Raw genomic sequence first — 60,948 nt, 5'->3', positions numbered from 1 at the left:
AAAATGGGCAAATTATTTTTAATTTTTCTGGCTCAAACTTGCAACACAATAATTTTAGATCTAATAATAACATAATTCGACCGATAGTAGAAAAATCTACATATTCTATATATGTATATAGCTAGTGCATATTGTATGTGTAAAATAAAACCATTAACTAATATTTGTCTTTTGTTTTCTTTATTTGCAGGTCTATAACAAATCAATATAAAAATTCGAATTAAGAATAAATGAGATAAATCATATAAAAGAAGTGATTAGGAAACTGTGAATTAAAAGAACCCGGTTTAAAAATATGATTGAATATAAAGTGGAAGTCGGTGGTCGTAATGAAAATGTTAACCAAGTGTGAAGAAGTGAGTGAGTGAGTGAGCGAGTGAGTGAGTGGTATAACAGTTTGCAAAACAACACACTCTAATATTTACTTAGTGGTTAGATGGTTGGCATTAACTTGTACATGAATGAAAGTTAATTCATATTATCGTCATCATTATCATCATTGAATCGTCATCATGGAATTGTTATTATTATTATTAGTGTATTATTATTTATAGTAGATACAAAGTATTTTTATCCATTTATACAAAGTATAATTACAGCAGCAATTACAATTGTTTCATTTAAACACGAATAAGTGGAAAACGCTTGAATTGCAATGAAATTATATTTATAAAATACAATACAATACATACAAGTAAAATAAGAAATATTTCTAAAAGTATCCATCCAAACACTAACTAACTAACTAACTATGTAGTTACTTAGCTAGTTATTGTTTGCCGATAATGATGATAATAATGATTACGACTATAATTACAGTGATAATAAATGTTTGAAACAATAATAAACATTAAAGCAAAAAAGTTTAAACAAACAGAAAAACAACAAACATTCAAACATTGGGACAGACAAACAGACAGACATCCAGAGATACATGCACCATCGTATGTAAATGTAACAACAAACGGAACGATGGATGGATTTCTTTCCTAGAATTTAAACAGCTACGAGTACAACTACAAGAAGAGTTACACGGTTGTTGTAACAAAATAAAGAAAAGAAAAAAAATAAGAAAATTAAATGAAGTAAAATAAAATAAAACAAAACAAAAACATAAAATTATTGCCATAATTGCATGAGAGTTAAGTGAAAATTAAAAGAAAAATACACACAACAACAACAACAAAAAACCGAAGAAGATTCCAAAACTCAAATAATAAAAGAAAAAAAACAAACAAGTGTTTCCAGAGTAACAACAATCAACATTGTTAAAGTCTTTGTTGCTGTTGATAGTAGCGATTTTTTTGTTGCATTAAATTAATTGTTAAATTGATGAACAAGTTTTATTTTTCTTAACAACTGTTTAACAGACAACAAACCAACCAACAAAACAAAACAGTAACAGCGTCATATCAACATCCAGTTTAAAGATTTGATCGCTTCGCATCTGTAGATTAACTAACTAACAATTCTTTTGAGAATAAAATTTATTAAGGTCTCAGATAGACAGACGGCAAAAAAACAATAACAGACAACGTGTTTTCTGATATTCAAAAACATCAGAATTTTGAGCCTCGTTTCGAGAGCCTACAATGGCAGTATCCTGCCCTGAAGTTATGTACGGTGCTTATTATCCATATTTATATGGCCGTGCTGGACCAAGTCGTTCATTTTATCAATATGAAAGAGTAAGTAAAACTGAATTATTAAAATTTGTATTTATTTGTATTTTAAATTCCCAGTAAGCATTTAAAAGCTCAAAATTCAAGCACTTGAAAATATGTATTGTTATCTTTCAAACAAAAATTATTTGGCTTGAATTTATGTCATGCATTTCTACTGGAATACAAGTTGAAATCAAGTGTAATACAAGTCTTGAATTATAGCCAAGCAATTGAATTACAGTTGTATTAAACTTTATTTCAATAGCATTCTCCAGTAAAAAGGAAACATAAATTCAAACCATATGTTTATTGTTTGAAAAATATTACATTTTTTCAAATATTTTTGTATGAAAATCACTCAGTTTTCAAATAATTTTTGAGTGTTTTTCAAACAAAAATTTTAAAATTATTTTGCGGTCATTCTTCTTAATCAGACCTCAAATTTTTTTTATGAAAGATTAAATTGGGTTATAATAGAATCGTAATATATTCAAATTTATCTTTTTAAATAGTTACAAAAGTCACAAATGGATTTTAAATGCTCAAAATGTTAAAAATTCCCCCGACCAGGCCACATGTCAAAGAAAATACCGCTAAACGTCATCCTAGTTAGACAAAAATTCATATGACAGCTTTTATGAATCTTGGGAAGGTGAATATCATATTGCATTAATAAATTTCCCAAAACAAGGAAAACAATTTACATATTCTTGTAAGGAAAACACTAAAGAAATTATTAGAAAACTGAGTAATTTTCATAAAAATATGTATTTGTAGTTTGTTTAAGATTCCGGTCATGTTTCCGAATCAGGCCCTAAATGTTTTTTCATGTATTTTCCTTAACATGTGGAGTCTAGGACATGATGATGGAATTTTTTATAATTCGAACATTTTTCATCCGATTTATTACTTTAATCATTATTTTTAAAGACAATTCAGTTTAATATTTTATAACAAGTTTTTTGTAAATAATCATTTTCCAAAAATTACGCCCGATGCAAATCAACTTTAGAGTTTTATACCAACTATCACACTAAATCGACACACTTCTTTATTTATTACAAAAAAAAAACACTCAGAAAAAGTAAAATTGTTTTTGACAGTTCTTTACTAAATTTTGAACCAGTTCTCGTAGCCCGAATAGTCTGTAATTTGGCATTAGTTCGAAAATTAAATTTGAAAGTTCGAACTTATGTTCGAAAATTTTTTAAAGCTGTTAATATTAAAATAATCTCTAAATTTTGAGGATTCTTCCATTGCAGTTTTATATGAGGCTAATTTCTTACATTTTCTAATTTGGAACTTAAAAATGTTCATGAATTTTAAAGTATTTTAAATGTAGTTTCAGAATATAAGCTTTTTAAGATAAAATGTATTCCTATCTTTAAATTTTAATAAAACAAAGTGTGTGTGGGATATCGTAGACATTTGTTATTCTTTTGAAAGGCCTATCGATGCCATAAAGCATAAATCAGGCAGTATTTGAATGATGGTTTAGTTTTGATGGCCGCTGTATTTTTGTAGCTTATTCTCAAAGACCTGCGACTTAAGAAAACCCCACAAGAAAAAGTCTAACGTGGTCAAATCGCACGATCTCAGTCACAAGTTCATATCATCTCTACGCGCCTTCCTTTTGAAACCACATGCAGTTGGTGTATCATTCGATTCAGGCCAAAAGAGGTTGGTAATCATCGATCTATAGAGCTCTTGGATCTCATGTGATTTGGTATCGTTTCAACAATTCAACAATTTTGTTTGTTGATGAACCCATTTATTAAATGTTGCCCAAACAGAACACCCATTTTTTAAAACAATTTTATCATCTACACGTGTTCTGAACCCTATAAAAAAAACAATTTTAATACAAGCTTTTATTTAAATGCTCTAAAGAGAAGAAAATAAACATTAAATTATATCAAACAAAAGGGGAAATTACTCTTCAGTTTCTGGAAAATATCGCGATAAGCTTTTATATCATATATGTAAATTGTATAATGCATTGTAATAAATACATAGTTTGATTAAGTTTAAAGTGTACTTTCTTCTTTTTTTTCTGATTTAAATAAGTATGACTTTTTATTATTTGGGGTATTCAAACCGTCTGCTATTAGGTCGTATTGTCATAATGTCCTAACATATTATTTTAGTTTCAACAAATGTTTGTTGCGTTTCAAACAAAAAGGTTCTAAACTAATAAAACTTTTTGAACTATGTTTATTGTTTTGTCATAGAACAACACTTTTTGTTTGCAGCTCAACAATAATTTGTTTAAACTAAAATAATATGTTAGGACATTATGACAATACGACCTAATAGCAGACCGTTTGAATACCCCAATTAATTTATTTTAAACATTATAAAGTTTAAATCAGAGTGATTGTCTTAGATCCCACCATAGTGAATATAGAATTTTACTTTTTCTTTAATTTATTTCTTTCATAAAAATTCACGTTTCCAAAGAAATATGGGGTGATTAGAGTCGCTGCTTACGAATATATGTAAATTAAAAAAATCATGACAACTAACAACATTTTTATTAAAAAATATTAAAATTGTTACATCATACAATCATTCTTAGGTTTTTTCACGTGTTTTTATATTTAAACGATCTATTTTGGAAACAGTCACTTTTGGAAACTTGGCATAAAGTTTTTCTAGCCATTCAATTTGGAAGCAATCTAATAGTTACGCCACTGTTTAATACACCCTTTTAAGATTCAAATACCCAAAAATGTATTTTTCTTTTCTAATCAGAATCCTTCACACACTTCTCCCACAAATGAAACTGCTGCTACTACGACATTGTTTGAAATGACAAATTTTCTTCATGCATAAATTTGCTTGAAACTTGTAAGGACTGGATTGGAGGGCCTACGAACGATTCAATTCAAATCAATTCAGCTCAGTTCAGTTCGTTTACGTTTCCAAAAAACAATAAATGTTCAATGATTTTTCGCCGTTTCTTTGAGAGGTGACTCATACAAAACATGTTGATACGATTCATTCGTTGGCCGGGTTGGCGGACTGGACAGTTTGTTGGTGGCTAAATTCTCAACAAGAAACAAACAAACTAATGGCGGCAAAGACTATAAATTACCAAAACATGATACCAACTACAAACGACAACGTTTTGTTATTTTATTGTTGTTGCTGTTGTTTGCAAAGCGATTTCTGTTTTTTTTTGTTTTAATTTTTATTTTATATTTGCCATCAAAAAGTTAGCTAAAATCGAAAACAAGCAATAGCAATTTTAAATTTTTCTACTGAATGTTTGTTTGTTTGTATGTAGATGGTTTTGTTGCTTTTAGTGTAGTTGTTGGTTGTTATCACATTATGATGATGATGATGATGAAGGAAGGTGCTGCTGCTGATGCTTTCCATGCACATGCGTACGTTGCTTATGCAAAGGTGCTTGTTTGACGTATTTGGTTTCGAGTTTTCAAAAGACCAATTTTCGTTTAATGTCGCGGCCTTGTATAATTGGGGCCTTTAGACATAGGAATTCCTTTGTATTTATGCGACACTTTTTAGGGCAAACAAAACCAACAACTACTACATGGCCAACAAAAGAGCAACAACAACAACAACAACCACAAAACTTAATCGAACTGAACAGAACACTTTTAAGGATTCATTTTATATGGCGATCTACAGGTAGAATAGACAGACAGACAGACGTTTATAGTTACCGTGAGAACTTTTATTGAAAAAGTTTAACAAAGAAACTAATATTTGAAAAACATGGCATTGAAAACTACTACTTGTCATCATCAATGGCAGACTGACTTGACTGACTGACCTTTACTTGTGAGAAAATCAAAAACTAACACTTAAATATTTATGTATGTATGTATTTATATTAGATCTTACCAATTCAGCCAGCTACACATTATTAAAATTTGCTGGCCAAAACGCATCGAAAATAAATTAGTCTACATTGTTTTGGGGTAAATCATGCAAATTAGTGCCGACTAATTCAGCCACTTTTGATTCCTCCTGATTCCCATTCAATAATTTTTCTTACTCAATAATACTAAAAATCATAGAATAAACACATAGAACGGCGGAGAGAGCAATAAAATGGAAAATACAATAACAAAATACATGCAATACATTCTCATGCATCAGATTTTTGACAACAGACATAGGTTTTTGGCTCTCAGTTACCCATCTAGTTGTCATTTTGTAAAGATTTGAGAATTTATTTATTATGAGTTGTCACTTTAGTGTACCTACGTCCAGAAGTAATCAATTGCTTAGTCAATTACCATTTAGTGTTGTTTTAGCTTTCATATAACCCAGTAGTACTAGGAGACTGTCCGGAACTAATGATTTGTTCATAGGGTGACAACTAGTTACGCCACTAGTTATTTTAGCACGTGTATTTCCAAAGCAATTGACCGTTTCGGATTTCAATTAGACTGTCCGATAGCTGGTGCAAAGTAGTCAACGCATTGAATTCAAATACTGGTTAAATAGAGCCAGTTACATTACTAGCTACCTAACTGGTAACTTGATCAGCTACATAACTAGTTATTTTAACATGTAAAGGTGATAATTGACCTCAAATAGTCAGTTAAAAATACATTTCAAAGACAGTCCAATAACCGATTGCTTGTAAACAAACCTTACTCCCACAACTCTCCAATAGATTACTTCTGTTTTAAAGTGCAGTAAAAAATAAACGTTTAAAGTGACTCCACTCCAGGTTACTTAGTGACAATAAACTGGCAATTGACTAGGTTACAAAAAATAAACTGAGAGATGATTATACAACACAATTTGTATAAAACTAACTAAATTAACTACACTATAGATTACTTAGAGTCACATAAGTGACAATTGACTTCACGCTAGATTACCTGGGATATATGAAGTAAAGAATTGAGTTCACTCTGCACTATAAAGACAACATATGTGTCAAATGACCAAAAATATATCAATTGGATTTAGCCATGTGATCTGAGATTAGTCTATAGGGGATTCAGCTATTCAGCTGGGAATTTTTGACAACTGAGTTAGGTGTTTGACCGTAGAGTTATCGTTATATGTATATTTCTCTATGTTATCAATTACAATTAATTAATTGGGATTTCTCAGTTTAAATTTTTTGTTTCTCAACATTAATTTGCTTTTCTGAATTTCATTTTGTTATTTCTCAATATTAATTTGGATATCTTGCATTCAATTTATATTTTATCAGTTTAATTTGATTTCCTTAAAATCAGTTTGTTTTTACTCAATTACAACTTGAAATGGTGTAGTTATTTTTTCCCTCTTCAAGTTTCCTATAATAAGATCAGTAAATTATGTAAATTATTCCAAATTAATTTTGATAGAATAGGAGTATATAATTTATTTTATTACATTCAATCGAATTATTATTCGGTTGCTCACATAGAATTTTTCGGTTCTATCAACAGAAAGTCAGCAGATAAAGAAGAATTTCGGATGAAGCAACTTAACTTACATATGTAAGGATACGATTTGATCGCAGGATAAGAGTATTATAGAAAATGAAAAACTATTTTCTTTGTACTCAAATCTGTATATGTTAACGACTACTTAGTACATGCATACAAACCTACATAGTATTTTTATGTATATTTAACTTTTTTTTATTCGTTTTTTATAAACTTTTCTGATCTGTCAGTTGTTTTAAGCACATAATCAATGTTGTTTTTTTATCGAAAGACACGATCGGTAAGAAGCATAAAGTCAAATTGTTTTGCTGAGCAAATGACAACCCAAAACTCTGCAAAACGAACAACGAAATAAGAAAAAAAGTGCAGTAGCACAGATGCCGACAAACCACTGGCCAACTAAATATACGGGCGGACAGACTGACAAACAAACAAACGGCTATACATTAAGGCCCAAAAAAGAAAAACAATTATTTTGTTAAACCAAAAAAAAAAAAGAACTGAAACTAACAAAAATTGTATTTGCTGCCTGCCGGTAGAAGCCTTCAGTTAGTTCTCTTTACAAAATACAAACTTTTATTTTCATCTCTTGCCTCCTTGCTGTTGTTCGCTGTTGTCCGCAAAACTCATCTGCTCTTGTGAAAAATATTGTTCGTTTTAAGTTTTGCATTGTCAGACATGGCATAATGTTCTGCTTTTGATACTTCGTGGTCCGGTCCGAAAGCTTCATACTCTTGCGAGTTTAAACAACAAAAGGAATTTGATGTGCCTTTACTCTTCATTTCATTCTTTTTTTCGGCCAATCGATCCGATTGTATTGATTTTTTGATTTTGTGCGTTTTTGTGTTTAAGCATTATTTTTGGGTTTTATTCACAAAAGAAAATTAAAGAAAGACAAACAGACAGACAAAAAAATGGTCAACAAAAAGTGTTTGCCAAGTTATTAGGTGAATTGATATTTCGATAATGTTCAAACAGTCACAAACAAAATCACACGGCATAAATCACGCATTTGTTTTTCTTCCTTTTTTTTATTATTGTTGTGGATTTTTTGTTTTAATCAGAATGTCTTGTGGTTAGTAGGACCCTACACTTACGAGTATAGATGGACTAGATGACAATCTTTAGCTGTTTGCAAACAACAAAAAAAAACCTTAATTCACACATCTTTTTGCGGTAGACAAAAGGTTACCGAATAAAGAAAGTTTATGTGTGATTTAGAAACGAACATTTAAATGGACAGTAGCGTCTAAGTAAAGGCTAGACAGTGGGATAAAATGTGAATATTTACAAAATTTTTAAAAACATATTGAGGATACAGTGGGACCTCGATTATTCGTATTGGTCGGGACCGGAAGCATTCTGGATAATCAATTTTCCCGTTTAATTGAGTACCAATTTTGAGTAGTTTTTTTTGAAGGATTTTATGTACATGTTTAAATAATATAAGGATTTTATAAAATTTCGGACATATGCAAGCACCCCTTCATTTTCTGGGCAGACATAAATATTGTGTATCCGAATTTGTAAATGTTCAATACCAAAATTCTCAAATTATATCAACATCCCATTTTATAAGGATCCAGAATATATACAATTTATAGGATCGAAAATGGTCTATACAATATTGAATGTTATTGAAGAAAGGCCTAAAACATCCAGAAATTTTCCCTAAAAATAGTTATTTCTATTCAAGGTGAAATTGAACAAAAGTCCGTCACGTAAAGTTGGCGGTGAACTAGTGCTTCTGAAGAGAGCTAGAATGTTCGATCATATTTTTCATTCAAAATATGTAACAAATTTATGCTGAACTAATTAATTCCGTGCATAGTATTCCTGTTTCATCGTTTGAAATTGGATGCTAAATAATTTAGATTTTCGAAATTTGATCAAAGTCGAAGTCCGTCTAACGACTTTTCTTATTTCATAGAGTTACTTTTTACGATTGTATCTTATACTGCCTAGTGCAACCCATTACCTACAACTTACATTAGTTTTATTATTTTAGAACATTTGAACAATATAAACTTATTCATTGTTAGCTATGACCTTTTCCCATCTTTCTACAACGTATGGATTCCGAACCAAAAAAACTGCTCTACATTTGAGGCCAAGAACGAATCACGCCAATATCGGATACTCTGTTCCACGGTGAAGCGTATCCAATAGAAATAAATAGTAGTCGGACCACTTCATTCTAAATACTTTTTAACAGGTATTGCAAATGTGGACGAGCGTATGATAAAATGGTTTCATGTCTGGCCGCATATTCTGGGCGTTTTTCGGTCAATGCTCGCTTCAAACGAATCAGTTGCGTTCGGTACACGTTCCCAGTGATGGTCTGGTCGGCAGCTCATAATAGATGGGACCCTTTTGCTCCCACCAATTACAGAGAATTGCCTTAGCGCCATGGATATTTGGCTTTGGTGTTGATTCGGCGGGATGGCCGGGCTACACATACGATCTCTTACGCTTCGTGTTATCGTAATGGATTAATTTTTCATCGCAAGTACTGATTGGGAGCAAAAATTATTTTCTTTTATAGCGTTCAAACAGCATTTCAGACATACAAAATCGTCATTAAAGGTCTCTCTGATTCGTATGGTACTCAATTTCCTTGTTTTTGGATGAATCCTAATGCTTGCAAAAGTTTTGAAATTGTTGACTGAGTAGCTTCCAATGATTTTGCAAGCTCTTGTTGCGTTTGAAACCAATATTCATGGAGTAATACCTCCAATTCTTAGTCATCAAACTGTTTTTGAACACCGATTGCTCACCGAAGCTTATGGTGAAGCTTCGGTAAGTAATCGGCGAGCTTCAGCGGCACTTTTTATACCCTTCAGCTTCGTGAGAAGGGTATATATAAGTTTGTCATTCCGTTTGTAATTTCTATATTTTTCATTTCCGACCCTATAAAGTATATATATTCTGGATCCTTATAGATAGCGGAGTCGATTAAGCCATGTCCGTCTGTCTGTCTGTCTGTCCGTCTGTCTGTCTGTCTGTCTGTTGAAATCAGTTTTCTGAAGACCCCAGATATCTTCGGGATCCAAATCTTCAATAATTCTGTCAGACATGCTTTCGAGAATTTTGCTATTTAAAATCAGCAAAATCGGTCCACAAATGGCTGAGATATGAGGAAAAAACCAAGACAACCTCGATTTTTGACCTATTTTTTTACCTATATCTGGATTACTAAGACATTAATATAGACAATATGGATATCTAATGATAGATATTTCAAAGACATTTGAAACGACGTATATAAGACCATAGTAAGTTGGACCTACAATGGGTCAAAATCGGGAAAAAAATTTTGAACCCGAATTTTTTTTTTTTAAAAAAAATTGAAAAAACAAAAATTTTTTTTTTAAATTTGAAAATTTGAAAAAAAAAATTTTTAAAATTTAAAAAAAAAAAATTTTAAATAACAATCGAAAAATTTTTTTTCCAAAAAATTCAAAACACAACTGGAAAAAAAATTAAATTTTGTTTACCTAAAAATATTTAAAATTTTGAAGTATAATTTGGTGAAGGGTATATAAGATTCGGCACAGCCGAATATAGCACTCTTACTTGTTTCAAGTTAAAGAAGTAAAGCAAAATTTCCCGCATATGACGCTTTGTTGGTTCAAAATTCGACATTTTCGAAGCAAAAAAAAAAGTTTTTGCTCACGCTAACAAAGTGAGAATAATTGACAGATATGTACCCTTCAAAATGACATATAAGATATTAAAAACAAAAACCGTGTTCAAAAGATACGCCATCTATTGTAAATCCCACATTTTTAAGTCATACACCGAATAAATTATTTTAAATTCGATTTGAATTAACAAACATTTAATCATTCAAAGGTCAAGTGAATTTTATTAAGAATTAATTCAAAATTTCGTAAACAAGTACTTATATATCATATTATATGTCAGCCATTACCAAACTACTTCTAAGTAATGCAAATGTTATAAATTATTCATTGAAAAGCAAGTTGTTCTGTAATTGCAAGTCATTGCCAAGATTTTGCTGAGAACTTTAGCTTTAATTTATATTTTTAACATAACTTTTCTTAACAAATGGTAAAAAACGCGCTTTTAAGAAATAGAAACACTAAACGGGTGCGTTTCTATTTCTTAAAACATAATTAAAACGTTTGAAAATGTACGTAATTGTTAAAAAGAGTTTATTATAGTTGTTAAGAAGTAGCTACAAGTACATAAACTGTGTGGGTACATCTTTAAATAACTTTATTAGTCTTGATGAGTTAACAAAATTGTTCAATGATGGTATGATGATCATCAAAAACCACTTGCAAACATAATTATGTGGAACGCACGTGACAGAGCTGTAAATGAATCACTCATTTTTGAATTAATTCGCGAATCATTCACACAAAAAAATGAATTGAATGAAATTTGAGTCAATTCAAATGAATTTGGTAAAAATGAATTGCAATTCGTTTCCAATTCAAATGAATTGAATTGATTTTGAATTAATTCAAATGAATTTGGTAAAAATGAATTGCAATTCGTTTCCAATTCAAATGAATTGAATTGATTTTGAATTAATTCAATTCATTTACAATTCATTTGAATTGAATTGATTTTGAATTAATTCAAACGAATTAGAAAAAAAATTAGCAATCCATTTCCAACTCCGAAGCGAAATTCGCAGCATATTTAGCAGATTCTTCAATGTCATTAAGTATGCAGTATAATTAATCGACGGTTAAAAAGTCTTCCTTTAAATATAATGCGCCGTTACCATCGTCAGCTGGTGTTGAAAGATTATTTTCGTACGCCTCTATTCTAAACGTGGATTTCTTTCAGATGATAATTTTGAAAAGCTATTGTTGTTTAAGATGAATGATGCATTCTAATTAAATCTAATTAGCCTTATTTATGAAACTCAATTGTGTTTTGAACGACATACATTGTTATTTTTCCTGATTTTTGATTATTTTTGGAAGATAGTTTTATTTTTTTGAAATAAATATAATATAAATATTAGCAAAAAGTTTATTGTTGGGTGGTCGTGGGTCAAAAAATATCAAAAATTATTAATTGCTTCGTGAATATTAAATATGTTTTGTCGTTCAGTGTATTTCAAAATGAAAATCAGTTCTTCTTGAAGATAAACTCCAAACACCATGTTTTCATTGATCAGGCGCGTATACAGGACAAGGCTTTTCAATTTTTGTACTGGATATTTTCATTTTGGTAGGAGAAATCTTTCATTCCCCCTAGAGATCTGCTCTTGAATTTGATTGATTGCAACTCATTTTTGAATCATTCATTTGAATTGCTAATTCTTTTTTCTAATTCATTTGAATTAATTCAAAATCAATTCAATTCAAATGAATTGTAAATGAATTGCAACTCATTTTTACAAATTCATTTGAATTGGAAATGAATTGAAATTCATTTCTGCCTAATTCGTTTGAATTGATTCAAATTTCATTCAATTCATTTTTTCAATTCAATGAATTAATTCAAAATTTAGCTAATTCATAATGAATTAAAATCAAAAAAGAATGATTCATTTACAGCTCTGGCACGTGATAATAAGATTTTGAAATTGTTTAAAATAACATTAAAAATTAAGTTAAAGTACTAAATTTACTACAACATCATCATCGTCATCATTGGAAGATACAATTATAAACATTCAAGACCTTTAGAATTCCCAGAAGAAAACATTATTTCGTACCTAACAACTGGTCCTAAAATAAGCCTATGCAAGTATTTATGTCAATGATAATGGAATCTTTGCACATAAATCAATATTTTGTGTCACCAAAATGTATGTTTCCATGGATGGATGGGTGTTGAGTGGAAACTACAATATAAAATGTGAATATAGTAGTTTCAGTAGTTTGGAGGGCGATAACACTTTGGGTTAACCCATTATTATTATAATTATTGTTTTCCACTTAAGAAAATGAGCTGCATACGTATAGAAGGTGTTAAAAACAAAATAAATATAATAAAATAAATGATGCTTTCAGTGTTATGCTCGAATTAGGAGAAGGTATTTTTAGGAAACGTGTAACAAAAATACCAAACTATTAATAAATATAAAACGAAATACAAACATACATTCATACGTACACATTTAATAGTTTGACGACGGCAAATGCCAAATCGAAATATACTGCTCGTAAATTTGAAAATGTTTAACGGCAGCAGTGGCGGTAGCAGCCGACATGCATGCGTTACAAAATTCATAATAATAATAAAATATAAAATGAAATGTTACAATATTAGAAGTTGGTTTGGTGTGTTTATCTATGGCAAACTACAATAATACTTTTAAACATTTAACAAAATGACAAGCATAAAATATAAGTTTATAGATACGAATGTAAACATGACCTCAACCCCTACAACCAAGACCCCGATCGCGACCCTTTACTTTTGTTTTTAGCTACATACATACTTATCTCGCCCGATATGTATGAGTAAACAAAAACATTATTATCAATTCATACTCACTCACTCGTACATACATACATACATATGTATATAAAGTAAAAGAGTAAAACGAGATCGTTTGAATGAGCGCGGGTGTTGTTTGTGGGTTTCATTTTCTGTTGTCGTCTATTTTAAGCGATAAATTACAAAAGTGACATTTTTTTTTCTTTTTGTAGATAGTATGTATGTATGTATGTAGATATGTATGTATTTTTCCATTTTCATAAATTAGCTTAAATGTCACATGCAATTAACTTTAAAAGGCGTTTTTATTTTAAACACACGAGAAGTGCTAATGAACCATTTAAATAAATAAAATTTCAAACATTACAACTTACCATGTCTGTCTGATTTATCCAACTAATTAATAATTATTGTGGTTTCTTTTCGTTTACAGTTTAATCAGGATTTGTATTCATCATCTGGTGTGCAATTGGCATCGTCCAGTGCATCGGGCAGTTCACATTCACCCTGCAGTCCTATATTACCGCCATCGGTGAGTGCCAATGCGGCGGCAGCTGCTGTGGCAGCAGCTCATAATACAGCAGCGGCAGTTGTGGCAGCCGCAGCACAAACAGCAAATCAGGCCTCATCATCCTCTAGTTTAAGTGCAAATTTACCTTTGAGTGCGGGCAGTAGCGGTAGTAGTGGGGCTGGCGGTGGAGGCGGCGGCAGCGGCTCTATTGCTGTCGGCACAAATGTTACGGGAGCTATACATGGCAGTGCGGGCGCAAGTCTGATGGGCAGTAGTATTGGCAATACTCTACACAGTAGAACACATACCAAAGAAGAGGATCTGGGTGCGGTACCACGTAATGATGCTGAAGGTAGGGTAAAATATCGACTAATTTCATAAAAATCTACAATATGTATATTAATTATATCCTTAAAATCGTTTAAACAAAATTTAGTTCGTTTTGTCGATTTAACGCATATTTTCAATGTAACATTAACACGTTAACAGTCCAAGGCAGCGACTGAGGATTGTCTCACACGTCCGCTTTTTTATATGTATAAATATCTACATCTTTTAAAATGTATATGTATAAATACCTAAAAGGGTGTTTTTTTTAAAAGGTTACATATATAAATCGCTTTCAGAGTCCATAGACTAGAGTTACAAAAACACCGAAGAATTTCAAAACATCGGTTTCGGTTTTGTGATAGTTTATTAAATATTAAGTGCTATAGAAACAAAATCAGTTGATAATATAGGAAATGCTATACAAACAGGTTTCCTTGTCTAGCCTGCGAAAAATAGCCAGCTAAAGCTATTATTGTAATTGCTTCAATTTAATGAAATTATAAGATATTTTTACATCGATTTGATTTTAGAGAAATTGGATGAATCATTGGATGAAAAAATTTATTTTTCATTTCTAAATTTTGAAGTTATCTACTAACAAGTAAGAGAGCTATATTCGGCTGTGTCGAATCGTATATACACGCAGAGAAAAAATATAATTGGGCATGGTTACTGTAACCATTTAAATAGCGTTACAAGATTTTTAACTATATTATGGTCACAGTAACCATTTACATGATTGTGGTAACCATAATATGGTTAATTTAAGATTCGCATGATTGTAGCAACCATATATATGGTTACAGTAAACAAATATATGTTTGTGGCAACCATATTTATGATGAATAATTTTATCATAATATGTTGTTCTCAGATTATGATAAGCCTTAAGCAACATAATATGATAAGTCCTTCATCATATGAATGGTTGTCACAAACATATATTTGTTTACTGTAACCATATATAGGTTACCACAATCATGTAAATGGTTACTGTGACCATAATATAGTTAAAAAACTTGTAACAATATTTAAATGGTTACAGTAACCATGCCCAACTATATTTTTTCTCTGCGTGTACTTCACCAAATTATACTTCAAAATACAAATTTTAAACATTTTTAGGTAAACAAAATTTTTTTTTTCAAAGTTGTTTTTTCATTTTTTGTAAAAAAATTTATTTAAATTAAAATTTTTTTTTTTTTTAAATATTAGGTCCAAAAAAATATTAGGTCCAACTTACTATGGTCTTATATATGTCGTTGCAAAGGTCTTTGAAATATTTTGACTTTATTATGACTTAGTAATAGGTCAAAAATCGTGGTTGTCCTGGTTTTTTTCTCATATCTCAGCCATTTGTGGACGGATTTTGCCGATTTTAAATAGGAAACTTCTCGAAAGCATGTCTGACAGAATTATTGAAGATTTGGATCCCGAAGATATCTGGGGTCTTCAAAAAATTGATTTCAATAGACAGACGGACATGGCTTAATCGACTCCGCTATTTATAAGGTTCCAGAATATACTATATACTTTATAGGGTCGGAAAATTAACTATATTGTGGAAATTACAAACTTATATATACCCTTCTCACGATGGTGAAGGGTATAAAAATAGATTAAAATTAAAAATCGAAGAATAATTGTCGGTTTCGGTTTTAGGTCCTGAAAACCCGCGGTTTCGGTTAAAACCGAACACGAAACTCTACCATAGAGTGGGCTTGAAAATTATTTGGAAGAACACGATTTTTTTTTATCACCAACAAATTTTTTTTGTCATACATTTTTTTCACTAACAAATTAAAAAAAAATAATTTTGAAAAAAATTTAACAAAATTGTTTGCCATACAATTTTTTTCACTAAAAAATTAAACAAAAATATTTTTTAAAAAAAAGGGTATATATACTAGGGTATTCAATCGATTAACTGTTAATCGGTTAACCGTTCGAATAATTTAAAATTGTTATGTTTTGTTTTTTTATGTATTTGTACACCAAATTCGTTGTTGTATTTTCAATTTAAAATTAAAATAGAAATTATTCAGTTAATCGAATAATTTTAAATTAACCGATTATTAACCGAATAAATCTAAACCCCGATTAATTATTTGCTCGATTAACCGATTAAACCCGATTAATTGAATACCCTAATATATACCCTTCACAATATTATAATTTAAAATAAAATTTTTTAATATTTTTAGTTACACAAAAATAATTTTTTTTTTCAAAATATTTTTTTTTAAAAAAATAGTTTTGTTTCATTTTTTAGTGAAAAAAATTGTATGGGAAATTTTTTTTTTAATTTATTTGTGAAAAAAAGTTATGACAAACAATTTTTTTAAGTGTTGAAAAAAATTCGTGTTAAAAAATATTTTTCCCGATTTTGCACAGCCGAATGAATATAGCTCTCTTAACGGCCTGAAGTTTGGTTGTTAAATTTTTAATTTATCATTAAGCAACATAAAATATTGTATTGTATTGGGAATTGACTCCCATGTGGACAGTTATTTAATCAGTCCTAAGTAGTGATTACCATTTTTCATGATAAGTATGTACATAATCTGAAAATCCTTTTGAGAAAATTTATATGTATAAAAGAAAATTATGAGTTAAAATTAAAAATACAACAAAATAAATCAAATTTGTTTTACAATCCGTCAAATATGATTTAATTTTTCACTTTTGCAAATCTGTGTTCCACTCAATCACCACACAGTCAAACACACTCATAACCAAGCATTGAAACATGCGTTGGATGATGATGAGAGATGATGGGCTTAGCAGCCACACTTATAGAAATCGACGGAAACTGACTATGCGGGCTGTGGCTGTGCCAGTGGAAGTAAGTAGCAGTACTTGTTTGAAATGCTTGGAATGTCGTTTTGTTTAATATGGTGTCGAAGTCCATCTAAATGTTTAGCATTTCTGACAACAAGTAGCTATAAATGAATATTTTTTTTCATTTTGAATTTTTACGATTTAACCGCAGCAACATAAGTGACGGAACAAATACAATATATTTGTGTATGGAAGCAAACAAAGCAGAGAGCAGATGAACATTTAAACTCGCTTTAAAGCTGAAGCGAAAAAATAAAATAACAGATATTGAGATAAATTCAAACGACTAGAATTTAGTGTTGTCCATTTAGCTATTTTTAAAGTTTTTAAAAATTTGGCTATCTACATACATATTTTGAATCCATAACTTTGGACGTTTGGAAACTCACCCGCGACTACATAATTAAGGACATTTCTGAATAAAAAACATGCACTGTTAAAATGATTAACACTCGCTACATTAATATAATAATTGGTATTTTAGTTTTGTTGGTCGAAAGTTTTAAAAGGGGGTATAATATAGCAGTGGTATTTGACTAAACTTGTCACTCTGTTAGTTTCAATCGCTCAAAATTTCATAATGCTAAGTTAAATCTGGAAAAAGAGTAATTCGTTTCAGAATGTATATAAACAAATTAAAACAACTACACATTACTGTCAATATATTAATATCCTTATAAGTTTGAATATTAAACTCATTTATAATTCCTTCAAGAACTTAAAACTTCAATTTAAATCGGCATTAAAATTGACTGTTGTCAGATTTCTTTGAAACTTGACGTGCCAAGTATGATTCCTCAAATGATGAACTAATTTTTAAGATATGTTTCCTTTTTTAATTTTGCTTAAAACAAGTAAACAAGTAAGAAACAAAATTAAATATTTGAATTTTCAAAATTGGTTTTATACATTTACTAGCGCAACAAAATTTTTTGTTGAAAAAATTTCAGGTTAAAAAATATTCTTTCCGATATTGACCCATTGATATCCATATTGTCTATATTAATGACTTAGTAATCCAGATATAGGTCAAAAATCGAGGTGGTCCTGGTTTTTTCCTTATATCTCAGCCATTTGTGGACCGATTTTCTCGATTTTAATAGCGCCGGGATATCGACAATTCTCTGCAAAATAATATTTAGAAAATATAAATTCACCGACTTTACTTTAAATTTATGTATTGTGAATTCTATTATTATACCCTTCACCTTCGTGAGAAGGGTATATATAAGTTTGTCATTCCGTTTGTAATTTCTACATTTTTCATTTCCGACCCTATAAAGTATATATATTCTGGATCCTTATAGATAGCGGAGTCGATTAAGCCATGTCCGTCTGTCTGTCTGTCTGTCTGTCTGTTGAAATCAAATTTCAGAAGACCCCAGATATCTTCGGGATCCAAATCTTCAATAATTCTGTCAGACGGTCCATAAATAACGGAGATATGAGCAAAAAACCGGGACAACCTCGATTTTTGACCTATTTTTGATCTATATCTGGATTACTAAGTCATTAAAGTCCATTGCAACGATGTATATAAGGCTATAGTAAGTTGGACCTACAATGGGTCAAAAGCGGGAAAATTATTTTTTAACCCGAATTTTTTTTTCATCAAACAATTTTTTTTGTCATACATTTTTTTTCCAAAAAAAAAATTTAAAAACAAAAAAAAATTTTAAAAAAAAATTGGAAAAAACTTTTTAAAAAAAATTAAAAGAAAATTTTAAAAACAATTAAAAAAAAATAAATTTAGTTTACCTAAAAATATTTAAAATAATTTATTTTAAAGTATAATTTGGTGAAGGGTATATAAGATTCGGCACAGCCGAATATATCTCTCTTACTTGTTTTATTATAAAGTATCTTTAAACTTTTCCATATGTCGAAAGAGGTTGCCAAAAAGATTAAGAAATAAGTTTGCCAAAAAGGCACCCTTTAAGAAAGCATGTAAGTGGAATTTTTTGAAAATTTTGGACATGTACCCTACGCCCAGCATACACTTTTTAACAATTTAGGTACGTTGGAACGTATATCATAATAAATTACGATTCCTTCATCAGTATTCAGTAGGCAAACACATAAATATAAAATATTTTTAGGAGACGCATATATCATCTTGACGCTTTTTTATGTGTGTTTTTCAAGTAGCCATCATTGAATAATGTACATACATACAAACATATGTATTAAATTGCGATGACAACGACGTAGATATGTATGTATATAGGAGTATGGTGGCTACTTATTTAACTCCTTCGCATGAACGCGCGCCTCACTAATTAATTTGCAAATTTTTTAGATAGTTCGGCAACAAATGAACGACATTTACTGCTGCGAATATAAGAAAGAGTGTATTGTTGTTGTTGCATGTTAGTTAGTTGACTGCTACAGAAGTATGTAGCAGTGGCATGCCTGAACACATTCCAAACAAATTCTTTCATGATACAAACAACAGTCAACACCAACAGCAGCACCACCAGCTGATACATATAACAAACAACAACAGCAATATAATATTTATTATTAAATTGATATTGCAAAAAAAAAAAAAAAACAAAAATGAATTGAAATACTTTTATCAACATAATAGTTTTTATTGCGAATATTCTTGAAATATGTAGTATTTATGAAGAAAATCTTAAAATAGGTATTACTTTTCTCATCCATAACTTATCTAATGAAATATATTTGTTGTTATTTTTGTTTGCAGCACGTTTAGTGGGTGCTCATCATCATAATGAGTCGTCGTGTTCCTCGGGTCCAGATTCTCCGCGCCATCATTCGATGCATCAAGGAGGTGGTGCCCAAGCAAAGGATTTGCCCTTGGATACCACCAGCATAAATGCTGGCCAAGGGAGAGCACAATATTTATCAGCCACCTGCGTCGTTTTTACAAATTATTCCGGTGATACAGCCAGCGTCGTGGATGAACATTTCTCACGGGCTCTCAATTTCAACAACAAAGAAAGTAAAGGTAAGAACACTGAACATCCAATGCATCTAATATTTTAAAATACGTACGTTCTTAATTTCCAACAAGCAGATGGATGCTGCAGCTTGTTGCACATTTGCCTGCGAATGAAAACAACTTAATTATGTCACTTTGAATACAAATTTCAATGTATCATCTTCAAAAGATCAAAAGTTTTTTAGCTGTCATGTAAATGTCACACAACTTTTTTGTTGCTTTAAAAATCCTTTTTGGAAAACATACATACATATAAATACATAAATTACACATATCATTTACTCATTAACAATCAGGGCCTCCCTCCCTAGTTAGTGCCGCAGAAAGAAAAACATTTATGTTTATGTAGTATATTTTTTGTTTCTGGCACTTTTGTTGGTGTGTTTGTTTTTGTAATTCTAAGAAAAAGTGTCAACATGACATTTAACATGAGCACCTAATGTTGCGCTTGTCAGTGTCAAAGACATCTTAATAAAGAGAGTGTTTAAACGAATGAATGAATTAATTAATCTTTTTATAATTCAAATTAAATTTAATGATTTCTTACACACTCGCCGTTATTAATACTTATCTCAATTGGACAAATGATTTTTGAAGTGGGAATGATTTTTATTCTTTTAGAAGCAACATTAGAGTGCTGTTGTATTGTAGGAAAATAAATAATTTCTTCACTCAATAAAATCAATAAAATTTAGTCCACTCCATTCGTTTGAATATAATTTAGTTCACAATTTAATATCGTACATAATTTAATACGTTTGTATGAATTTATTATCCACGTATAAATGTGTTTTATTATTTGAAAAAAACATTTAGGAATTTTTATTAAAAAAAAAATTGAAATAGACATGTATCTATGTCACGCACACAATGTTCACATAAATAACAAATACAACTTTGTAAACGTGCCTCATTTCGACTACTCCTCCTTAAATGAATTTTCCAACTCGCCCACTTCAAATGTGTTTATATAGATTGGTTGTGTTAAGGATCTTATAGAATGTAAAAGATACCTGCTTCAGAAAACGGTAGCAGCTAAATACAATAGTTAAAATCAAACATGATCTTATTACTATTATCTTTGGAGTAACTAAAACCGTTAATGACAGTAAATGCCATAGATGACAACTAGATAGGTAACTGAGAGCCAAAAACCTAAATCTGTTTTAAAGAACCTAATTCAAGAGAATGTATTGCCATGTATTTTGTTATTGTTTGTGTGTGATAAGAGAGTCATTTTTTCCATTGATATTTCTCTCTCCTTCCGTTCTATGGCTACAGCTAAGTAATGATAAAATGAATGCTGAATTCAAAAGAATAAAGTAATGCTCAATTGCTATTTAAATATGTTTTTCACAGCTTTCATTTTTAACTGAAAAAAAAATTGTATATTGGGATCATCGCAAATGATCAATGACTTATCGCTCTAAAGAAACCCAAGCACCTAAATATTTATTTCGCAATCCCAAAGATATGACGATTCCAATGAAAGTCACTTTGTATTCTACACAGATAAAACAGATTCGTATTAGCAACCGAAATTGTTGCCAATCGAATGATTCGGTTGCACATATAGAGTTTTTCGGTTCTATCAACAGAAAGTCAGTTGATAATCAAAAATTTCAGTTGAAGAAACCATACTTTTGTTATCATTTCTAAAATTTTGTAGCCACAACCGTAATATTCTGTCACTAAGGCAGAATCATTCGATTGGCAACAAATTCGGTTGCTACTACGAATCTGTTCTCTCTGTGTAGGTACGGGTATCTTAAGTAGTGAACTCTTAAATTTCGAGTTTTTCGGGGTAGCATTTTTTCCAATTCTTCCGACAATGAGGGAAAATTCCAGAGCGACGTGAAAAGTAGAAAATATTACTAAATGGACGATTGATTGATGGACGAGACCTTAAATTGGGTAGATAGGAATTTGAGACTGTAAAGTGGGAAGATAGGAATTTATAGCGGTTAAATTGAATAGTAGCGTCGCTCTATTCCGAATCTTCTTGACAAAGTACCAGCAACTCTTGCATAGAAATGTGATGATCTTCATGCCTAAGTCTTTCGTTTATTATCTCCGTGTCAAAAGAACTGCTCATCTTTTTTCGCCAATAACGAATCAAGCCAATATCAGATACCTTGTTCCAAAATAAAGCGTATCCGAGAGAGAGCATTCTGCATCGATCGAAACAAATAGTATTCGGACGGGACACGGTCTGAACTATAAAGTGGGTGAGGTAAAACTTCCCAACCACTTCGTTCTAAATACTTTTTATCAGGTATTTCAACATGTGGCTAAGCGTTGTCATGATGCCTAGATTTCCGCAGCTCATAATAGGTAGGACTCTTTTGGTCCCACCTAATACAGAGCATTACCATACCGCCATGGATATTTGGTTTTGGCGTCTATTCGGCTGGTTGACCGGGCTTCACATACGATCTATTACGCTTCGGAATATCGTAATGGATCCATTTTTCATCGCAAGTAATGATTCGGTGCAAAAATGATTTTCTTTTATAGCGTTCAAGCAGCATTTAAATCATGCAAAATTTGTAGTCTTTCAAGGTATCTCGCCCTTAATTCGTTGGTACCCATTTTCCCTGCCTTTGGATGAATCCAGCAGCTTGAAAGCGTGTTGACTGAATGAGTAGCTCCCAATAATTTTGCAAGCTTTTATTAAGTTTGACAACCATCTTCATGGAGTAATGCCTCCAATTCTTGGTCTTTAAACTTTTAAGTCTGGTCTGGGCGATCTTTGTCTTCCGTGTTAAAATCACTACTTCTGAACCGCACAAACCATCTGTCGCGATATAAGCTTTGGTGAGCAATCGGTGCTTCATCGGACCTTTTTGTCGAATTAAATAAGTAAAGCAAAACTTCCCGCATTTGGCGATTCGTTGGTACAAAATTCTACATTTTCCCTATAATGTTCAATAACTAAGTGATAATAAAGGACAGGACCATTCAAAATGACGTATAAGTTAATAAAAACAAAACCCGCTTTCAAAAGATACGCCATATATTGTAAATTCCGGATTTTCTGTACATATTTTCTATAATATTTTATTCAGTGTGTGTTATTTCTTTTCATTATATAGCTGCTCTACTGTATTATCAGTGACATCTTAATGTTACACAAACAAGCACCTGTTGTACACCGCAAAACGTAACGTTGTAACTGCATATGAAAAGGTCAGCATCGTGTTAAGATCTGCATGTGGTGTAGATGACGATAAAAATCTTTGAATGACCTTAAAAAGAATAAAAAAGACCACCTTGGCTAGAATGTGGTGTATTAGATTGAAATATTTAGTATTGTGTAGATACAGCCACACAGATGCATAAATACTTACTCGTACATCTCAATAATAAATGTCCTTTTAGACAAAAGTACTCGTAATCGTACTTTTGTTCTTGTTATTTCGTTTTAAAAAATTCTTTACATCATTTGGCCCAATAATCAATGTTTAAAACACAATCTACACAACTGCAATTGTTTGTAATTTATTTATTTATTTCATTTTATTTATTGTGGTTCTTATAGATTTATTTTTGTATTTGATTTGATTTTTGTTGTTGTTATTATTTTGGTTTTCGTTTAAAAATGTTCGAATGTTTAAAAATAGAAAGGTATGAATGTTCAAATGCAGAACACAAGGAATTTGATTGTATCTTAAAAGCGGCATCTAATTAAATTGTTGTTTTATTTTTCCTTTATTTATTGTGTGAGTTTAAATTCTACACACAGATAAAAAAAAATAAAATTACATATTTATTTGTTAATACTCGAGTGTGTTGTAGCAGCACGCAGAGTACCATAGTGGCCCAGAGTACCAAAATAAACAAGAGTGATACAAAAAAGTCAAATAATAGCAAAAATGTACTAAAGGGTGTTTTTTTGAAGACCGATAGAACTTGAAATTGTAAAAAAAATACAAGAAAGGAAATTTTAATTTTTAAAAAAATGTTTTTTTCTATACATAACATTTGCAAATGATTTCGGCCATATATCCGCCGCGGTTGTTCTTGACAAAGCCTTGGATGCTAGTCAGGCCCATTTCTCGAAAATAAGTTATCGAAAAATTCTTCAATAATAAATCGATGATTGCGGTCGACTTTTATATAACAGTTAGTTGTATTTTTTAAAATAATATTTCAAGATGATGATAAATGATTCGTGGACGATTCCTTAATTTATTTTTTATTAAAAAAGAAACAGAAAAAACATATTCATTTATATGTAGTTGAACTCGGATTAACTGTTAAAATTGAATTGTATAAAAGATTTGATTTTTATTAAAATTTTGTCAAATAATCAAATGCAATATTAGTTCTTTTATGTAAATTTTGAACTTCTTTTAATGTTTTAAAGTGAGCTGAGCTTCTATATTTTGCATAACATCTAAAAATAAATAAAAACAAAAATATTCGGCTTTTTCCAATAATTCGAGACAAAAAATCCGGTTTGTCGAATAACTCAAAAACGGTCCTTTTGTGAAAACCGGTTTAAAAAAACCGGAAATTTGGGAAAAATCCGGTTTTTTCGAATAATTCGAAAACCGGTTTGACAACTGCTGTTGAAACCTCATGTCGTTCGGATCATTGTCAACCATGTTTCAAACTAAAAATCATTTTCTGGATGTAATGGAGTCTGTAGTAGGGTTTGTTGTGGATTGGTCTGACCCGTTAGCCTTACCGCTCATTTTGCAATAAAACTAATTTTCAAATTAAATTTGGATGATTTGATATCGTTGTTCAAAAATCCATCTATTTATAATGATTTTCCAGAGTATACTGTTAACAAGTGAGCGCAGTATGACAGTTCGTTTGACAGTTAACCCTTTCGTTAGTTCTATCCGGCTTAAAAAAAACACCCTTTATATCTATCTATGTAAGTACGTACCTTCGGCATTTTTTTGTGTTCATTTGTACTAAATGCAACCAACTTACATCTCTATATTCGTTCTATGTACTCAGAGATATTTTTAGGCAAAAACAAAAAAAGCAAATGGTGATGGCTTTTAAATCGTTTTTTTTTTTGCTTTTGTGTTTCTCGATTTGTAGTCGTAAGTACTTTCGATTTGTGTTCGAATCTTTTGAAAATAGTTGCTAAATACTTAGTACATAAATATACATACTATATGTATGTATGTATGTATTTATGTACAATAAAAAAATATGTAAATAAATAAATAAATGCTGGCAAATGTATGTAGTTGGCCGGCAGGCAGGCTGGCCGTTTGTCTGGTGGGTTGGATTTGGTTGTTTCGTTTGCTAATTGAATAATGAATGCATTTAAAAACCGCCATGAATCCAAGTGGCATGTGATGGTATTCGCCATTGGCATATGAACGGAGCAACTGGCAAGTGTTTAGCATTCCGTCGACATTTTATTACAAAATGCCAATGATACAACAACAACAAAAAAAAAACACTTAAATAAGCAAAAAACAAAAGATATTTAAATAAAACAAATCAACAACAAAAACTAAACTAAACAGCACAAACGTTTATATTTTTGTCAACACTAATGCCTCGACTTCTACCACCATTTATTCTCAGCGGTATTAAACACAACCAACCACCTTCATAACCACTAAATGTTTTTTCCCCCTCCCCTAATTTCAAATGTTCTTTCTATTCAATTAAACTTCACAAACACATTAAATGGCAATAAAATCTAAATAAATTGGAAATAAATTGTGCAAATGTTGCCTCAATTCAAGCACCACAATTATCATTAAAATCATTGCTTAATTTATTTGCATTTGCAACAAGAATGTGTAATTGTAATTCGAATTCATTTTGATTTAACATACCATAACATACTTTGTACTCAAAACATAGAAACATTATTTTATACAATAGCTTAACACTAAGGGTTTTTAAATGATTTCTTTTAAAAGTACAACATTATTTCCACTGCTTTCAGAGCTTTTAAAAAATTGGATGCGAAAAAATAGGTGCTTTTTTAAAAAACTTTGGTGATACTAAATAAACAATTTATAAAATATTCACGAATTATTATTACTAAGTAAATATTTAAAATGTTTCTTTTCAATTATAAAAAAAACATTAATTATTCCTTATTTTAGCATTAATTAATTATTACAGAATTCTAAAAACACAATGAAAAACAAGTAAGAGAGCTATATTCGGCTGTGCCGAATCATATATACCCTTCACCAAATTATACTTCAAAATAATAATTTTAAATATTTTTAGCTAAACAAAAATTTTTTTTGCAGTTTTTATTAATTTTTTGTAAAAAAAAATTTTTGATTTGTTTTTTAATTTTTTTTAAATTTAAATTTATTTTTTATTTTTTTTTTAAATTTAGCGAAAACAAACTTTTGGTGAAAAAAAAATATTTTTTCCGATTTTGACCCATTGTAGGTCCAACTTTCTATGGTCGTTGTAAAGGTCTTTGAAATATCTATCAGTAGATATCCATATATAGGTCAAAAATAGGTAAAAAATCGAGGTTGTTCTGGAGATATTGATGTATGAATGTTATCTGGGGTCTTCAGAAAATTAATTTCAACAGACAGACAGACGGACATGGCTTAATCGACTCCGCTATCTATAAGGATCCAGAATATATATACTATATAGTGTCGGAAAATTATATTATTATTTATTTTTGGGAATAGTACATAATTTTATTTTAATAGGTTTTAGTTTTAACGTACTAAATTCCCATTTAAAAATCATTGATAAATTTACTGAAATTTATTGTTATTCACTTTAATAAAACTATAGAGCTAATGAGAATTGAAGACACTCGGTAATAACTTCTCTCGATTTATATAGAGCTTTCTCAGAGATCGCACTATAAGAGTTGATGTAGATGGGATCTGATCAAACGAGTTTAAGATTAATTCACCCAAGGGAGCCTTGGGTGAATTAATCTTAACCCGGCAATCCTATCTATTCTTTTGCAGATGACAGCAACATTTGCCATTCATATTCATTTAATTATAGGCCTGGCCTGTCGGAGATTGGGGCAATAAGGCAAAACATGAATGATTCCCTTAATCGGGACCTTGTGGCATTCTCAGATCATGTTGTTTCATCTGTTCTTATGGGTGGTGTAAATATTAAAGACTCAGAAGCTCTTGATGATCTAGTATTCAGTGCGATTTCCGATAGACAAAATACATTTTTCAAGTGTCGAAAGAAGCATTCAAGTGCCTTCACGCAGAGAAAAAATATAATTGGGCATGGTTACTGTAACCATTTATATAGTGTTACAAGTTTTTTAACTATATTATAGTCACAGTAACCATTTACATGATTGTGGTAACCATAATATGGTTAACTTACGATTCACATGATTGTCTCAACCATATATATGGTTACAGTAAACATATATATGTTTGTGGCAACCATATTTATGATGAATAATTTTATCATAATATGTTGTTCTCAGATTATGATAAGCTTTAAGCCGAGAGCACCATAATATGATAAGTCCTTCATCATATAAATGGTTGTCACAAACATATATATGTTTACTGTAACCATATATATGGTTGAGACAATCATGTGAATCGTAAATTAACCATATTATGGTTACCACAATCATGTAAATGGTTACTGTGACTATAATATAGTTAAAAAACTTGTAACAATATTGAAATGGTTACAGTAACCATGCCCAACTATATTTTTTCTCTGCGTGTTGGTTTTCTAAAAAGGTGCAGGAAATACTTCTTCATCTGATCTCCTTACTATTTACACCACTTATATCCGACCGAAAATGGAATACAACTCTCATGTATGGGCCGGTACTTCGAAGTCTATTTTTGAGTTACTCGACCGCCTACAGGAGAGGGCGAAGATGCTTATTGGTGACAGTAGGGTATCCAGCTCTATTGACTCACTGGAACATCGTCTCAATGTGAGTTGTGTTTCACTGTTCTACCGATACTATTATGGGATGTGCTCTGCAGAAATTAGGGAACTCGCTCTACTCCCGTAGTTTTCTTCAGCAGGGGCTCATCCATTCGTGGTCTACTTGACAATGGATCGCACAACGCATTACAGGGAAAATTCGTTCTTTGGCCGTACAGCCGGATGTGGAATAAGCTTCCTGATGAAATTAAATTAAAGTAACAACAATATATTGTTACAAAGAACATAGTATAGTTGTCGTATTTTCTCTGCATGTTTGCTAATATAAAAATATATTACTTGTATGACTTAAAAATGCGGGATTTACAATAGATGGCATATCAGGTCAGCCAAAAGAGTTTGAAGACCAATAATTGAAGGCATTACTCCATGAAGATTGTTGTCAAACTGAATAACAGCAATTGAAAACGTTTGCAAGCAGCAGGATTCATCTAAAAGCAAGGAAATTGGGTACCATACGAATTGAAGGCGAGAGATCTTGAAAGACGATTTTGTATGTCTGAAATACAAAAAATGAAAGAAATCATTTTTGCACCCAATTATTACAAAATGGATTCATTATGATGACACGAAGCGTAAGAGATCGTTTATGAAGCCCGGCCAACCAGCCGAGTCGACACCAAAGCCAAGTATCCATGGAGCTAAGGTAATGCTCTGGATTTGGTGGGACCAAAGGGGTCATATCTATTATGAGCTACTGAAATCTGGCCAGACCCCGAATACAACTGATTCGTTTGAAACAAACATAACGAACTAATTGTAAACATTTTTTAAGCAAACTTATTCTAACGTTTTGTATTAAAATGCCAATTTACATAAAAAATGGACTTGGCAAGTTTACTCACTAAGCTAACGCTGTTAGAGAGGACAAATGAGAAATGAATCGTTTTACTGCCCTAATGACATTGTAATAAGGAAGGATTTTTTACCACTATTGAGCTGTGTACTTTTCCTCTACAAGAAAATTATTAAGACCAAATAAACTCAAGCACGTGAAACCTGTTAATAACTATTTAAATATTCTTATTTTGAAATCAATGTATTCAACTGAAAGCGGTATTATTTTCAACTTGAAAGAAACGCATCAGTATTTCAAAGAAAAACAAACCAAACCACGAAAAAATTCATTTATTTTTTTCAAAACGTATACTCGATAAAGACTCCAGGAAAAAATGATGAACTAAATGGATGGATGTCTGCATGATGAGAAGAATAGAATGACGACGACGACAATGAAGATGATGATGGCACCCCTTCTATCACTTCCAGTTTCATAATGTAGCTAAAGGATGATGTGTTGCAGAGTCGAGTCAAAAACGAAGACACACATGCATAAAGAAACATCATCATGGAAATTGTATGAAAACAAGTTAAGGAATGTTGTCATCAATGTTGGATGTTGTTGCTCCTTGGATTCTACTTGCACGTACACATTTCATTTGTATTTGTGTGTTTGAATATATTTAAAATATCAAACAATGTCTGCAACTGCAACTACATTTATTTTGAATAAGTTGAAAATGTATCGGCAAGAGGGGGGGTTTACAAATATTGTGTGTGCCCTTAAACGCATTCCTTTAATGCACTGCTCCTCACTTGGTCTTGTTGTTTTCTAGCTACACAGAAACTGATGCTCCAAACCAGCAAACAGCAACGAATTATTTGCAAACATTTATACCGAAATAAGTTGTATTTAGTATTTGTTTGTGGCAGTTTTGTGTCGGCCCCTTAATAATTTTGGAGCATTTTATTTAAATTCTGTTTGTGTTTTGCTAAATAAACGTGAAATTCTTAAGTACTCGTTAGTAAAGGCACACTTTTCACATGTTGGCAAATTTTCATTACAATTTGTGATCTTGTAGAACAGGCTGGCTGCAAGTGAATGAGAGATGGTTGGATGTTTTTTTTTTATTTTTTATTTTTTGGGAAACTTGCTGTGGCAGATTGTTTACTGCAGCAAGCCATAACGTAACGGTACAACTGTTACAAGGCATTAGTTGTTAATCAGGCGCGTTCTTTTTATCGTTTTGTTTATTGTATCATTTCATTTCGATGCTTAAACTTATTTGATGACTCATTTTATATTGTTCATTAAAAAAATGAACATCTTAATTAAAATCTTAATACATAATATATTTAACAAAACTATCTCTCTCTCTCTTTCTGTTTCGTTAAAGAATCAACCACACCAATGTCTACTCGTAATTTCCCACCTTCATTTTGGAATAGCAATTATGTGCATCCTGTAACGGCAACGACACATCCGCAGGTAAATCACAATCTTTAACTGTAACTCAATATTTAAAATATGATCGCTTTCAAAAACGCATCAATATTCCATTGCAAGTGTAAACAAACACTCTGTTGTTCATATTTAATTAATAATCATTTGGTTTGGTTTTTCTTCATTTCTCTTCCAATTTCATTGATCAAGATGAGCGATTTGTATTCATCTGAAGGCGGTTATGCAACAGATCCTTGGGTACCCCATGCAGCGGCTCACTATGGGACCTATGCACATGCTGCCCATGCTCATGCGGCCCATGCTCATGCCTATCATCATAATATGGCGCAATATGGAAGCCTCTTGCGTCTACCCCAACAGTATGGCCACAGTTCAAGGTAAATAAATTAAAACTCATATCTACAGATGTTGTTTCTTGTATTTCGTTAATAGTTTGTTACTGGCACAGTAGTAGATGCCTGCTAAATCTGTATTTTTATTACATTTTGTTGTCGTTTTGTTTTCTTTGCAGACTGCATCATGACCAACAGACCGCCCATGCGTTAGAAAGTGCTGCTGCGTATTCCAGTTACCCCACAATGGCTGGTAAGTTTCTTTTTTTTCGATTTTCCCATTCATTTTACAATTCATTACATTCAAGTGTGCGTGTCTGTCCGTCCGTCCTTCTGTGTTGCCAAAGTTACTTAAATACACTACGACGCGTCGATAGAGTGTCATGGCAACATTTTGACCCTTGTGTTGTTGTCTGTTACCAAAACCATGTTCGTACAAACATTTAAATTTTAATTTAAACTTGAGCCTAGAGCAAGGGTGGCATTTTTTTAATAAAATATTTTCAATATATTGTATTTTTCAATATTTACGACACATCTTTTCCACTGAACATTTAATTAAAATCAGATACATATGTAACGGATTTGTTGGAAAAAACTTTTCATTTAATTTATCCAATTCTGCTCTAATATATGTATGTATCTAACTAAGTCCTCATTAGATGTAACCATATTGGAAAGTTCTAGTCAAAGAATGCATTTATTTAGTGCGAGTGTTAAAGTAAGTATTTAATCGATTACACTGTGCAACAATTGTCTCCATTTTTTTCCATTATGTGTCCCAGATAGGGTTACTAATTTCACAGAATTTTTCCCATCTCGGAATATAATGGTCAAATCTTATAATTCCCGGGATTTTTTTAATACAAAATTAAACGAAATATCAGTGAAGTTTTTCCGAATTAGTAGTATTCACAGACTTTTGCCAGCTTTTTAAACGAAGTAAATTAAGCCCCCTTTTAAGACTGTAAAGCTTATATGTCATTTTGAAGGGTGCATATTTGTCATTTATTCTCACTTACTTATTGAACATTATAGTGTTAACAATTATTTTTTTGCTTCGAAAATGTCGAATTTTGTACCACTAAAGCGTCATATGCGGGAAGTTTAGCTTTACTTATTTAATTTGAAGAAAGCGATTGCTAACCAATGTTTATGGTGAATGTGTTCCAGTTTCTGTGCCGTTCAGAAGTGGTGATTTTGACATGGGAGAGTATGCTAGTAGCAGGATTCATCCAAAAGCAGAGAGATTGTGTATCATACGAATTGAAGCCGAGAAATGAACGCTATAAAAAAGAATTATTTTTGCACCGAATCATTACTTGCAATGAAAAATGGATCCAATACGATAACCCGAAGCGTAAGAGCTCGTATGTGAAGCCCGGCCAACCAGCCGAATCGACACCAAAGTCAAATATCAATGGCGCAAAGGTAATTCTCCATATTTGGTGGGACCAAAAGGGTCCTATCTATTATGAGCTGCTGAAATCTTGAACAGACCATCACATGGAACCTATACCGAACGCAACGGATTCCTTTGAAGGGAGCATTGACCGAAAAACGTTCAGAATATGCGGCCAGACATGAAACCGTAATATTCCATTATGACAACGCTCATAATGTAAAAAAACAAATCGACAACATTTTTTTTTTCCAAAAATGAAAAAACTTTGGAAAAAAAATAAATTTTGTTTACCTAAAAATATTTCAAATTTTTATTTTGAAGTATAATTTGGTGAAGGGTATATAAGATTCGGCATAGCCGAATATAGCTCTCTTACTTGTGCAAATTAAAGAAGTAAATCAAAACTGGCAAAAAATTCGACTTTTTCGAAGCAAAAAAACACTTTATTTATTTTTTGTCCCCTACAATATTAATGTATACTTTTTTCCATTTAAATAAAAAATACTTCCTAACTTTACTTTAAACTATAAAAATTATTGTTTTATTCTTTTTCTTTTTAGGTCTAGAAGCTCAAGTTCAAGAGTCCTCTAAAGATTTATATTGGTTTTAAGGATTATTCATAACAAGCACAGACTTGAAAAAAAGGACATCCTAAAACAAACAAATGAAAAAACAAAAGACAGACAGGAATATTAACGAACTGACACACTCAAAAAGGTTTTGTGGATAAACAGAAAAACAAGCAAAAAAAAAAATAGTTAAATACATAAATAAAAAATAAAAACAATTTGAATTTAAAAGGAAACATAAAAACAACTAAAGTATTTCAAAGGATTTGTAATTAAGTAAAAAAAATTCTTATTTAATAAATCAAAAAATGTGCAACAATTTTTAGATTTAGTTTAAAATAAATTCTTTCTGATGGGTTGTTTTTATTTATTTAATTTTTTCTATTATGTATTTGAAATTCTTTAACAAATTTAAGATTAATAAAAATCATTTCTTTCAACTCAGAAAACAAAATAAAAAACTAAAACTAAAACAAACAACCCCTACCAAAAACACAAATTCTGTATTAAATATTTATTTAAGAAACGAAGTTAAACAAGAAATTAAAAAATAAAATTAAAATAAAACTCATAAATAATGAATGAATGTATGTTAAATTAATTTAATTAATTAATTGATTAGTTTTATATTAAAGAATAAACAAACAAAATAATAATTAAAGTCCTATAAAAATGGCTAAAAATTGTATTGTATGTAGTCTAGTTTATTTTATTTTATTTTATTTACTTATAGTTATTATAATATGGTTATAATGATAATGATGATGATGATGATAATTGTGCTCGTATGACTTTTAAAACAAATTTAACATTTAAAATTAAATTAAAATTGCAAAAAGAAAGGAACCTTAATTAATTTTAAATCAAATATGTATATGCGAGTAAACATATATAAATAGTATATGAAAAAAAAGACAAAACTTGATAATTATAATAATAATAACGATAATAAAAATAAAAGAAAACCATAAAAAATGAAGCAAATATTAAATGAATTGTGTGTGTGTGTTTATTTATTTATTAACTATAACTTCTTAAAGACAAAAATCTGTAAATGAACGAAAATCTTTAATAGTTATTACGTCAACCAACCGTTATTCATTTATACCAATTAGGAACGAATGAGTGAATGAATGAAACGTCTTATCAAATTGAATCAGTCAAACCAAAAGAACTAATTCCCATTTGATTGTTCAGTTATGACTTGAACATCATTAACACAGGCGCCTAACTCCTGACTGATTATTTATTATCTCTGGGTGTTTTTGTATCTTTTTTTCTTTTCTTTTCTTGTTTTTATTTGATTTTTTTTTTGTTTCATTATTTTCTTCCTCTCTTCTTTAAGATGCATAATTAATGAAAAATATATACGAGATTGTCAGATACTAAAAGCAGACAAGCTAGCGTTTATACATATAAAGATGTACAAGAACGATTAAAAACGTATTTTATTTTTCTTAATTTCAATCATTATTACAGTATGAAGTCAAGACTACAAAACACATTCCACAGTTCTCCCTCAGATAACTAAAAAAAATAATGTTCAACTGGCCGATTTTTTCCCATAGAAAACTCATAGGTTCTTAAAATTTAGGTAAATAGTATATTTAAAGTGTTTTATTTAGAATACGACGCTTATAAACATTACATAATAATGACCTATTGGGTGTATGACTTAAAAATAATGGCGTATCTTTTGTTCGCGGTTTTTGTTTTTAATAACTTATATGCTATTTTGAAGGGTACATATCTGTCATTTATTCTTACTTAGTTATTGAACAATATCGTGTAAACAACAAAGTTTTTTTTTGCTTCGAAAATGACGAATTTTGTACCAACAAATCGTCATATGCGGGAAGTTTTTTTTACTTCTTGAATTTGAAAAAAGTGCCGCTGAAGTACACCCATTGCTTACCATACGAATTGAAGCTGAGAGACCTTGAAAGATGATTTTGTATGTCCGAAATGGTGGTATAAAAGAAAATCAATTTTGCACCGAATCATTACTTGCACTGAAAAATTTATTTATTACAATAACCCGTATCGTAAGAGATCGTATATGAAGACCGACCATCCAGCCGAATCGACACCAAAGTCAAATATCCATGGCACTATAGTTTGTACAAGCTTCCATTTTCATTCATGTGACTACCTCGATTGGCAGTAGCGTATGTTTTCAATACAAGATAGTTTCTGGCTCTATCGTGTATTGTATTTGCTTTAATTTGCAGTGCCGTTTTTGAATGATCTGCATATAATCTATTATATAGTATTAGGATATTCCTAAATTAAGCCAAATAGAACAGATAATGGCCGCTAAGAAACGTATGATGCAGATCATGAGTTAGCTGTAGTTTCTGAAATATTATAGGAAATGAAACCCGAATTGTCGATGGCAATCGTATTCCCATCCATATTTGGCTGAAATTTTCCAAATTATCTCTTTTAAACACTACATACACTACATACGTCGTAGAGATTTTGAACAAAACTAAGTTTTTTTCTGCTTCTTTTTTTGTCATATCACTTGGCTGACTCCAATATATATATATTTTGGGTCATTTGACACGTACATATGTGCTATCTGTAGTGCAGAGAGAAGACAATTGGTTACTTTATACATCCCAGGTAATCTAGCATGAAGACAATTGCCACTTAAGTGTCTCTAAGTAATCTAGTGTGTAGTCATTTTAAACGTTTTATGAGTAAATAATAGAATCTGGTTTTATACAAATTGTGTTGATATAATTCTCATACAGTTTATTATACCCTTCACCTTCGTGAGAAGGGTATATGTAAGTTTGTCATTCTGTTTGTAATTTCTACATTTTTCATTTCCGACCCTATAAAGTATATATATTCTGGATCCTTATATATAGCAGAGCCGATTAAGCCATGTCTGTCTGTCCGTCTGTTGAAATCAATTTTCTGAAGACCCCAGATATCTTCGAGATCCAAATCTTCGATAATTCTGTCAGACATGCTTTCGAGAAGTTTGCTATTTAAAATCAGCAAAATCGGTCCACAAAAATCGAAAAATATTTTTTAACCCGAATTTTTTTTTCATAAAAAAAAAATTTTTAAATTTAAAAAAAAAAATTCAAATTTCTAAAAAAAAATTTTAAAATTTAAGAAAAGAAAATTTAAAATTCAAAACAAAAAATTCAAAACAATTTTTTAACAAAAAAAGAAAAAAACAACTTTGGAAAAAAAATTGTTTACCTTAATATATGTATTTTAAATTTGTATTTTGAAGTATAAATTGGTGAAGGGTATATAAGATTCGGCACAGCCGAATATAGCTCTCTTACTTGTTTTTTAACTATATTATAGTCACAGTAACCATTTACATGATTGTGGTTACCATAATATGGTTAACTTACGATTCACATGATTGTCTCAACCATATATATGGTTACAGTAAACATATATATGTTTGTGGCAACCATATTTATGATGAATAATTTTATCATAATATGTTATTCTCAGATTATGATAAGCCTTAAGCCGAGAGCACCATAATATGATAAGTCCTTCATCATATAAATGGTTATCACAAACATATATATGTTTACTGTAACCATATATATGGTTGAGACAATCATGTGAATTGTAAGTTAACCATATTATGTTTACCACAATCATGTAAATGGTTACTGTGACTATAATATAGTTAAACAAACTTGTAACAATATTGAAATGGTTACAGTAACCATGCCCAACTATATTTTTTCTCTGCGTGTAGTCACGTAGCTGTTGAAGTAACTAGTTCCCACCCTAAATGATGGGTAAAATCACTAGTTCGGGACTGTATCCTAGAACAGCTGGGATAGTTTTTTCTGCTAATGCACTGCCACCACTTAGGTTTCTGACAACTGAGTTAGGTCTTTGACAGGAGAGTTTCCGATCTATGTATATTTTCTCTATGATTGTAACTACGATAACAAGCGTTTCAACACCACATGTTTAAAGGGTTAACTGTTTATAAATGTTCCATTTTTGCGTTTTAACTTGCACATCTTGCTGGAGATGTGTGTGGTTTTAATTCAGTTTACAGACCAGGTATGAAAGAAAGCTTCTTTATTTATTTTGTTTGTTTTTATTATTTGTACATCTTACGAGGGATCATAATGGAACACTAAACTGATCCAATGGCTGATGTTTAATATTAACGTTTTATTTATATTTTTTTTTGTTCCATTTCTTTTTACATTGAAACATTTGTGCGTTTCGTTTAAACTCATGAATTAAACAGACGATTTCATTGCATTGATGACGACGACTGACTTACTGGCTGACCATGTGGATACATTTATTAAGACGAGTTACATTGAAAGAAGAACAGGGAATATTTCCATTTGTAATGCACATTGTACATGAGTGGAACAGTTGCTGATGCCAGCAGTATTATATTCCACACACCCAAAAATATTTTGCCTACATTTTGTTGCTGTCTATTTTATTTTGCTAAAGTTCTTTGAAAACTTTATTGCAACAGAAAGTAGAACGATCGTTTCTAAACCTAGTGAAATACTGTAATGAAGTTTCAACAAAATCCACCAAAAACCCTATAACATTTCGCTTTATTTTAATGAAAAATGCTAAATATTCAAATGAAAAAAGCTAAATATTTGAAGTACAGAGGAAAATATTAATAATTCGAAATCAACATTATCAGAAGCAATTAACATTATACGATTTCGATAAAATTTTCAGTGTTTCAGGGACTATTATATCAAGTATCACAATAATACCAGAAGTTGAACAATATTAGGATAAAGTAGCAAAAGTAAGTAATGACCTAAAACCGATCTTACACCTCCCAAATTACAATACTGTTTTCCAGGCAGAGATAATGGCGATTTCGGAGGGTATTTCGGAGACTTGTTAACAACACTCCAAGTCGTATTTTTACTCTGAGAAACGACAGTGTGAAATCTCGGAACGAAGACCATCACGGAATTATCGGAAACAAACAGTCGGACAAACAATCCAATATGGGATTCATGGAAACCTTAACACAATTCTGATTTGGACTCCTCGAAATTCCTGAAAATAACTTTCATACAAAAAAAAAACATAATTTGAAAGTTAGGGAATGTTATAACATTTTGAACTTTGACCTGGATCAAAAGTCACAAAGAATTGTTTAAAACAAACAAACAAATTCGATACATGTGCGAACAAACTGCTACCGTATAGAATTTAAATACACTTGACCTTATTTTCAATTCCTCCATTTATATCTTCTCTAAAATTTATGGTTAACAATTTAGAATTACAATATTTATTATCTTTGTTTAATTTTTTTTATGAAAAATATGTTAAAAAAAAAGAATCCCTTTTGCAAAGCTGCTGCTGTTGCCGTTTCCACCATCTCTTACAAACAAACATGAGAATTTATTTTGTTGTTGCCCAGAATTTATTACTTTTCGCACTAGAAGGCATGTGAGTGACTGTGTCAAGCGGTTCGAAAATACATTATTTTAACATAAGAATTCAATATTTTTCGGACAACCAAGTGAAACAACAATTGATGGATGATTGTGCTGCGCGTTTGCAAGTTGCATCCACATAAAGGCAGTGAGAAAAGAACACCAAACAGAACGGAGTGTATAAAATTGAAATACATATTTTGTTTTGTTTTTGTGTTGTTGTTGTATTTTTATGAATCCAAAGTCGTGTGTTATGCGTTATGTATGATGGGTCCTAAAGACACTTGTGTCGTTTGTTGTGTTGTCATTGTGGTCGTCAAGGTGTTCAACAATTCGCAAATGACTGAGTTTATCGCTTTTTAATAAGTTCGTCTGTCTATCTGTCTGTCTCTTGCTCTATACTCGAGAGTAGTGGCAAATGTTTAGTAACTACATTTGGACTGACAAGTGAGTGTAGGCTGGGATGGAAAAGTTGATACGATCGTCCTTTTCTGATACTTATTCATATTCAAAAGTATGTACTCAGTTTACTCGTTTGATACTTTTAAACTATTTTCAGTATTTTATATACAGCCAATACAAATGAGAGATTTTTTGTTAAATTTTTAGCTTTTATTTTGAAACATTTTTACAATGTAAATTTATTTAAAGTATTGGCCATTGTTAGCTATGACCGTTTCCCATCTTAATGGCAGCACATGAATTCTGCAGCAAAATAACTACTCATCTTTTGAGACCAAGAACGAAGCAAACCAATATCGGATACTCTGTTGTAAAGTGAAGCGTATCCCAGAGAGAGCGTTCTGCATCGATCGAAACAAATAGTAATCGGACGGGACAAGGTCTATACTATAAGTCGGGTGAGGCAGAACTTCCCAACCACTTCTTTAAAAATAGTTTTTAACAGGTATTGCCCAAAATGTTGTCGAGCGTTGTTATGATACTTAGAATATTGCGGTTTCATGCCTGGCCTCATATTCAGGCCGTTATTCAATCAATGCTCCCGTTGTGCCCGTTTCCAATTTTTGCGGCAAAAATTCAAATGTTCAACATTCGCTTTTTGAAAAAAAATTTTACGGTTTAATTCCTAACACTTCGACGATATAAATGCCAAAAACTTATGCCAATTGCCCACTCAGGTTATATATAAACAGCTGTGAAAGTTTACATTTTTTAAATAAAGTTTTCAAGCTGAAAAAAGTAAAAACTGTTGCATTAAGGAAAAAGTATTTTTTTTTTTTTTAATTTATTTATAATTAAGATTTTACCAAAATGGATTACAATACCGGAGTTGTGTACTTAAAAAAAAAAACATAAAATATTTTACTAAATGTTTATATAATTTGTAAAATTTCGTGTTTTTATTAGTAATGTTTTTTGTGAAGTTACGAAAAAGTTTTTGGTCTTCTGTAGTATAGAACTTGCGTTGCCTGCATTTGCCCAAGGAATAATACATATCGTCACCTAAAATGCAAAATAACGTAACATCACTTTTCATAAGTTTATAGGAGAAGCAAAAAAACGATATAAAATGAAAACTACTTGAGATATTGAAACAAAATTTTCAAATCTGAATTACAATGACTCAAGAAATATATTTTATGCATAAGATACATATGTGGCTTACGTTTTTTTGAATTGTTATTTTCTGAAACAAAAAAACGTATCATCAATATAAATTTTTATGAAAAAATAAAAACTTAAATAAAAATATTTTTTTTATTTTAAATAAAAGCAGTTTATTATTTTATTATGTTTTTTTATTTTAATTACTAACAACTCCTTTTTTAAATTAAAAATGGTTCTTAATTAAATTTTCATTAAGGCTGCTAAAAATATTCAATTGCAACAAATTTTTTAAAAAAAAATTAGGATACTACCTAAAATAACGATTTATTAATTAATTACTCTAAGCGTATACGTTATTTTGTTTAAGAAAATCATATACTTGATGATACTTTAGTTTTTATTTTGGTTATAATATGGTTATTTTTGATAGTAAAAGATAGAATCGTAATCAATAATAAAACCAATTTCGAATTTTTTGATGATACGTTGTTTTGCATTTTAGGTGACGATATGTGGTTATTTGTGGGAAGGTCAGTTTCATGCCATACTAAAATTTTTTTCAACTACTTGCACCGAAGCAAATCATTTTCTTTTTTCTAGAAACATACTAAAATTTCTTATTTTTGCCGCAATTTTGGCTTTTGGACACATAGTGCAATGCTCGCTTTAAACGAATCAGTTACGTTCGGTACAGGTTTCCTGTGATGTTCTGGCTAGATTTCAGCAGCTCATAATAAATAGGTACCATTCGGCTGGTTGGCCGGTCCTCACATACGATCTCTTACGCTTCGGATTATCGTTAATCCATTTTTCATTCGGTACAAAAATTATTTTCTTCAAGCAACATTTCAGACTTCCAAAATTGTCTTTTAATGTCTCTCGGCTTCAATTTATTTAATGATTTTCCAAACTTTGGTTGGGTTTGACAACAATCATCATGGAGTAATGCCTCCAATTCTTGGTCTTCAAACTTTTTTAGCTGACCTGGTCGATCTTTGTCCACCGTGTCAAAATCACCACTTCTGAACCGCTGAACAAAATCTCCACTTTTGAAACCGATGGAACACAAACACCATAACGTTTGGTGAGCAATCCAAGTGCTTCAGCGGCACTTTTCTTTCGAATTTAAGAAGTAAAGCAACTTCCCGCATATGACGTTTTTTTGGCACAAAACTCAACATTTTAGAAGTAAAAAAACCTTTGCTGTTTACACTATAATGTTCAATAACTAAATGTGAATAAGTGACAGATATGTACCCTTCAAAATGACAAATGAGTTATTAAAAACAAAAAACCGCGTTCAAAAGATACGTTATCTATTGTAAATTCCGCATTTGAAGTCATACATGGACAAATTTACAAATATCTTTAGACTCAGAATGTTTTTGTGCCATAACTAATATGGAAATTTCCTGGGGTCACGAACGTATGTACGTTCGTACGTTTTGATGTCCAAAGAATATAGAAAACAAAACTTTTCCTAGCATTTTTTTTTTTGCGATTCCTAACATTTTGTATAGAAAATTTTGTGTATAATGGTATTGTATATAGAAAATCCTGAAAATCTTCAGTATAATAGCATTTTCCATAGAAAACCTTGTGTACAACACTATTTTTATATAAAAACTTTAGACTGTGTATCGCAATTTTCTATAGCAAATCTTCAGTATAACAATAATTTCAATAGCTAATATTTAGACTTCAGTAAAACTACTGTTATATTAAAGATTTTGGATAGAAATTTTCAGTATAACACAATTTTCTATAGAAAATCATCACTTTAATAGAATTTTGCTTAGAAAATCTTGTGAATAACTATATTTTCTATAGAAAATCTTCAATATAAATGTATTTTCTATATGAAATCATCAGAATTACATAATTTTCTGTATAAAATCTGCAGTATAGTAGAATTTTTAAAGATAATTTCCAGTTTAACGCTATTTTCTTTAGATAATCTTCAGTATATATTTTATATGGAAAATCTTTCGCAGAGGTTGAAAAAAAGTATGTACCTTTTGAATATTATTTTGATACCTAACAAGGATTACATTTTCCATCCCTGTGAATACGTAAAAAGAGTAGTGAGTTGAGGCAGAATGGAATAAACAGGGGGAGTTCTCTAGAGAGACCTGTGATCTGTGTTTTTAGTTTTCTCCGAATTCGTTTGGATGGTTCTGTTTGCAGGTTTGCCAATACAACATACAAGTAGGATACAAATGACAGATGTTGTTGCAAGTAGTTGAAGTGACCAAAAAGTTAAAGAAAAATATAAATTCATACATGCTTCCTTCCGACTTTGTTAATGTTGGCTTTTTTGTGGCTAAAGATGAATAAATTTGTATTTTACTTTTGTCGATGATGACACAATGATAAGTGAAACAAATTTATGAGTTGTTTCAAATGAATTCAAGTTTAAAGTTTATATTATGATAACTAAATGTCTTGTAATTTCATATCGATTTACACAGGCACACACATTGACTACAATATGCATAAAATTAAATTAAAAAAAAAAAAAAAAAAATTTTTGTTCACAAATGTTCTCAATAAAATATACAAATTAAGTACCTAAATATATATGATCTGAGTAAGTGTGCGTTTGTGTGTTTGTATTGGCCCGTGTAAAGTATCCACTTTAGTTTGAAATAAATTTGTCAGATTGATTTTTAATAAATTACAAAGAGACAAAAACAAACTAAATGATTGGAAATTTATTTTTGATTTTCATTTTGAAACTGATGTGATGCTGATGATGAGGAGGAATATGAAGCAGTAAGTAAGTATGTAGGTATATTGTGTGCTGTTGATATTTTTAGTATTCGTTTGACACTTTATTTTACGTTATTAAACATTAAACACTAAAAACAACAGAGAAGAACAGTGACAAAACCCATCCAAACACTTAAGTTAAGTTCTTTTAGTTGAATTCATTTCAACATTCCATAGAAATGGAAAATTGTTTCTCGCCTAAATGCATGTAATATCATCTTTAAATGTCTACTTTTATGAGAATCTCTCTCGTGTGTGTGTGGCTGGGTGTGCGTCTGTGTTGAATAGTTTATGGTTTTTTTTATTTTATTTTTTCTAAATAAACAATTTTCGATTGTTTATGGGTGCAAAGGTGTTGGCTGTGGCGTATCCGACCGACAACAGTCACGCGTCTTAAGAAAATCTCAAATGTCATCTCATTGATTGTTTTCGCGGTGAACCCCAATCTACAATATAATTTGTGTGAAATGTTATGTCTGGCTGTGTGTTTGTCTATTAAAAGCTAATTGTTAAATCGTAAAATTTAATGGCATTATTTGGAATTTAAATGGATTAGAATTTGTCAGCAACTCCAATAAAATGTATTGATATAAAAATTTGTTGCGTTTTGTTGGGCTATTTGTTAAATATATAATTTAAACAACAAGGGCAATTATAAATCGTTTCAATTAACAATAGAATTGATTAGTATTACGAGTACACTCTGATGTCCTGAGACCCATTGATTTGATTATATACGGAGAAATATAATCGCCGCCAATTTGGAGGAGTCTGTAATTTATGCGTGTGCCATGAGAACCATACGGTACTTCTGAAGAATCTGATTAGTTAGTTCTATCAGCGACACTTCCCTGAGACATTCCAGATCGTAATATATTAATATTCACTCTTGTAGAGATGGTTCTTTCCAAGATAGATAAATTGTATTAGGTGCACGCAGAGAAAAAATATAGTTGGGCATGGTTACTGTAACCATTTCAATATTGTTACAAGTTTTTTAACTATATTATAGTCACAGTAACTATTTACATGATTGTGGTAACCATAATATGGTTAATTTACGATTCACATGATTGTCTCAACCATATATATGGTTACAGTAAACATATATATGTTTGTGACAACCATTTATATGATGAAGGACTTATCATATTATGGTGCTCTCGGCTTAAGGCTTATCATAATCTGAGAACAACATATTATGATAAAATTATTCATCATAAATATGGTTGCCACAAACATATATATGTTTACTGTAACCATATATATGGTTGAGACTATCATGTGTATCGTAAATAAACCATATTATGGTTACCACAATCATGTGAATGGTTACTGTGACTATAATATAGTTAAAAAACTTGTAACACTATATAAATGGTTACAGTAACCATGCCCAATTATATTTTTTCTCTGCGTGTGTATGACTTAAAAATACAGGATTTACAATAGATGGCGTATCTTTTGAACGGGGTTTTTGTTTTTAATAACTTATATGCCATTTTGAAGGGTACATATCTGTCATTTATTCTCACTTAGTTATTGAAGTAGACCGATAGACTAATCGATTGTGTGCTGGACTATTAATCTGAGGGTTGCGGGTTCGATTCCCGTCAGAGGCTGTGGGTGTATCTGCAGACAAGTAAAAAGCTTCGCAGTTTGTGTTTTTATTTTTTAAGAAGTACACCGATTGCTCACCAAAGATTGTGGTGAATGTTCAGAAGTTTTCACATTTTGTCATGGAATACAAAGATCGCCCAGGCCAACCAAAAAAGTTTGATCAACGAAATTTGGTGGCATTACTCCATGAAGATTGTTGCAAAACGCAACAAAAGCTTGCAAAATCATTGGGAGCTACTCAAGTAGCAATTTCAAAGCGTTTGCGAGTAGCAGGGAACATGTACCGAACGCAACTGATTCGTTTGAAGCGAGATTCGCTTGAATGCGGCTAGACATGAAACCTTAATATTCCATCATAACAAAACTCGGCCACATGTTGCAATACCTGTTAAAAACTATTTAGAATAAGTGGTTGGGATGTTTTGCTTCACTTCGCTTTATAGTACATACCTTGCCCCGTCCGACTACTATTCGTTTCGGTCAAAGCAGACTGCTCTCTCTGGAATACGCTTCATTTTGGAACAGAGTATCCGAAATTGGCTTGAATCGTTGTTGGCCTCAGAAGTTGAGCGGGGAAAAGGTCATAGCTAGCAATGGCCAATACTTTGAATAAATTTATATTTACAAATGTTTCAAAATAAAAGCTAAACATTTTTAAAAAAATTCCACATTTTTAAATCATACACCCAATAATTGGAATTGTGAACAGTAGCTTTCCAAAGTTTTGCAAACCATAGGCGGTCGACTTTGATATCCTGTACCTCACCTTGTATTATAACAGGGCGATCACAAATTTAATTTTCAGATAGTTTATTTATGTCTTTATTTATTACAACTTTTTCCGATCGACCCCACTGAGTGTCATGAGTAAAAAGCGACCAGAGGCTGTGTGTGACATGTCATTATGTAGAAATGTGAAAAAATTTAATCTAATTTCTAATCTACAATTATAAATAAAAGTTATTTGTTGTTTAAATAAAATAAGTAGATTATTTCTTATTATTTTGTTTGTTTGCTGTATTTTTGATTTATTTCGTTTCATAAAAAAAAATTCTCGCGTTATAATAATCCATTTTTTTTTGAACATTTAATTTCAGTTTGCGTGGTTGGGTGCGGCGGTAGTTTTTGCCTGTAATCAGGAACATTTTATAACTCCAATTAATTTGTATAATTTTATACTCTAGTGAGTTTCAAATTTAACAGTTTGTTGGTTATTAAATGTTTAACATGCATTTTTTTAAAATAAATTTGTAACAAAATTTTTAATTCTAATGAAGTGGGTTTGAAAAAGAAAAGAAAAATTAGAAGCATCTTAGTTATTAGATGTATAAATTTCCAATTGAATTTCAAATTTGTTTGTATTTCAAACGTATTGAGGAATGTGGATACAGTTAATTAATAAGTATATTTTTAAAAATTATTTATATTAAATTAAAAATCACACAATCACTTCGTTCGTTTGTTCGCTCGTTTATACGTACAGCAGTCAATGTCCTTAGAAATTTGTTTCAACTTGGTTTCCCCCCACAACAACAGATATGTGTAAAATCTATTAAACAAAAAAATCAATTTATTCATTCATTTATTTGTTTTTATTTATTTTTGACAAAATAAAACAACACATTTGGACCATATGTTGTCGCAAACTAACTAAAAACTGACTGACTACCGACGGACGGACACATGCGGAGTAACCGAACAAATACATTTCTACATAGATACAGACTCAAACGTACAAATGTGTAGATACAAAGATATTCGGGATAAAGGCGGCATTCCTCCTTTATTGAACTTGTTGTTTGTTGTATGTATGTATTCTCCCAACACACAGAGGATCGAGAAAAAAGACGCGATCAGTAGCGTTAAAAGAGCAATTCATCATTTTCATGCAGTTCATTGCATTTCGATTTGGATTTGAATTGGATTTTGGCGCAGTAGCTGGCGTTTATGTGATTTATTTGTCTCTGATTTGGGAGGATACACTACTCTCACTTACTGCAGTACATAGCTGCTGTTTGCTTCTACTGTTTCATATGGATTTATATTTATTTGTATTTTTTTTTATCAGTAAATTATTTTTTTTTCTTTTGTCCCTGTACTCGAGTGTCGTATAGTTTTTAGTTCTCATAATGTTTGTGGGTTAGTTTTTTTTTCTTTTTTTGGTTTTGTATCTTTCTGTGGTTTTTGATAATGATGTTATTGTATTTTGAATGTAAATGAATTGTTGTATTTGTTATGATCTTCAACAAGTACAGAAAACAGATAAATAAAAAATAGGTGGAACTATTTTACATGTTTTCAGTGACATTTCCGGGGAAAGATTCAGCATTCAAATTTGTGCTTGAGTGAAAATTCAATTAATTATTCATTTTTAAAAAGGAATTTCTTAATTATAGACATTTCAATTAACTAAAAATTGATTTTTAGGTAAAATTAACAAAGTAAGTTAAATTTATGTTGGCCTCTTGGTGGCTTTCTGCTAAGAACATGACTAAAAATAATTGAATCAATTATGATTAGGTTTAGTTCAATAGTGATTTCCTAACAAAATGTATGTATATTAAGTTGACAGACTCTTTTTAAATATTTTATTATTAATCAAACTACTCTAAATGGCTGGGATTTGTTCAACATTAATATTGTTTCGAATTTTAAGACTAATGATGAAGACATTGTTTCTTGCACTCTTTTGGTTTTGAATTTGAAAGAAATAAAAGTCTGTTGTTTTTCATTTTGAGGGAGTAAAAAACGATGTCGCCCTTCCAAAGGCCGTTTATAAATAAAAGATTTTATTTTAATTATACCCTTCACCTTCGTGAGAAGGGTATATACATATATGTTTGTCATTCCGTTTGTAATTTCCACAATATAATTTTCCGACCCTATAAAGTATATATCGCTCATTTGCTGCAACAACGTCATAATTCAAAACAAAACTAGTTTCAAGAAAAACGTCTTTGAATGTTTTATGACATTTTACTATTTCTTAAATAAATTTTCAACAAACCATGCGATTTCAGAAATAAAACCTGATTTAAATAATATATATTATTAATATTTTTTTAATCTGCATTTAATCAAAATTTTTACTTGTCAAATATACGAGAAAACATGAAATTTAATTTTGACGTTTACAAGAAAAAAACACTCTCATATAAGAAATAATTGATTTTTTTTAAAACTGATAAACTATATGAATATAGACAATATGGATATCTAATGACAGATATTTGAAAGGCCTTTGCAACGACGTATATAAGACCATAGTAAGTAGGACCTTTTTTCATCAAGTTTTTTTTTCACTAAATATTAAAAAAATTTACTCAAAAAAAATCAAAAAAAATGTTTCAAAAAAATTAAAAAAAATACTTTGGGAAAAAAAATTTTTGTTTACCTAAAAATATTTAAAATTTTTATTTTGAAGTATAATTTGGTGAAGGGTATATAAGATACGGCACAGCCGAATATAGCACTCTTATTTGTTTTTTGAAAACTTTATTACAAATTTAAGTCAGTTTTAAGTTTCTCAAAATATTGGTCTCATAGTAATGCTTTTGTACATTTCTTTGAATATATTTTCCTAAGAATCCATTTATTTTGAACACAGAACATTGAACCAAAAAACTGTCCTTGAACAAAGGATATCATAATAAATTTAAACAATATCCTTTAAGCAAGGATGTTTTAAAATGCACGTATATTATGGTCACTGTAATTATTAATATACATCAGTGGTACACAAAAAGAGGCATTTAATTTGTGTGCTCTTTTGGGTAAAAAATAAAATATCCACAACAACATCAAGAAACTGAATGAATTGTGTGTATTTTTACGCTCTATTACGCACTTTTGTTCACATTCGGGTTGTTTGACGCCTACCATGGATATACATAATAAGGTGTATGACTTCAAAATGCGAGATTTGCAATAGATGGCGTATGTTTTTTACGCTGATTTTGTTTTTAATAACTTATATGTCATTTTGAAGTATACATATCTGTCATTTATTCTCACTTAGTTATTGAACATTATAGTGTAAACAACAAAGTGTTTTTTGCTTCGAAAATGTCGAATTTTGTACTAACGAATCGTAATATTCAGGAAGGTGTGCATATGGATTGCTCACCAAAGCTTATGTTGGATTTGTTCCATCGGTTTCAACGTGCAAGAGAGATCAGAATTGGTGATTTGACACGGAAGACAAAGATCAACCAGGCCAGGCAAAAAAGTTTGAAGACCAAGAATTGGAAGCTTGCAAAATCATTCTGAGCTATGCAAGCAGCAATTTCAAAATGTTTGCGAGCAGCAGGATTCATCCTAAAACAGGAAAATTGGACCTTGAAAGACGATTTTGCATGATGCTTGAACTCTATAAAGGAAAATGCAAAATTGCACCCAATCATTACCTGCGATGAAAAATGGATCCAATACAATAACCCGAAGCGTAAGAGATCGTACTTAAAGCTGGTTGGCCAGTCGAATCGACACAAAAGCCAAATATCCATGGCGCTAAGGCAATTCTCTATATTTGGTGGGAGCAAAAGGGTCCTATCTATTATGAGCTGCTGAAATCTGGCCAAACCATAAAGGGAACCTGTTCTGAACGCAACTGATTCGTTTGAAGCGAGCATTGGTGGAAAAACGCACAGAATTTGCGGCTAGACATGAAACCGTGATATTCATGACATACCTGTAAAAAGTATTTAGAATGAAGTGATGGGAAGTTTTGCCTCACCCGTTTTATATTTCAGATCGTGATCCGTCCGAATACTTTTTGTTTCGATCGATGCAGAAGGCTCTCTCTGGGATACGCTTTACTTAAGATACTCAGTAGGTTATACACGAGATTGTAACGTTTGTGAATCGTTTTATTAATTTGTGAAATAAATAAATGAATTCAAATGTATTTTATTTAGTGGTTACGTCTTTTTTGTCAAATATTTGTCATGTGTGACCCTACCTTTAGAATTCAATTTCTGTATAGGTTGCGTGTTAATTACCCAAATTTTTTTAAAAATCTTCCGATATCCGAATTTTATGAACGCAGAGAATAAAGATTGTTGTACATGTTTACTGTAACTATTTCAAAATTTTTACAAGTTTTTTAACAATATTATGGTCACCGTAATTATTTATGTGATTGTGGTAACCATAATATGGTTATGTTACGATCCACATGATTGTACAATAACAATCATATCATGTTTGTGACAACCATTTTTATGATGAAGGATTTACCATATTATGTTGATCTCGGCTTATTGTTATCATAATCTAAGAACAACATATTATATTATATCATAATATGTTGTTCTTAGATTATGATTTATCATGAACATGATTGTCATAAACATAGATTTATTTACTACAATCATTATATTATGGTTACCACAATCCACAATAATTGCAATTACCGTAATACATATTGTAAAAAAACTTAAAAAACATTAAAACAAAAGTGCTATTCAAAACAATTTTCAGATTTCTTATTAATCTATCCGTTTCATAAAGTTCAAAATACGAAGCTACTCCCAACAACTTTTAATATTAAATCTCACATTCTTATGATTTCGAAATATCGACTAATGTGTATATTATATGAACATGTATAAAATGTCCAATAGTATGTATGTGTTTGACCAGAAGTGGTAAAATATGTTGAATTTGTTTAAATATAATACAATATTAATATGCGATTAATTTATTTTTCAATTCAAATATGTGTAAATATCCATATAAATAGGTATGTTTGTATATATGTATAGAAATGCATAGTATATGTATGTATTTATAAAAGTATGTACTGTAGATAGTATATCATAATTTAATATGATAAATTACACAATGGAATGCAATAAAATAACAAATATTTCATTCATCATCATCATATTTCACTAAGTCGTACCAAATACTAATGAAAACAACAAATGAAGGAAAAAAAATTGTAACAACTAATGAAAAAAAAAAAGCAGAAATAAAAAATATTTGTAAAATAATCTGAAAACACTTGCAGGAGGTCTTAAACACATACAAGGATGGATGAATGCATACTCGTACATACTCCTCAACACATGCTCACACCCTACATAGAGTCATAGAGATACATACATAGATATGAATGTACGTAGAGACATACATAGATACATTCATCCATCCATCCATACAATTATGTATTGTATATAAGTATGTAAGTACGACGAGTATTTAATTAAAATAATATAAAGTGCCAATTACAAAATCAAGTATAAATATGATATGAATATTGGAATGCAGTTGAAAATGTGTGAATTTCAGATGAAGATGCAGTTGTGGAATAATATTGTATCGCACCGTCCATCGTATCATATGTTCAATACATTTGTATTGCTTACACTGATACTTTTACAATGTACCTACCTACCTATGTACATTAGGGTGGTTAATTTTTAAAGTTTTTTTATCATTATCGCAATATATAATTTAATTAATCATATAAAACTTTAAAATAATTTGTTTATTAGAAAAACTTAATAAAAATAAAACAATTTTTAAAGTTTTGGAATATCGCCTTGATTTGTATTTGGTTTTTGGCCTAGAAATTTGAAAACTCTTCTGCGTTATTGAAATGTAGGAAAACATAGATACCCCTAATATATGTATTTATTATGTACACGAATGGCAACATTACTGACACCAGGGATGGAAAATTTAGATGTTAAGTACTTTGATTTCGAAAATACAATTGTTTTTATTATCTTGACAATGAGTGATAATGGTATAAATATAAAACATAGTCATTCCCTTTTTAATTTCTAAAATTTTCATTAGGGACTCCATGAAGTACATACATACATATATCAACTTTCCAAAGCTCCCAAATATCTTATAAACATAAATAAACTAACATCAATTCATAAATGGCGGTTTGTAAAATAAAATATTTTTCAATCAAAACCAAAATTTTCCAAATTTTTTATCTGCAATTATTGACAACTTAACTTAACAATTTTTAAATTTATAAAATGTTTATAAAACAGAATTTCCATACAAAATTTGTTTTATGATTTTTACAAAATAAAAAAATAATTGTATGCCAAGAACGCTAAAAGTAAAATTTCATATTTTATCAAAGTAAAATTTCATATTTTATTCAAACATCCAAGAAACATGTTTAGTGGGTATAACAACTGACATGATAATAGACGAAACTGGAGACATTACTTAATCGAGTCTTTTATAAGAACTTATCGAAATTGTTAAAAGTATTCAAAATCTAAAAGAAAACCAAAAAGGACTCAATGGTGTAATGGAGGATTTTATATGCTTAGAAAGAACTGAAAAAATAACTGAGATATTGGATATTCTTTATCATGCCTTACTTTTGATATCTCCAACATCTACACAGAGAAAACAGATTCGTGTTAGCAACCGAATTTGTTGCCAATCGAATGATTCTACCTTAGTAACCGAATTTTACAGTTGTGGCTACAAACTTTTGGAAGGTTTAACAAAATTTTGGTTGCTTCATCCGAAATTCTTCTTTAACAACTGACTTTCTGTTGATAGAACCGAAAAGTTATATGTGTGCAACAACAATACTGAACCGGAAATCTAGTCTATTTTATTATAATTTCGCCTTTGAAATAATTTTTCGATACAAAAGTTCATTCAATCTCAAATGCGGTAATTCGGCGACAGTTTTCAGTTCTAGCTGAATTTATTTATATTTTATAATAATTATCTTAATTGAGATCATGGCATTCGATATCTAGCAATAAAAAAGTTATATGTGTGCAACCGAATCATTCGATTGGCCACAAATTCGGTTGCTATTACGAATCTGTTTTCTCTGTGTACAATCAGCTACATAGTTTTTTCCAAATCAGATTTTTATTAAAACTAAAGAAAATTATTTATTTTTTGGTTGAATTGTTGTGTTTTGTTTTTATATCTTTGTTCTTTTTATTAATCAAATACTTAAATAAGTACACACAATTCGTGAATTTATTTTACAGTTTAAAATTAAAATAGAATTATTCGGTTAATCGAATAATTTAAAATTAACCGATTAAACCTCCTTAGTAATGTTTAATCAGAAACATTTGCATATAGTACTGGCCAGAGTTCATTTTAAAAAGTTGGAGCTGATAGACGTGGTCTGTCTGTCCTTTCCTGGATTTTTAGCCGTACGTGAAAAAATAATTCAAACTTTTCAAAAAATCCAAAATGGTCTTTCTTTGTTTTTTTCTGTTTACTTTTTGGTAATTAAATAAATTAAATGTGTATTGCGTTAATCACCTCGACTGATAGAAATAAGAAATTTGACGCTTATGACAACTTAATGCTCAGGCAATGAGTAGAGCAACCATTGCGCAATGGATAGCTAGCTACATATGACAATCGGTCTACACATCGCAAATTTTAATGACGCAATTAAATTAACTAAAACCTATTAAAATTAAATGTTGTATTGCCAAAAAACTTTTAATGATAATATGATTTCATTGGATCATACATATGATTACGTTGTATCATAATATGATCTTATTGAGCCATTAACATGTGTTTCTAACGTACTGGATTTATGCTTTTTAGAGTGATTTTATGAAATGGGCCTTATATGGGAGCTATGACCAATTATGGACCGATCTTCATACCTATGATAATAATCTCACTTCAAAACCTAACGGAGCCAGATCTTTTAATTTCCATCATAATTTCGTGTTGACTATGAACGATGTTTTTCGTCAGTTCCATACATTCCATCCATATTAGGAATATAAAACTAGTAAAAAAGTGTGGTCTGATCAAGCGATACCCTACACTGAGTAAATTAGCAAAAACATTTTCCTTTTAAAATTTTAATTATTTATTTTGGTGAATTTATATGGAAGTGGGCCATAAATGTGAGCTACGATCAATTAGGGACCGATCGCCATGATATTAGGCCTCGTGATTTATTTCTATACGAAACACTCTTTTGTTAAATTATATTTGGACTCAATATTATTACAAGATTTATGCTCTTTAAAGTGATTTTAGGAAATGGGCCTTATATGGAAGCTATGACCAATTATGGACCGATCATAACAAAATTAGGTGACAAGACTTTCGTATACATATGTATATAAAACTTATTTGGAACGAAATTTGGGTAGATTTACATTTATAACCAATAAATTCCTATTTCGGGAGAACATTTGTATGGGGGCTACGTGAATTAATGGACCAATTTCAGCCAGTTTAAATGAACACAGGATATGTAGTTGTCCAGCCCAGAGCGACACTACTAAGCCCAAGACTGAGAGGCAAATATCAGCAATATACTACAAACATGTACAATCATGTTGTATGTACTCATTGGATCAGGCGCGGATCCACGGGGAGAAGGGGGGGGGTAAAACACTTGTTTGTTGAAAGTTTTAGAAAATGCAAATGAATTTTTAAAGTGGAAGTATGTGCAGTTTTGTGCAATATTGATTAATAATGATTTTCTAAAAGTATTTTTTAAAATACCGTGAATTCGCAGAAAAAAACGTCAAAACTCTTAAATGTAAGCCGAATTTTTAGTTTATTTTATTTTACATGTGCGAAAGTTTGGATATTATTCAGTCGTTTCATGTATGGACTACGCGTCCATATAAAACTTTTAAAAAATTTCCGCGGGAGTTTGTTCCCCGGGAGTTTTTTCTCATTGAAATTGAATAGGAAAAATGAGAAAAGGGAAAAAAACTCCCGCGGAATTTTTATTCATAATTGGGCTGATTATCTTTAACTTTCATACACGCAGAGAAAAAATATAATTGGGCATGGTTACTGTAACCATTTATATAGTGTTACAAGATTTTTAACAATATTATAGTCACAGTAACCATTTACATGATTGTGGTAACCACTATATGGTTAACTTACGATTCACATGATTGTCTCAACCATATGTATGGTTACAGTAAACATATACATATATGTTTGTGACAACCATTCATATGATGAAGGACTTATTATATTATGTTGCTATATGGTTACTATGACTATAATATAGTTAAAAAAACTAGTAACAATATTGAAATGGTTACAGTAACCATGCCCAACTATATTTTTTCTCTGCGTGTAGAACGAATAAAAATAAATTTCAGTGAATTTATTAATAATATTTTAATTGGGAATTTAGTACCTTAAAACTAAAACCTATTAAAATAAAATTTATATTTTAAAAAATAAATTTTAATATGTATTATGATTACTTTGGATCAGAATATGATTTAATTGGGTCATAAATATGATTACTTTGTGCATATTATGTTTGATTTGTATCATAATATGATTATTTCAGAACATATTATATTTTATGATAATAATTATCATAATATGTTTTGGAAAACAATAATAAATCTTATCATAATATGCTGCTCTTAGATTATGTTTACCACAACCATGTTTTTTCTCTGTGTGTATGTTTTGTTTTTCCATATAAACTTTCACTTGAGCTGTGTTTGGAAAATAAGGCCCCAATAAATACACTAAATACAACACAGCCTTCCCACAATATTGAGCTTTGGTATAAAAGAAAAAAATGTTTTAAAATAAGCCTTCAAACTGTTTTTAAATAATAAAAATAATGTGCAATAAGTAATAAAAATAAATTTTAAAAATTAAAAACGACAAGCACATAAATTTTCAAAACAAACTTTTAAAATAATAAAACAAAATAAAGGTCATTCTCAAGGCCTTACAAAGTTATTGAACAATTTTATACAAAGGTATCCAGTAAGTCATTTTATAAAACAATTATAAACATTAGGCGGAAAGGGTCACGCTTTATTATTTTAAGAGTCAGTTTTCGAGTCGTTTCCCCTTATTGTTTTTACTAAAAGTCTTGTTTTTCTAATAGATTTACTTTAAGAAATTGGAGGTTATCTTTCAGATATTTGTCGATTATTATAATAGTTTTTTAAAATATTCAATGTTCTTTTGCAATTTTAATACAAACTATTTACAATGTATTCAGTAAAACTGTTAAAAAAACAACACATGGCTTTTAGTGAAGACTTAAAAGTGCAAATATCTTTAAAATGTATATAAATAATATTTCTTATATAAAAAATATTTTTTAATCCGAATTTTTTTTCTCACCAAAAAAAATTTAAAAACGGAAAAAAAAATTTTAAAATTTAAAAAAAAATCGAAAAATATTTTTTTTCAAAAAATGAAATAAAACAACAAATTTAGTTTACCTAAAAATATTTAAAATTTGTACTTTGAAGTATAATTTGGTGAAGGGTATATATATAAGATTCGGCACAGCCGAATATAGCTCTCTTACTTGTTTATACCCAATCTATCGGAAAATGTGCGGGGACTGATAAAAATAAATACTTTTGCAATTTTGGTTACTAATTTAGAATTTAGAATTAGATTTCCAAAGTGGCTATTCCCAAAAAAACAAGTAAGAAAGTATAGTCGTTGAAGCCCGACCATATGATACCCTACATCAATCGCCTTAAAATTAGGTGGCATAACTTCTGTATATACGAAACTTATTTAAAAATAAACAAAATAAATAAATCGTTACTTTAATATAGAAAGGCCCTACCTAACTCGTGTTTTTTATAAGCCCAGATTTTCGATTATTTCGATAAATGGTCCACTCATTTATCATATTTAGCAAAAAAATTTCGACTTAAAAAACACGAGTTAGGGCCTTTCTATATTAAGGTAGCCAAATGCTAATTAATATTAAAAATTTTGGATTTTGTGTTTATTTTAACTAATTTTTATTTAAAAATAGTTAAAAATCAAATTTTATTTCAATTTATTTTTTTTAAATAAATATTTAATATTGTTTTGAATCATGGCAGAATCAACCAGGTACAATTATTAGGGAGAGTTGTCAATATTTACCCCTACAACGTCAAATAAAGCATTTACTCTCATCACTTTTTCTTTTGTTTTCGCGATGTTTTGCACATTATATCGAAATCAACACATATTTATTTGGAACAATTTTAATTTGAATTAAATATTTCACGAAAAAAGTAAATACAGAATTTGAAAACCAAAAATTAATTTATTTTTGTTTTAGACATTTCGTTTTGTTTTTTCTAATTTTCTTTTGTTTGACGTTATAGGGAATGAATAATTGAGAATATACTTTCCAATAATTGTACCTTGCTTGTTCTGCCATGGTTTTGAATGAAATACATGTAAACATAAAATGTACGAATATATTAATAAATATGATATAAAATCCAATACAAATTTAATTTCAATAAACTTTATTTTGATGTTTTCTAAAAAAAAATAAAAATTTCCCCCCAAAATCTTTGGCTGGATCCGCGCCTGCATTGGATCCATTGATCCAAATGAACTAGTGTGTAGTATGGAGTGCACACAATAAAACTAGAATGTGTGCAACTGATAGTGTGAAGTGCTGTAAGATAAAACAAAACAATAATAACAACAACAACAGCAAAAGAATGAAAGGCAAAAAAAGACACACATTCACACGTACCCACATAAATACATTACAATATTACTACACCAACAACAACAACAGCAGCTGCTGCAATTTTGTTGATGAAAAGTTAAATGGTGGTTACATTATTCACATCACGGATGTTAAAAAGAGACAGAGGGACTGTTACTGTTACTCAGTTAGTTGTTCATGTGTGTGTTGCAAGTGATTCCATAGCTGTTTGTGTTTGTGTGTCAATGTATAAGTGTTAAAATAGTCTCCGCCCTTTTGGCTTAAATAAACTGGCTTCTTGTGCTTGCCACAATTTTGAACTGACTGTAAAAACCGGTTCATCAGTCATACATACGTTGAATAGGTATTTAACAAAAAAAAAAACAAAAAAACATACAAATGCGAACGTGCCACACACACACGCATACAACTACATTGAAACGTTTATAAAATAAACTGTGAAAGCGGACATCTTTTGCAAGGGTTGGACTTGTACACATGAAATAAAATAAACATTTTCACCTCCATCATCGTAGCCGTCATGACCATCATCACCATCAACGTCATCAATTCGTAGTCGTCGTCGTCGTTGTTGTCGCACTTGTACATTTATTAAAATCGTATCTATCGTGGACACAGGTTTGTAACGTTTGTTAGTACCTACCTCTATATATGTAGGTACGTTCTAAAATACAATTATTTTAATACCTACACATAATTGCACGTTATTGCCCCCACCACTTGCCTCCGGCCTCGTTAATTCACGCGAATTGACATGTTCGTTAAACGTACTTTAACTTTAGCTTCATCTACTACTGCTAGTACAACTTACAACATAGCCAACCTTATTATATTGAACACTATGGGTTAAAAGCCATATAAAACGAATTACACAATTTTAATAATTTCAGGGATAACAACTTCTACAAAGCAATAATTAATACTTTGAAAATGTCGAATTTTGTACCAACGAATCGTCATATGCAGGAAGTTTTGCTTTACATCTTTAATTTGAATAAAAATGTCGCTGAATCACAAAGGTCGTACGTGAAGCCCGGTCAACCAGCCGAATCGATACCAAAGTCAAATATCCATGGCGCTAAGGTAATGCTCTGTATTTGGTTGGACCAAAAGGGTCCTATCTATCATAAGCTGCTAAAATCTCACCAGAACATCACAGGAAACCTGTACCGAATACAACTGATCCGTTTGAAGCGAGCATAGTGCAACAAACGCCCAGAAATTAAACTGTAATATTCCATCAGGAGAACAATGTGCAATACCTGTTAAAAACTGTTAAAAATGAAGTGGTTGGGAAGTTTTACCTCATCCGCTTTATAATCCAGACCATGTCCCGTCCTACTACTATTTGTTTCGATCGAAGCAGAAAAATATCTGGGATACGCTTGACTTTGGAACAGAGTATACGATACTGGCTTGATTCGTTATTGGCCTCAAAAGATGAGCATTTTTTTTGTTGGCTCGGAATCCATATGTTGCCAGAAAGATGGGTAAAGGTCATAGCTAACAATGGCAAATACTTTGAATAATTTTATATTCTACAAATGTTAAACATTTGAAAAGATCCCGCATAAAATTAAAATCTACAATAGGTTTTCTTTTTTCAAATAAAATATAAAAATCATAATTTTCGAAACAAATGAAATTAGAAGTTGTATACATAGAGAAATACACATAGAGCGGAAACTAGAAAAAAAACTCAAAGAAATTCACATACTTTTTTTTACTAATGCATTCTCACCACTTAAATTTTTGACAACTTAGTTAGGTCTTTGACAGGAGAGTTTTCAATCCATGTGTATTCAACACGAGTGTTGGTTTAGTTTTCACATAGTTTTCTTACTAATACAGGGTGAATTCCAAAATGTATGTATGCAATGCAACCTTAAAAAGTCGAGCGATTCTTAACGCAACCGTGTAAACTTCAAAACTTTTTCATATCGCAAAATGTATGAAAAAGTAAAAGGCATTATGATAAGTTTTTTTTAAATTTTAACTACGCGTTTGCATGCTTTGTCTTGATAAAGATATGACTGCATTGCATACGTACATTTTGGAATTCACCCACATTCCTACCACTTAAATTTCTGACAGCTGAGTTAGGTCTTTGACAGGATTTTCTGATATATTTGTATTTATCTATGATGTTTAATTTTATAATATGTAGGTATGTATGTACAAATTCATATTCGAAATTAAAAAGTATTGGGAATATGTTTACATGTTCAATTCATACAGTTTATGTAGAAATTCATTGTAGTTTGATATGGAATTTTATTTTCTGTGTAATTTCAGTCGAAAAGTACAAAATTTAAAAACAAAACAACAAATATCAATCTTGATGGAAAAACAGACCTAGCTGTGATTAACAAGATTTTAGATCCTGAAGATTTATTCAACAAAATCTACTAATATCACTCTAGCATTTAATTAACTGTGAAAATATGATTTTCTGCAGACATATTTTCAAGTTGGGAAGAAACAAAAAAAAAATCGACCAAGGCATCCGACCATAGCCGTTCCAAATTTGTTAAAACTTGGTATACAGCTTCTTTATGGTCATATACAATTTGAAATTGCATTAATGATTTTTTAAAATTAAACTGAACTGTTTGGACCATCCCAATATTATTTGGTAATATTAAGTCCAACCCATTGTGCAGCAATGGTTTGCTTTATGATTTAGAAAGGGAAACACAACCGCTAGCTAGTACTGTCTGCCATGAATACTTATACCCTTTTCAGCAAGCTTTAGAACTTACCTCTCTCTGGCTTGTTGGTGTTTTAAACACATTTTCTTCTTCTAAGGCCATTCGGCTGTAAATTGTATGTATTGGGTTGTCTAAGTTCTCTGTTGTCTGCCATATCCATGCCCATGTCCATGTCCACGCATAGTAGAACGTAGTTTTTCAAATAGTGAATTTATTCAACTCTGTAATAGTTATTGCTGGCTACTAGGTTGATGGGGTTGGTGTTGGGTTGTTTTTGTGTTTGTGGTGGTTGGCAGCGATGATGATGTTGCTGCTACAGGGGCAAAATAGGAGCATGTGTAACCATGATGTTATCACAAAAGTTTTATCATAATTAAATGGCCGTCTACTTGGCTTGTCATAAAATTCTCTCTTTGACCATTGTGACATAATGTTTCAACAACATGCAATATTTGTGGCCTCAAGATAGTATGTATGGATATTAGGGTTGTTCTTATTTAGAACTTTTGCGATTTTCAAATCCCAAATTTTACATTTTCCAAAAAAATTTTAAACGAAATTTCCAAAAATTTAATAATTTTTTAAATGAGGAATAATAATTTAATAATTTAAAACAGTTGTTTTTAACGTGGGACTGATTTGAAATTGGCAGATTTTGAGGAAATTCAGTATTTGGTCACAAATTTCATAAAATTATTTCTTAAAAATACATTTGGTGGCTTATTTTCTAATATTTAAGTTCAAATTGTTTCTTTGGTGGCTTAATTACGATTTGATAATTCTTAACCCTTTTATATCTGGTGCCGAAATTGTAAGAAATTAAATTTGTGACCAATATTTTTCGAATCAGCATGTTTCAAATATTAAAAAACTAATGGAATCAAAAAAAATTTAAATTTTTTTGAAATTTCGTTAAAAAAATCGAAATTTGGGATTTGAAAATGTTCATATTTGATACTTAGTCTGCTTTTACACACAGCAAGTTTACTTGAAGCAAGTCTCTTCGATTTCCTTTTAAACTTGCTCGACTGTTTACACACAGCAAGTCTGTGTTCAATTTTGTAAGTCAAAACCTAATAGACGCCATAGTGAAAATGAAAAAACAAAAGATAATTGAAGAGACTTGCCAGTACAAGCAAGTGTAAACCCTTCTTCTTTCTTCTTACCTCTCTCTCCTATAAACTCTAGACTTGCACAAGAAAACTTGACCTGTGTAAAAGCAGACTTAAACATCTATAGGTAAATGAAATATATACAAAAACTATTATTAAAAAACTATTATTAATTGGATTTTTTTTTCAACATTTAATTTTTGAAATTTTTTTGAAAACTTCAAATAAGATGAGCAATCTCTAAACGTTACCTGATTTTGTTCAAATTTTCTGTTTTTCAGCTTGGGATTATCGAAAATCGCAAAAATGTTAAATAAGGGCCATCCTAATGTATATGTATGTATGTATGTATCTCCATTTTAATACAAATACTACTATACAATATATATGTATGTATGTATGACTGCCCCTGTTTGTGTATAAAATTCTGTAATTAGAAATTAAAGTTAATTTTACATGAGTTTATGGTAATTTAATTCATGAAAATAATTCCAAATTTTTACAATAAAATAGCTAAATATTCGAAACGCTCATGTATGTATGTATGTATGACTGCCCCTGTTTGTGTATAAAATTCTGTAATTAGAAATTAAAGTTAATTTTACATGAGTTTATGGTAATTTAATTCA

At 30.4% G+C, this 60,948-nt stretch overlaps 1 protein-coding gene across 1 annotated transcript; it reads left to right on the top strand.

The window, feature by feature from the left end:
• Nucleotides 1-885: 885 nt before the first annotated feature.
• vg (vestigial) lies at nucleotides 886-33,112 on the top strand. Its single transcript, XM_065511896.1, has 7 exons — nucleotides 886-1,688; nucleotides 13,953-14,382; nucleotides 19,912-20,175; nucleotides 30,261-30,352; nucleotides 30,518-30,705; nucleotides 30,840-30,913; nucleotides 32,626-33,112. The coding sequence occupies exons 1-7, from the start codon at nucleotides 1,593-1,595 to the stop codon at nucleotides 32,673-32,675; spliced, it is 1,194 nt and encodes a 397-aa protein (XP_065367968.1). The 5' UTR covers nucleotides 886-1,592; the 3' UTR covers nucleotides 32,676-33,112.
• Nucleotides 33,113-60,948: the final 27,836 nt, after the last annotated feature.

This window comes from Calliphora vicina, chromosome 5 (genome assembly GCF_958450345.1).
Source record: "Calliphora vicina chromosome 5, idCalVici1.1, whole genome shotgun sequence".
NCBI lineage: Eukaryota > Metazoa > Arthropoda > Insecta > Diptera > Calliphoridae > Calliphora > Calliphora vicina.
Note: the sequence above shows the minus strand (reverse complement) of the source record. Positions and strands in the feature narration are given on the sequence as shown.

What these genes read in the sequence shown, in the direction of transcription:
- vg (XM_065511896.1), top strand. Translation starts at nt 1,593, where the DNA reads ATGGCAGTATCCTGCCCTGAAGTTATGTACGGTGCTTATTATCCATAT. An exon ending in CATTTTATCAATATGAAAGA is followed by an intron (nt 1,689 to 13,952) that starts GTAAGTAAAACT and finishes TTTCGTTTACAG; the next exon opens with TTTAATCAGGATTTGTATTC. An exon ending in CAGTATGGCCACAGTTCAAG is followed by an intron (nt 30,706 to 30,839) that starts GTAAATAAATTA and finishes TTTTCTTTGCAG; the next exon opens with ACTGCATCATGACCAACAGA.